This window comes from Neofelis nebulosa, chromosome 9 (genome assembly GCF_028018385.1).
Source record: "Neofelis nebulosa isolate mNeoNeb1 chromosome 9, mNeoNeb1.pri, whole genome shotgun sequence".
Classification (NCBI taxonomy): domain Eukaryota; kingdom Metazoa; phylum Chordata; class Mammalia; order Carnivora; family Felidae; genus Neofelis; species Neofelis nebulosa.
In genome coordinates, this window is record NC_080790.1 from 109,836,978 (window position 1) to 109,909,066 (window position 72,089).

Genomic DNA, 72,089 nt, shown 5'->3' on the forward strand with positions numbered 1-72,089 from the left:
GCAATCTTTTATTTCCTCAGGCAACATAATTCATCAACGCTATCTTATAGGCATTGTTCTAGGTACTGGGACTTCAAAATAGAAATAAGATAAGGTTCCTGACTCCAAGGAGTTTCTACTCTAGCTGGGGAGTGCAGAGGAGATTGAAAACCAGAAACCAGTACCTTCCCTGGAGTTCAATCCAGGCGTGAGGAACATTTGCTTATGTAAACTTCTCCCATATAAATTTTTGTTACACCCAAAGAGGAAGAACTAAGGAGGGAGGAGGATGTTTGGAAGGATAATGCTTCCAAGATGAGTAGCAGATCACTCGATTGCTTCTTGGAGCTAATTTTACATTGGTTCAAGTAGGTGGGTGGGTGGCCAGTGAAGAAGGGTCTTGTAAGAGATTTTCTCAAATTTTGTACACGTGAATCCCTGGAGTTCTTGTTAAAATGTAGGTTCTGAATCAGCAGGTCTGGGGTGAGGCCCGAGAACATTTCTAACAAGCTCCCACTGAAAGTCAATGCTCCTGGCTCAAGAATCACACTTTGAATGGCAAAGTTCTAGACTGAGGAGGCCCTGAATCCTTTAGTATGACTGGGAAGGAAAGAAGTGGCTTGGGTCAGAAATAAAGTTTGAGAGGTAGGTGGGAGATAGCTGAAGAATAGCTATCTAATTGTGGGGAGCCATTGGGACACTAAAAAGAGGAGTGATGAGTTGGGGAAGGTCGTGGAATCTAATTCAGAGAAGCAGACTATGGAGAATAAATCTCCTGCTTCCTCCCTTTCTCCTTCTCCGTCTAAGAATTGTTCTTCCTCTCCTCCTCTTTATCTTCCTCCCTTCTCATTATCATCATCATCATCTTGCACTGAGGCCATAAAAGTGGAGAATTACTTGAAGCAGGCAAAGGAGATTTCTAAAACAATAGATTCAACTTGGCCGATAGAACACAGACGACATATGCCAGCCGTATTTACAAAGAGGTGAATAGATACCCTGGAGGGAATCTTGGTTTGGTTGAGTTTGGCACACAGTGAAATCAGCACTATTGTGAAGACAAAAAAGAGATCTTTGGCTATTACAGGATTCTTAGGTCTCTGAATTCCTTAAAATTTCCAAGGTGAGTTTTTACCTATAAAACAATTTTGGGCTATTTGCCTTACACACTGGGTGTCTGCTTTGAGTGTAATTCTATGATTTGAATAGTGAATTAGTGAGTCGACAGTGGCTTCTCTGGACTGTGATCTGATACCTGAAATAATCACTGATTTTACTGACAAGTTTTCTCAGACTCTGAGTCCATTTTCCTATAGAACTTTTCTGTAATAAACTCTCTACCTGGAACTTCTCTCCCCAAACTCAGTAAAATCAACATCTATACAACCAAATAGTTGAATTTATCAATGCTCAATTTCTGTAGTTGGCTGGGCAATACAATAATTCGGGAGACAATTTCCATTTCTGATGGTCTTTGGTTGACACACTAAAAATTAGTCCTCTAACCATGAATCATAGATATGATATTTGTATTAAATAAAGGAAGGCCACTTATTCAGATTAAACAACAAAAAATGCCTAGTAGTTTGTTAAATCTGGAGGAAAGAGATGGCCTCAAAATTCTAGCTTCCATCACTTTCATAGGTCTTTAGAGTTTTCTTTCTTTCCTTTAGGAAACGATTTTGATTATTTGAATCTTTGATGGCTTAGCATTTTTATGTACAGTCACATTAATTGATTGCATGGTGAAGCTGATGAATCCCAAGTGGTTTGAATGATTCTCACCCTCTATACTCCTTGGGTTGGGACTTATAATTGCTTTTTTTTTTTTTTTTTTTTAAAGGAAAATGCAATAAGGAACACAGCCATAGCATGCACTTATTTCCATGAAAGGAAGACAAGGTTCTCTTGAGCCCCACTGGACTAGGATAATCCAGCTGGGTTGCCTTAGAATCCAAACTCAGAGGGCTATCTGGGCCAGGAAAGACAGAAGTTGTAGGATGAGGACGATGGATAAGTAATAGGGAATGGTGGGGCCTGTGTCGGGCTGGGGTGTGCATTCAAAATTTAAAAAACCAAAAACCAAAAAACCAATACTGTATGAGCCATATATCCATGGCTGTAGGTCAGAATGTTATCTAACTAAATGTCAGTGTTGATAATCAGAGCAGTAATCCTGTAAGACAAGTGAGTGAGTGATGTGAGTGCAAGGAGAGGCCATACAATGGAACCCATAGCAACTGAATCCCTGCTTCTCCGGTGGGTATACACAACATTGCTCATCATTAAATACTGACTTCTAGAACTGATAAACTTACTTAATACTTTTTCCTAAAATTTTCAGTGATTTCCATAAGCGTGTTTATACCTGCTATGTGCCAAGCACTGTGCTGGGATATGAAGGTCGATAATTCGTAATCCGGGCCCTCGAGAGCCTGATTACAGGAGGGCAGAATAGCACTATCACAGATAAAAGCAATCAAGTGGAAGTTCTCACTCTCATTTTCGTTTTATAGGAAAAATAACAATGGTATGGTGTAAGCCAACAAGTCAAGAGTAAGACAAAGGGCAGAATCATTGCCTCTAATCTCCCCCATCTAAATCATTCACATAATAGATGCACCACTATTGCCAAGAACCTCTGCCTTCCTGACTTCAATCCCGGCTCTCTGGCGTGTTGCCAGCCTCCAGTGAGCAGCTGGGATTTTGAGGCTGCTGTGTGGTAGCAGTGCTGTTAGAGTCCTTTTGTTCAAAGCAAGGATATGCCCTGAAAACAACAGCTCATTCTGTGGACAGTCATCAGTATTTTCACTAAAATGATAAAATGATAGGTAGTCGACTGCTGAACAATTTGAGCAGTAAAGGGAATTCCCTTGGGGAATCCATTCTGATGCAGAATGCACAAGACCGAGAGGCATTTAGAAAGACAAAAAATGAGAAGAGGCTAAAAACAAAATGGCTCAGTTCAGCGTTTTCTGAAATAACTTGTGCTTTTTAGTTTTACGAGGTCTTGTCTCCTAGAGTCCATAAGATAGATGCCTTCTAGAGTTGTAATCATGTTAAATTACGTTACATGTAGTAATTTTTCTTTAGACACTGATGATATCCAGTTTTACCAATGTACATTTACAAATGGTATTCTACTCTCCTAAATATGAAAATTAGAGCTAACATTTATATGGGGTTGGTAAATGACCCCAAATGGGGCCCACACATGACTTATTTATAGATGAAAAGTTACTTTAGTCAAAATTGAATTGAAGATGTCCTCAATTACTTATGAAAAATGGTTATTTATATTCAATGATTTATACTCAAAATGTCAGATGGTGAGGGGTAGGTTTCAAGTTGAAGTCTGGCCCCTAAATCTAGAGCTTTTCCATCAATATCATTACCTTAACCCAGCAAACGTGAGTTGGCTCCTTGGTGAGTCACAGAAACTGCACCGGTTGAGTTGATACACAAAGAAAAAAAACCCTTTATTTGCAGCAAATAAGGAGATCACTTGGAATAGCTTGCAAAGCCATGACTCCCCGAGAGAGGGTGAATGGGTACCTTCTGTGTAGGATTATGATGAATATTTCCATAGGGAAGCTTTGTCATCAGATGTAGAGGTGGACATAAGGTCAAGCATGCGCCTTAAGGAAACATCATATACATACATTGTATGTTACGTAAATGAGGCTGGGGCTCATTCCTTGGGAGGAGATTTACCTTTAATGAGTTAAAGGTCATGGTAGATCGTTCCAGAGGTCACTCCATGGCCCATCTGTGCAGGCTGGAGTTGGGGTTTAGCTCAAAGGGTGCAGGTGGTCTGGGCCAGTGGGAGGTCTTGTCAAGGCAGTTGCTATCACCTGAGGGGTGGTTTTGAGTTTCACTGGCCTGAGATAAGAGGTAAGTTGAAAGAAGAGCTTAAGGAAAAATGCAAGACTATGGTTTGTGAGTACAAGCAAGTGGGCAGTAAAGGTCAGGTGTTGGGATCTAGTTGATGACATCACCACCTTTAAAAAAAATTACAGTATAAAGTGAGATTATGCAGTGTTGATTTTAGACGAATGAAGTACCATATTTCATTATATAATCAAATAAGATGTTAATATTTTGTAATATTCAATATATATGGAGCTCTTCTGGAAATAATGAGTAAATCAATCTCATTAATGATGTTTTTAAAAAATAATAACATTCCACAGAAGTGGCAGGAGGAAAGAATGTTTTATATTCTACCTGAATATCTCAATCAGAATGGGGCATATATGATGTAATCTAAAATATCTTGCACTATTAAAGAGTTTTTAAGCAAGGTTTTTTAATGTGGCATCTCCAGGAGTACCTTCTTCCCCTGTGTGGGTCCAGGTTTTTCTGTCCTTATTCTTCTTCCAATCATCTAATGCTATTGGCTTGTTTTTAGATCTTGTAGAAATTCCTCAACTTCAGCCCACTGATGGCATCTTTCGAATCTATGTAATGCTTCTATAACTTCAATAGGATTTAGGGAAGGAACACAGACTGGGTCCATCAACTTGAACCATGAACATCAGCCAATAATAACTTGACGAAGTGGTGATTACAGGAAAACAAAGATCTATTACACACATTTAAAGGAAGCAAACTTGGGGTGAAGAAATCCATCGCTCAAGTATGACTCACAACAGAAAGAAATGATATAAACTCCAAGCTATTAAGAAATGTACAATAGCAGACTTTAGCAGATAATGGTACATAATTAGGAGGAAATTTTAAGTCTTTAAGAAATTTGGGATTCAAATGAGCACTATCAAAAAACCACTGCATCCTGTGCCTAACACAAAGCAGGCACTTGATAATTATTTATTAACTGAATGGGTGACATTATCATTAGAGCCCTGGGATCTCATCCAAGCTCAAACATCAAATGTGGTCGTGAGCAATTTGATTTATAAAACTAGCAACTTTCTAAAGCTAGCGTTTATCCGGTACAAACGCTTTTTTTCAACCAACTTGCGACTCGGAGCTATGTCTTAACTGCAAGAGTCCTTCAACATTCACTAAAAAGGTAGTTCTTTAATTGTCAGCACCTCACTTGATTTAAATGAAATCTGCTAACGTAATTTTGTATTAGAGGTTAACCAGAGGTTAACTTTGATGCCGGGCAGGTAACAGTTTAAGTTAGGTAAGTGGCAAATGCTGATTAATATTTCTGGGACCATCAAAGGAGAGAAAAAAACTTCACTTTTTTTTTTTTCTTGTAAGGTCGATTTTTCAGAAAACAAAAAAGTACTACGTTTGCTGAGAGGGTCTTTCTTGCTCTAGGAAAAGTTCCTTTAAACTTTAATTTGCCTACAAATAACCTGGGGATCTCGTTAAACGCAAATTAGATGAGGGCTGAAAAGGTCCTGAGAATGCGAATTTGACAGCTCCCAGGTGACGCTGCTAGCTCTGCAATATACACGCTCAAACATCTTAGGTCACCTAATTCTCGTTTTCAACTTTAAAGATTTGGTCCAAATGTGCTTGCTGTTTTGTAACGAAAGAAAGTTTCCAGAAAACCTTAGGCCTGCTAATTTCCATCACTTTTGAATGGCAAAAAATGCAACTCAGAACTGCGGTTCCGGCCTCCACATTCGGTCGTCCTAAGGCGGCTTCGGGAACCGACTAAGGAACGCGTCTAAGTCTCGAGCCCGGGTGTCTGCGCGGCATCCCGCCTCGGCTCGAGGTCTGCGGAAAATGCTCACGGCGGGAACTCCGGGGATGCCCGGCCGCCCCCGGCCGCCGATTGATTCCCTTTCCAGGAACGCGCGAGCCCGCCCCCCGCGCGCGGCCACCGATTGGCCAGGACGGCGCCGGCGTGACGTCACGCCCCGCCCCGCCCCGCCGCCCCTCCGGCCCCGCCCCGCGGGGTGGCCTGGCGGTTTGGTCTGGAGCAGCTGAAACCGGTTTGAGCGGAGCCGCTTCCTGCCGCTCGGCGCCGCCGCGGGCTGCCTGGGGGAGCGCTGGCGAGGCGCTGACGGCGGGTGCCGGGCATCTCGGCCCGCGGCCCTCGCTCTTGGGCGCAGCGGTAGCGACGGCGCGGACCCGCGGACCTGGCAGGTGAGGCGGGCCGCCAGAGGCCTGGCCCGGCGCTCGGTACGGGGGCCGCGGCGGCAGCTCACGTGGCGGTGGAGCTGTCAGGGCGGCCCGGCCCGGGACGTGGCGGGGCGAGGGGTGGGCAGGGTGCCCCGGCCCCGGCGGGCACTGCCCACCCCCCTCCCGGGGTGTGTGTGTGTGTGTGCAAACAGCGGCCTGGACCTTGGCGCCCGCACGTCGGTGGGCAGTCTCTGTTTATTCGACTTGTATTGTTTGCTGCCACGATTCCGCTGGCCTGCCTGGTGCTTAGTTCCCCTCTGAAAAATGTGTGAAGTCTCTTCCCTGCAGCAGAAGGCATGGAGCGTAAGACCACCACGAGGAGACGAACTTAAGGAACGAAGAAACACAAATTGGCGCTGAAGTCGTTTGCGTACCCCTAACCCGCAGCGTGTCCCTCGCCGACCACCTCTCGATCCGTCCATAAGTAATTCCCGGTGTTTTGGCAGCTGCTTGTTTTCTGAAATTGCCCAACCGCATAGTGGAAGGCATGCTTGTGTAATTCAGCTGTATTCCAAAAAAAACCCCAAAGTGCCTTCCTGTCCTGGGAAGAGGTTCCAGGAATAGACATCTGTGCTGTCCATGCAGTTTTGGGAGAGCTGCACCTTGTCGCCAAATTTGTACTTTTCCCAGAGCTGTTCGGATTGCCTTGATGACTTCTGCGCCAATGCCCCCCTCCTACCCCACTGCCCGCTTAGAAAGGGAATCATGCATGCGTTCAGTCATGAATCGTAGAGAATTGTTTCATTTTGAGGCCGCCGTGCCGTCTGATGCAGTGATAACGTAGAACAAGATCCAACCAAGCAGGATGTTTCGACCTGATGATTTTTTCTTCATACTGTGCTGTGGGGCTCTCTGTGTGTCCCCAGCAGCTCCCCTCTCCGCTGCCCCTGCATGTGTCTCCATCTTGCTACATTTCTGACAGTTCTGACTTAGCTAAGAAGTGAATACAAGCTATCGGTCCTCTGTCAACTCCTGATGTTCTGGAGTTGAGGAGTGAGTCAGGATGAAGCAAACAGGTCAACCTGCGCATGGCCTCATCTGTTCTGGACCTAAGGACTAGGGAGAACCAGTATTCTGGGCAAAGTAAGATTTAGGAAAAAGTTGTGTTCAGAAAAATAGTGACCACGAAAGAAGTCTTACAGCGGCAGAGTGGGTAAAATTTGATAATTACAGAATGTAGGTTGATGAATCAAATCTTTTTATATGTAACTTCGCCAGGAAAAGTATGTGGGTTATACGTGAAATAATACCAAGACCAAGTGAGATGGAAAACATTTGGAAAAGTTTTACTGCGTTGTTTACAAAGTTGAACAAGGAATTAACCTGAGTGAAATCTCCAGAAACGCTTTCTTTTATAAAAGTCCATTCATGTCTGCATACGTTTGATTAAAATATTGGCTCAACTGTACTGGGGTCAGAATAGTGGGGGGATCCTACGACAGGGTGAACAGAAATGAACTCTGAAAAACCTAGGCATTTCATATATTCCTTATGGCCAGTTATGAGGACCAGAGCTGCTGGCGTCTAAGAAAGAGCAAGACTTGGAAATGGCTTTTTTTTCTTTTTGAAGGAAAACAGAGATGTTCTTTTTGGCCAGAAAAACACACTTTAGCTAAAAATATCTATGACCTCAATTTAGCTCTAAACTAAATGTCCCTGTACCTTTGGTTTGCTTAACTATCCCTTTTGTTCCCCAAGCTGGTAAACCAGTAAGATCATGTGTTGGGATAGTTTATTTGACAAAAAGAATAGAGTAGAATTTATTTTGGCAGATAGTGTAAACTCTGAAGTATTTCTTGAATGTAAATTGCAATGTTATATTTTACTAATTGCTTGTGTCTTTAAAAAACTATTAAAATAGTGTTAAATGCTACTCAAAATCTCAGATAAGAATACTGTTTTATATTTGTCTTCAAAAAGCGCAAAATGGAAGTTATATATAAAACAAATTGAGTTGGTTAAATAACATTTACAGTCAGCTCATACACATAAAAAGGACTAGGATTTTTCATCTTGTTTTGTGTATGTCTGGAAGACCTCCCCCCTCCAAGTTGGGGTGGTTTTTTTGTTTTGTTTTGGTTTGGTTTAGGGTTTTTTGGCTTGTATGGAAGAAGAAGTGTTGGTGAGTGTGTAAATTTTGCGTTCCATGACAGGACAGTATTTTACTTTGTCACTGTTTTGGTGGTAACTGGGTGTCAAAATTGTACATGCCAGTCCTGCACCAGAATTTTGGCCTCTGTCCACGATCAAGTAAACTGGTGTAGGAGCAGCTCCCCAGGCTTTTATTTGGTATAATATTAAATTGTGGGAGGAAGGGGAGTGGAAATTAAATCAGACTATAGGACTTTTGGCAATCCAAGCGGAAAATGATGCTTTGGTGATGTCCAGGGAGGTTTTGTTGGGTGGTATTTTTGTGGTTGTGTATATAGGTTTGTATAGTACCTTTACTGCAGCTGTTTACAGACAAGTTACTATGGCCACTCTTACAAGCAGCCTTAAGATTGAAAGTCAGTTTTAATAATCAGTTGAATTCTTTTATTAAATTTATTGTGTAAGTTCCCCATTTAATGCAGTAGAAATTTAGAGGTAATTTTGTACTAGTTGATTTTAATATATAGGAATAATTATATTTGATTTCCCTAAAATTGGCTGAAGTAGATATTTAAAAGTGATCAAAAATAGTTAAGTACCACCTATGTAATTATGTAGACGAGATGATGTAGTCTTAGTTGAAAATTGTGACAGTAAACACTGGGTGAAAGTAACAATTCTAGGTAGAGATTGAGGTTGGTTATTCAGCAGTTTTGCTGGATGATGGGGCTTTTTGCTGTGTCTTTAAATTAATTCAGTTACGTAAAAGCCAAGCTCTTTTGCTAGCCTTGAGGTTTCTTTATATTACATGAATAATTAAATGTAAGATGGCAGTGTTTCAGTCAACTATTTAATTATTAGAAAAGGATTATTCCTACTCTTAGAGTTATACTCAGATTGATATGTCATGTTAAAGGAGAGCTAATAAGATGTTTGGATTGGTTGACGAAGGGGTAACAATGTAGAGCTATTTTTAGATTTAGAACATTCTTTGCTAGAACTGGATGTATATGCTTTAAATAGATCTTGTTTATTCTTAGACACAGAAAGTGGATTGAGGCATCTTAGAAATTATTTTGATCAAGGACAGGTTTTTCTCCAGCGCACGGTCTTGGGTTTTCTAGCTGAAATAGTAGAGTTATCAAATAGGGAATTCTGTATATAGGTGATATGACACTGACGGGTGGTCTTGCTTAATATGCTTAACATTTGCGTCTTATAATTGATGAAAGTGGGATGATAAATAATACGTAGCTAACATTGAGCCTGGATTCTTGACCTTCATAGCAGCCCCCAATAGATCAGCTTTCTCAAACTCAGCTATATTAATATTTGCAGCTGGGTAATGATTTGTGGAGAGCTCTTCCGTGCACTGCATGTGTTTAGCAGCACTATTGGCCTCTACTGACTAGATGCCAGCAGTATTGCCCCTAGTGAGAACTGCTGCTATAGATCCACCTTGACTTTGAAGTGTAGTTACTGGAGTAGCAGTGTTCATTAAATGCCCATCACATAGTTGTGCATGTATTCATGGTGGGGGGGGGGGGTGGGTACAGAAAAATGAATAGCTGTGAAAATTACCTTATGATTCTTTAAATAATGTATAAATGCAAATAACATTTATGCTGGTAAATTAATGAAATGATGCAGAGTAGGGCCATTGAAATTCTTTTAGGAACACATTGGTTCACATTGGTGAAATTCAGAGGGAGTTGGAGAAATTATGTGGAATATGTTCTACCTTTGTGTAGAGTATGGGTTTTTTCTCTATATAAATTGTGTAACCCATTTTAGAATTGATACTGTATATATTTTTAAAAATCTATTTGTCATCTTCCCTCAGGTACTTAAATTAGGGGATAGTAAACAGATTGGTTTGGGTGGGGAAAACAACCAAGTAATGAAAAATCAACTAAAGAGAAAATGAGGATAGGACATCAAAGGCTTAGGGGTTTAGATTTCTATAAGTAATCAAGCTAATTTCAAGCCAGGGACATGGGGAAGAATATTCTAACTGACATAAATATATTATTGGGAAGACATTTAGAAGCCAAAACACAGGTTATAACGGATACTTAGGAGTTTGAATGAAGTTCAGACTGTAGACAGATAGGCATGGATGTAAGAATCAACAGGATTTGGTAATAGATTGCAGAGTCGAGACTCTAAATTCCAGTCTATAGAACTAGAGTAATGACAGTCCTATGGTTAATACAAAGAAAATCTGAAAAGAATGATTTATGGGGGAGGGGTGTGTTTCATTTTAAGTTATTAGTTACTTAGAAGCAGAATCTCCCTCTTGTTGCAGAACATAACTAGTTTGTTTCAGTGAATGGTACTTAAGTTCTTCAGTTGTTTCCTTGTTATTAAAGTTGAAGGTTACTGAAGTAGAAATCTTTTATTGAGCCAAGTTTTTTTCTATCTGTAGTTTTTTTGTTTTTGTTTTGCTTTTTTTTTCTTCTTCATAACATGAGCCTGGTCTGGAAAGATAGGCTGAGTTCAGACCAGCTGCTTATCAGAAGAGAAAGTTTGTAACAAGAGAATCTTGAATCCTTAAAAAAAATGTTTGGACACACCTGTTTTGCAGTCTTTCTGGCCCATACACACAGACTAGGTTTTAACATTAGGCCCTAAAAATTGCTAGGTACTTCTTAAAAAGTCTTTATATGTAAGTTTTCTGAAACCTTTTGCTCACAATTGAGATGTATTTTGGGTTTTTTGTTTGTTTTTAATTTGTTTCTTGGAGGTAGCTATCTAGAGATAAGATTTTTATATACTGTAAATGACGTTTTCTCTTCTTTCTAGCACAACATTCTAAAATAAATCCATCAGAATGACACCTTCTCAGGTCACCTTTGAAATAAGAGGAACTCTTTTACCAGGTATTGTAAAGTTTTATTTTAAAACAAAATTTTAAGTTAAATGAGCATTTTTCTTATCTGGAATGTCTTAAATATAGAGTTTGTTAATACAGTGGGCCTAATTTTTAGATGAAGATACCTTTAGGGCTTGTCTGATGTCAGAAATGTGCTTGGAGTATAGTAAAGTCATGGAAAAAAAACCATACTTCCCCAAATAGTAAATATCTTAGTCTCATGTTTTCCAAGAAAACTGTGAATGTATTTAATTTTGCATAGACAGTTGGACTATGATTTTTAAGTACTATGAAAATGAGGGAAGTTTTGCTAGTGCAAGAAGTTGGTGAAGTAAAATTAGTTGGCTAAGATAACTTTGTTCCTTTTTTTTTTTTTTTTTTTTTTTTTTTTTTGGCTACTTGTATTTCTTGCTGTCTATTAAAGCAGTGTGAAATAATTTTAGTGTAAGCTAGCAAATCAAAACAGTATCATGCCTGGGATATGGATCTCCTTATTTGATATACTCTGGCTAAACTGACCATTTCTCAAATCTGTTACATTCCTTCCTTCTTTTGGGGGCTTTTTCAGATTATTACCTCTGTCTGTATCTTTGACCTCCCTTCTCCCCTTTAACTATCCTTACTCTAACCCCACATTTAGCTAGGTTAGGATCTCTGTGAAATTCAGAATTTTAGTACCTTTAAGATTTTATTTGAGGAGCACCTGGGTGGCTCAGTTGGTTAAGCATCCGATTTCGGTTCAGGTCATGATCTCACGATTCATGAGTTCAAGCCCCGCATCGGGCTCTGTGCTGGCAGCTCAGAGCCTGGAGCCTGCTTCAGATTCTGTGTCTCCTCTCTCTGCCCCTCCCCCACTTGTGCTCTGTCTCTGTCTCTCAAAAATAAATAAATGTAAAAAAAAGATTTTATTTGAGATTGATAGATTGTAACCACTGTGAAAATTTGACCTTGTGTTCATGCTGAGTGCCTGCACTTAACACAGTACCTGGCCCAGAGCTGGTGTAAAATATGTGTTCAAAGAATGAATGAATGGTTCACTTGTGTATATCCAGCATCTTTGGTATAGCAGCCATCAGAGCAGTTGACAGAGTGTGTGTTTGTCCAAGTTCAAAGTCTTAGCCAAGAAGATCTGGTAAAGCTCCGTCTCTGGGCAGGATTCTGCAGATTAAAGATTGCTAGTCAGCTGATAGGTTGGCTCCTTTGGGTCAAGAGCTCACCTCTAGTCCAGTGTGGAGCCTTCTCTATGGGTAGAAGACTGCAGAAGTGTATTGTACTCTCTCAGGGAATTGTTCACAGGCAGCTTAAACTAGGAGGAGGAGCTTGGGTATACCAGGCAAATGGACCAAGCACAGAATTAGCCACAGAAGGGTCAGCTTGATGAGGGTCTCAATCTTAATGACTAGAGGAAAGATAGTGGCGGATGTGAATGTAGATGAATCTGTAGGTGCAAAAGGGAATATTTGTATTTAGCAACAGTGTTTATCTTTTCTTTTTGTATCAGGGAGGGTAGTGATAACCTAAGTTTACTGCAAAACAAAATCTGGTTACCCTAAAGGATTGGTAAGTATTTTGATGTGAAATCTCTATATGTAACCCCTCTGTGCTTGACAAACATGTATTTAGAACCCCGAAAACTCCTGAAGGACTATCGCACTTGAAACTTTAGTTAAGTTTTAGACAATCCAAGCTTACAGGGTACTCATGCAGGTGGCTGAACCCAACTATAGTTCTCGTTTTACTAGAGTAGTGCCTAGAAGTTACTCAGAATGTGGAGGAGTTTGTCTTGAACTTTGTTCACTTGGGCTCAGTTCATCTTTTTCTTTTATGAATTTTAATTGTAGTAATTCAGAATGTATTGATACATAAGTCAAAGACTTCTTCATACTTCTATCCAAGAAGTTGTAGACTTTTACCGAATATACAAAATTCAGCAAATGTAGGCAATAGCTGTATTTTGGTTTGTCTCTTGATGATAAGTGTTCAGGTAAAGCAGTAGTCATTATTTTAGTAAGGAAAATTAGATTTGTCACACTCTGAGTCTGTTTTGAGTAGTTTTTGTTATATCGCTGCTTTCCCATTGATCATTTTCTTGACATTTAGTGTGTTAATAGCCACTGTTTGTTCCTGGAAAATACTGGTTACTATTTCTCTAGAATACTTAACATGCATTTAGTATTTGCCTTTTTAAATTGGAAGCTGCCTTGAAGGTAGGAACTGATCACTCGGACTGATCACTCTGTCTTCTTGGTGCTTGTTATTGGCTCAGTTAAGGAGTTGAACAAACGAAGGATAGTTCATCCCTACACATCCCTCCTTTTCTTTGGCTTTGGTTCTGTAGAGGTAGGTCAAGTTAAGAACGCAGGGTCCAACACGTCTCTGGTGAGGTTCCTCCATCTGCTAAAGGGGACTCTGTATCCAGGTGATCTAGTGCAACAGACTGTTCTTTTCTTCTTTAAACTGAAATTTGAAACTTTCTTACTTATCCCACTGTAACAGGTTGTTCTGTTTCTTTAGGAGAAGTTTTTGCCATATGTGGAAGCTGTGATGCTTTGGGAAACTGGAATCCTCAAAATGCTGTGGCTCTTCTTCCAGAAAATGAGACAGGTGAAAGGTAAGCAGGAAGACAACAGTTGACAGAGTACTTGTGACATTCACATTATAACTTAGGGGGGTTATAAGATACCTTCGTATAGTTTCCTCTTCTAGTTTTAATTTTTATCAGTTCTCACATGTGCCAAAGAGTGAGGTAGTTGTACAATATTGGTTGTAAACAAACAAGTTTCTCTGTTTCTTAATTTCTACCTCTCAACCATTTTCAGCTTTTGGCTGGTTCTTTTGGTAGTGACTACCATTTTTCTAAATAACTGGCTTATATTGCTATTTCTTTCTTTTTTTTTTTCTTTTTAACTTTTTTTAGGTATTACCTTTTGGCTCTCAGTACATATCTTTTTTTTATATTTTTATTTTATTTTTTAATGTTTATTTTTGAGAGAGAGAGCAAGAGTGAGCACGAGCAGGGGAGGGGCAGAGAGAGTGAGTGAGAGAATCCCAAGCAGGTGCTGAGCTGTAAGCACAGAGCCCGACATGAGGCTGAAACCCATGAACCATGAGGTCATGATCTGAACCGAAGTCAGATGCTTAATTGTCTGAGCCACCTAGGTGCCCCTCTCAGTACATGTTCTTGATAAAAGATCTTATTTTTGCTTTAGCCTATAAAATAATTTTCTGTAGCAGAGAGTGGAACAAGTATGTTAGCTAATGTACCGAAATGAATTCACAACCAATATTAAATACAACACTAAACTTAGCATGGGTGTATTGGTGCATTGCCCTAGGGAAAGGAGGGTCTGGGTACTGGTTTCAGTTCTGTAGTTAACTGTGCTCTTGGGCAGATCTGATTTCTCTAGGCCTAGGTCACATCATCTACACAGTAAAGAATCATGAATGTCGATAAAGGTGGGACTTGTTCAGTTGGGGATATTTGGAAGTGTTATGGGTTGTCGAGATGTTATGTGTGGGAGGTAAGGAGATATGAAATCTTAAATAGTATACAAACACATACAATGGCCTTAGGGAGAAGCACCAGATTGTGTGATTATTAGGCTCAAATTCTGTTTTCCTGTCGAGCAGTGCTACTGAAAATGTGGCCTGTGGGCCAGTGCTAGAGAAAAAGCTTTATTGTCAGTGCATTATGGGAGAAATACAGAAATTAAGAGCAAGCAATGTTTATAGCAATTTGACATTGCTGGGACATTCATGCATGTCACTGTGGATTCATCTCTGTTGTACTGGATACATAGACCAGAAGTGTTGGTTGCAGGACAGGCAAGCAAACAAAAACTGGTCCTTCGCAGCAAATAGTTTGAGGAGCACCAATGGCGAAGCAAAGGAAAATAACAATACAGTATCATAATGTAAGCTAACAAAAAGAAAAAACATCTATAAAACACTCTTCCCTATTTGTCATTAGTGTAATACATTTTTCAGCCAATTCTCAGCTTTTTTTTTTTTTAATGTTTATTTTTGAGAGAGAGAGAAATAGTGCAAGTTGGGGAGGGGCAGAGAGAGAGGGAGACAGAGAATCCAAAGCAAGTGAAGTTTTATTGGTAAATACTGGGATCACAGAGGAATGAGATGTTCATTCCTGTTTAGTGGCTGGTTTTTCCTCCAGTTTCAGATCAGCCATTCTGATCTGAAGTAAAACCTCATGTCTTTCTGAACTTGTTCCTAAAACACAACTCTGCTCTGGATGCTTGAGCTGCCCTGTCACCTGTCTTAAGTCCCTTTCCGCCAACCTGGCCAAAATTATGTGAACAGACAACACTTAACTACATAACTTCAAGGGACCAGCCACTTTTGCCTTACTGAAGTACACTGAAATGTAATTGATTTATATATGTAGATAAACAGTGTTTCACATGAAGGAAAGAAGATGATGATGATACAAGATGATAGAAAAGACATTTGCCTTGGACACCATTCTTGTATTTTAGAAGAGCGTTTGTTTGGATTTCAGTGTGCTCTGCATTTTTGTTTTTTAAGTAAACTTCAGCCTAGCATGGAGCCTAATGCAGGGCTTGAACTCATGACCCTGAGATTAAGAGTTGGCCGCTGAACCCACTGAGCCACCCAGGTACCCCCTCAGTGTGGTCTGCATCTAAGCTCTCTGTACCTCTTTTTTTAGAATCTCTTAAGCCTCTCCATACCTACAGGCTATTAGGATTTTTTTTTTCAACTTAAAGATAATTTGAAGGTTGTAGTATTGTTTTCTAATAATGCAGAAAATGTGGGTCACTTGTGGTTTATTTGCTCTTGTAGATTTTATAGTATTTTGGGGCAGGATATGAGGGGGCTATTCAAAATCAGGCAGGTATACTAGACATCATTGTCCCTGTGTCCTCCCTTTTCTTGAATTTCATCAGATTATGTTCATTTTTTATGTCACTGAACAGTTCTGGTTCATTTTTAACTTTGCAACCTTTATTTAAGGGAAATGGAGTAAAAAATTCATTCTTTGTTCTCCCCATCTCTTTTCATTCAGTGGTTCTTAACCAGGGGTGCACATTAGATCCACTTGTGAGGGCTTTAAAAAATACACGTCTAGATCCTACCCCTGGGCAATGAGGAATAAATAATACTTGAGAGAGGGGCCCAGCACATTTTTCAAAGCTTCCCACTAATTTTATTGTACACATGGGGCTAGTTTCACATAGTCCGGCTGACTATGAATGAAATAGTATTAGAGATTTGCTATTTTTTTTGGAGCAGAGGTGAGAGAGAATTTCACCTCAGAGTTGGTAGAGTCTGCCTGGGGTGCTGTGTTGAAAAGATTCTGAGGCTTACCAGGGAAAAGTAGTGGGGCACGTATGCCAAGCATTTGCTATTCTCGTTTTATAGCAGTGCTTCTCAACCAACCTTACGTGTTCAGATACTCTGTGAAGTTTGATCAGACGCCACATGACCAGGCTCCACCCAGACCTATGAAATCAGAGTCTCCTAGGGTGGAGCCAAGGCATATGTATTTTATTGCTACCAGATGAATCTAATTGTTGACCATGGGTGACAGCTGGTTGTGGATATTTTGTTAGGAACCAGGATTGAGTCAGAGTGAGGATAATGCCCTAAAGCCTGTCTTGGAAGAGCCAGGTGGGGAGCTGTGCTAGCCATCTGGTGTCATGGAAGAACGTTTGGAGCTGCTGTTTATTCACCGAACTATTCATGCTGAATTAAGGTTTGGGTAACGGCCTATGATGGTGGCTCTCAAACTTAAGTGTTCATCATCAGAGTCACCTGGAGGGTTGTTAAATTACAGATTGTTGGACCCTCCTCCAGAGTTTCTAATTCAGTAGCTCTAGGTGTGGCCTGAAAATTTGGATTTCTAACAAGCTCCAAGGTGATATTGATGGTCCTTGGGTCACACTTTGGATACCACTGGTCTATAACTGGAAGGTAAAAGTCAGTTATCATCATGAATTGTAGTGATTTCTTTCACTGTTGAGTCAAAACTTTTGAACAGCAATAGACTATGTTAGCGTAGCATTGTTTGGAGGAAGACGTTGAGTTGAGACAAGTAAGATACAGATACTGATTGCTTGGCTAGGGGAATGAATAGCCAGAGGCTGGGCGGGACAGTCAGAACAAGGGACAGTTGGGAACATGAGTATAGCTTGCCTGCCTCAGCCCTAAAGCCTCTTAGGCCTGTAACATCTCTGAATAGGTGGCAAGTCAGAGAAGATTCTGACTCTGGCTTCCACCTTTGGGCTACTTTTTCTGTTTGGAACACTCTGGCTCTTTTATGGCTGATTCCTTCTCATCACATAGGACTCCTGTCAGACAATTCTTCCTCATTGAGGCTTCTCCTCCAAAACCTCCTGTCATGTCAGAAAGGTCAAGCAGCCTTACTGCGTATGTTTGGTTATTTGTCTACCTTCGCAAGAAAGCAGTCTGCTTGAAGATAGGGCTCTTTCTGCCTTATTCATCACCGTGTTCCCAGTGCCTGGTGCAGGGTAGGCCTGGAGTAAAATTTTGTGTGGGAATAAATAAATGCTGTTGGTCACAGACCTTGCTTGAGGGATTTTATGAATTGTGAAGTTTCTGTGCACTTTAGCTTCGTCTTAATGCTGCTGCTCTAATTCTTTTTTGTCACAGCATGTTATGGAAAGCAACCATTATACTCACTAGAGGAGTATCAGTTCAGTACCGCTACTTCAGAGGGTGCTTTTTAGAACCAAAGGTATGTTTTCTTTATCTAGTTTCCAGTTTCGTTAACAAACTTACTTCTTTCAAAAGCAACTAATTTAAGTTTGGAAACATTCAAAGTAATATGAGTTTGGATCAAATAATGAAAACAGAACTCTAGCTTAATAATATTTTAGTACTAAAAATCAAGGAAGTAGCCACTTCAGAGGCAGACGATGTCTGCAGTGGAGTTTTAAAAGACTAATAGTAAGTATCTTCTGCAGTATTCTTGTTATGAAATTGGTTTTAATGATAAGTGAATGTTGTCAGTAGCTGTACATTTTCTGTTACTTTTGTAAACCTGTTAGTAACCAGTTACAAGGGTTTTCTTTTTGTTTCATTTTTTTAATCCTTATGTGGTATGAATACATTTGGAGGAATATATAGCCAGCTTTGAGTAATTCTTTAAAAAAATTATTTCATAACAGCCATCTCTCAGTGGCTGCGTTGTTTTAACTCCTATCAAAACTGAAGTCGTTCCTCTTTAGATTTTTTCAACGATGGTGTTGATAGATTAGGATCTTTTCTGAAGGCTTTTGGAATATCTGTTAAACCTAATCTGCTTGCTCACAATGATTTATTATTTGGGGATTGTTTTCATATTTGGAAAAGAAAAAAAAATTGATTCTTCCCTCTTATTTTAAAGATGCTTATTTCCTGAAAGGATTCTTTTCCTTCAGATTTTTATCTTTGAGCACACTTGGGCTGCATGTGAACAGGGGTTTAGGCAGGAGTCTAGGAAGCAAAACATGGAATAACCTTTTTAAAAGTTTTATTTCCCTTTGGGATCATTTAATACTTGTTACATGTGAAAAAATGCAAGCAGCCACTGTTAGCTCATTCTTTTAGCCACCATTACAGAAAAGAAAACTGACAAAGCCACTTCAGCTGTCTTTTGCACCTATTACGTTTCTTACTCCAAGAATATATTGTAAATACTCAGTGATTAAAACTACATTATGGTTGATCATTGTGTTGGCTTATCTTGACAATAGTCTCATTTTAATGACTTAAAAGATCGTTTATTTGGCATAGGGGTTATGCATTGTGGCAAAGTTTTTTAGTATAAATTGAACAGTTGTGCAGGGACAGTAGGTCATAACACTCGTATCATCGAAGGTTTATTTGAGGATCCTGGTATGTGAAATTTGTAATATGTGAAATCAACTAAATTTTACTTACAGGGGTATTTGGACAAGAAAAATCATGAGTCTTTTGGGTGTAGTTTTCTAAAGTAAGACTATTGTCAACATGGATCAAATTAAGCCAACAGTATTTTTCCTCTTCATTAAAAATGTAACCAAAAGCAGCAAATCAGTCCAAATTGCCTTTCTGAAAAAATTGGCAAGAAGTCTGCTTACAGTAAAAAACAAGTTTTTCCCCTTGTAATACTTGCAAAAGTTCACAGTATGTGTTGGTGAGTGTGTTTCTTTAAGTAGGTGCTCTGTATCGTGTACACATGTACCGTGTGATGCAGGGGCTGCCATGGTAAGTATGTTTTTCATGGACTAGAGTAAATAGCTACATAAAATCCCATGCATTATAGCTACAGGGTTTTTTTTCCCACATGCCAGCTTAAAGTGACACTTCCTTTCTTTTAAAAGTTGGTGGCGCTTTTTAAAGTGAAACATTTTAAATAGAAATAATTATGAAACTTTGTCTCCATTGTGCATTGTCAAATGATAAAACTAATGTGCAAAGAGCCTTAAACTGTAAAATGATACAAGCTATTAGGATATATATTTTATGAATATAAAGGATGATAGGAAAGCAAAGTAATTATGAAACATTGAAAATCTGAAACATTGAAAATCTGAAATGAGTAATGAGATTAATTTTGCTGAGTCACAAGTTTTAGGAGGTAGTCTACCCAAGCATTTGTAGAGCCTAAGCTAGAAATCTTGTGATCTTGTCACTTGACCTTCATATTTCAGTTTCCTAATTTATAAAATGAAAGGCTTGAACTATAGATTTCCTAGGTCCCTTCCATTGCTAAAATTTTATTGCAAATAAATAAAATTTTACCATTCATGCTTTTTCGTCCATTTTTGCTCTTTCTAGCATATTCCTTTTAGATTAGAGGTTAAGAGTCTTGAAATCCCTTTTCTCTCAATTTTTCATGGCTAGCTATTCTCTTTCACTTTGTAGAATTCTAATAACATGTTAATAATGTTGAATTTTAAAATAATGTCATGTGACAAATCAAAATATTATCTTAAACGTAGCACACAAAGGTGGTAGATATTCCTGGAATGAAAACACGGGTGTGAGTCTGCAGATGGTCCATTAATTTCACATCTTCACCTAAGATGATTTTTCAGTGAACATGTAACATTTTTTTATCCGTGTCTGTCCCTCTATATTTGTGGCTGGAAATAGGAATGTAACCTTATACTGAAATGTTACCCAATTTTTTATTATATTGTCTTAGAGATTTTTCCTTCATTTCAGTGGAAATAGCTATTTTTCAGGAACTCATCTGCTTCTGATTTTTATAGGTGTTAATGTTTACTCATAATTAGGTCGTTACAATCTCTTACTTTGTTCTTAATCTCCCTAGATTTTTGTTTAAATCCTGTAACAAAAGAATCATCTGTGATAGGCACCCGATTGTTTATTTTTGCAGTAGCCCAGATTCTTGTTTTGTATAGTAGTTTTCTTAATAAAATTTTCTTGGATGTGAAATACCTTCACCTGTTAACCTCAAATTTGAACCATCTCAGAAATGTCTGTCTGCCTCGCTTTCTTCACTTCATGCTTACTTACCCATAGGTGACCATTTTCCTATTGGTCTTATTAAAAATAATTACTAAATAGCTATAGGTCTAGCCTCTGCCATCATAGATAAAAATTGCTCAGAACCCCTTTTTATATGCATCTTTTTTTTTTTGATTTTTCAAAATGTGGAAAAACAATAGTCAATAAAGTTTTAGAAGTTTACATTTGCATTTTTCATATTTGAAAGCAGCGATATTGCATGACTAGTTGATAATTTTGCTACATGGTTTGTTCAGAACAAAACAGACCAAAAACCTCAGTCTGCATGTTGTTTCTCTCCATGCTTTTGATATTGCTGAGTGGTGTCAGTCACTGTTTAAGAAAGCAGTCATTATACTTTTTTCTTTCTTTTCAGAAATAGATTATTGGTATTTTTGTTAATATGTATGTTTGGAAACATTTCAGCAACTATCTGATTTAATATATGCTAAATTATGAAACAACTATCAGTAATGGAATACTGTCTTGGACTGATGATGTTATTTTTTTCTTCAAAGATCCACGTACACTTGACTCCAAAGTACTTAAAATTGTGGCAGCCTTTTACAGAATGGAACTGTTCTTTTTTTTTTAAGATCTTGAAGAATGAGTTTATTACAGTTAGCATATTAAAAAAGATTGCATGTTTTGGGGTCATTACTGAGATTTTTAATTTCCCAGTGCTTAAGTCTTAAATTTCTTAAGAATTTCAGTAAGCTAAAATTTAAGATTACCTTCTAAAGTTTAATAAAGTAGTCACAACAATTTTGAAAGTTCAGTGTATTTTGAAACTTGGTGGATTTTTTTCTATATTGTAACATTTTGTTGTACCAACCAACATGGATTTGTAGTGTGAACGCTTGTATACACAATAAGTCACCTGTTGAATCAGCTCTTTGGACTGCTCCTCAAATGGTCCATTCTGTCAAGCCTAGGTTATTTTATGCTGGGAGTAGTGGTTTGCTACTAAAGCAGATGAGGGTGGAGTTATTAACATATTATTAAAATATGTTCTTTATCATATATATTTTATCCATAGGGCTATTCTTACGTGATTAAATGTAGATATTGTAGCCAACACTTTGTAAAGTTCCCCCCACACACACCTGAATTAATACAAAAACAAACTCTTCTATCCACTTCTTATCCCTGCTGATATTTAATATTATGTTCCTGGCACCCTTTGAAGTCACCTGTGGTTTAGTAACTTCTATAAGACTGTAGATGGCACCATCTTTGTAGCAAAGAGGGTATTTTCTGGGAAGGAGGGCATGCAGGGGAACTGAGAAGAATGGAGGAAGGGAATACGTTAGATCTTTCTGGCTGCTGTTTATTGCTAAGAAACATTGTTCCCTTTTTGATATATACATTTGCATCATCTTTTGAGGATTAGAAAGTTTGATGTTTAAAACAAATACAGAAAAACGTGATAGGGAAAAGTTGTAGTAAAAAATGTCTAGCGGATGTAGGGTTAAATGTATCTCCTTTTTTATTTTTTATTTAGTGGAAATGAAATTCACCATAGATGAATAGTTTCACATTAAAAAAAAAATTCACGAACATCTGCCCAGTCTACCAGTTCATAAGTGAACCCTTAAAACAGGGAGGTATTCAGCTAGAGAAAATAAGTATTTGCTATATTATCCCAGCATTAATGATTTGAATGAATACCTAATGCTATTTTAGTTTTCAAGTTCAAAAGTTTGCAAGTTTTAAAAAAGATTTCAACCTCTGGTTATTTTTAAGTGGCAGAATTATCTCTTGTGTTTAATTATTTTCTGTGCCTAATTTGTCTCATGCTCATTTGTTCTCATTTGGCACATTTATTACTCATCAATATTGAAATTCTATAAAATGATATAGAAGAGTATTTAATGTTATCTAAAAGTGTACAGTATATAGAGTGAAACTTATATGTTCTGTGCTTTTTAAGAGTATGCTTAGGAAAGGGCTTGAAGATTATGTATGACAACATTGACAGTGATTATCCCTAAGTGGTATGATAATGAATGATTTGTTTTTTCTTTTTGCTTCTTTATATTTTATTAAATGTCTTCTGAAGATGCGAAAAGAAGAGAAATTGAAAATACCTTATGAAGTTACAGTTTGAAATTTTGCTTCTAAAATGTGTACTTAAGGGTTTTGGCACATAAGTTTAGTCAATTTTTTTTTAATTAAAGGGAAATTAGGAAACAGTACTTCAGGCCTTTAGGTGTTGATAGTTCGTTTTTTTTTTAATTGCTGTAGATATTAACACATAAAGCTTTATTTTCTTTTTTTTGTAAGAGAGCTTGATAACAGAAGACAATATTAGTTGTCACACTGTATGAGTTTATAAACTCTAAGGCATAGAGTAAAACTAGATGTTAGTTCCCCTTTTATCAAACTTACTCTTCAAAGTTACACATGTACATGTCTTCTATTTTAGGGTTTTCTGTGCTTTTTAGAAACACTGGTTTCTATGAGAAATCTTACGTTCTTCTTGCTATTTACTTACTATAATAAAGCACTTTATTCCCTCTAGTTCCTTGAGTAACTTGTGATCATTGATCCTGAAGTACTTGTACCTACTGTTCCTACTATCACAGTTTAGGCTTTTTCCAAACACTTGGAGAGTTACTTACGATGAGCTACTTTATTCCTTGACTGCTGCCTAAATTATATTTGGTGTTAGTTTAACTTAAGACAGAACATCAGCTAAAGATGAAAATTTTTTAAAAATATTTTGAATATTGTAGGCAGATTTAAGAATAAGGTTAAGATGGTTTTATGTGCCAGTTTCATCTCATTTTTCTCTGTTTACTGCCTCACCCTCATTTTCTTCTAGCACTCATCATGTTTTGTGACCTGGTACATTCCTGATTTCTGGCATATAACATTGATAAATAACAAGATGAATCTCTTGGTTTCATATTTAGTATAAGACTTAGGCCACAAACATCTAATGGAGTCATGGGTAGAAAATAAGATCTAAGAAATTATTGCAGACGTTTAACTTTTAAATTGCAGACTATCGGTGGTCCATGCCAAGTCATAGTTCACAAGTGGGAGACTCATCTACAACCACGATCAATAACCCCTTTAGGTATGGGCATTAACTGCATCTGTTTGAGGCATATGCATTAAAGTTACTAATATGCTGCACAATGGCTTAGTGGGATTTAATAAATTTTTATTCTAAAGTTTAAGGTCAATGCATTGTCAGTACTGCAAATTTCACTTAGCATATCATGGATCTTTTAAAACTAAACAGTTCTTAATTGCCTTTCTTTATAAACTTTGTTAGAAATGCTTGCCAAGTTATTTGGGGGGTGGTTAGATTGATTTATTGTGGAATATTTATTTTCATTTGGAGTAGTTACAGAGTTTGTAAAATACCATTCTTCTTGACTGAGCATCCATGGCTTTGATTACTTGCTCAGAGAGCTTCAGAGAACATTTGAGGAAAGAATTAATCCAAAACAAAGATTCTTAAATTTTTAACTTTGAATAGTAAGAGCAGTAGAATAAGTTATCCTATTTATTGTGTTTTGTTTTGTTTTGTTTTTAACTAGTAAGTACTTGAATAAGCTTGTATGATTCTGAAATCGCATTCAGATTTCTTGGTGGTAGCAGACGTATTTTCCTCCTAATTTACTTAAATACCTGCTGGCTATGTTTAAATGGATAATCAGTTTTGTTTTGTTTTTTAAACATCATTCAGTTTTCTTGTGCCTAAAAATGGCATTTCTCTTCATACAAGTATTTTTGAATTTTCTTTTCCATACTGAGATTATAAAATTTGAAGTTCATTTCACATACGTAAATTCCCCACTTGGATTCATCTGTAAATTGAGTCAGTGCTGAAAACTGTTTCTTTTAGTTTCTAGAGAGAATTAGCACTTAAAGATAATAAATGGCTTGCTAGTAGCTATCTTAGATTAGAAAGTAGTGAGAGATCCTGCTTTACCCTGTGGCAAGGGCACATCTTTGTTTAAACAGATATTTCATTCCATCCTCTTTATTGGATTTTCTTTTTTTGTTGTAATACATTTTTGATAGTATATTTAGAATTTTCATGATAGTGTACTTTAGAATTATAATAGTCCCATACTGAGGTTGGAAAATAATTAGGTATTAAAGATTAAAAAATAATTTGCGTTTGGAAGCATCTTGCCGTTAAATATATATTTACTTATTGTGAGAAGTGAGATGTTTGTTTCTGGTCTTCTAAAAATTAATGTTATACTTTTAGAAAACATAACTTCTAAACTTAAGAGCTGCGTGAAATCTACCAAGAATCTTTATTGGAAACTATCACACTTATTTTAAGGAATATATCAGACTTACGTTTATCGTAAAACTGGGAAAGGAAGTAGAAGGGGAGATAGCCTTTTACTCAAGAGGGTGGGGCTTACCAGCTTTTCTTACTTAGCTGAAATTTCTGTTAGAAGGGAATGTGCTAGCACTTATTCTTTTGGTAGTTCCTCACAGCTCTGTATACGCAGGTAAGTTTGTGCTGTTTGTAAAGCTTGTAGCCGGCTATAGAGAATAGTTGGGGTTTGAGGAGAATTACCTTTTAGATAAGTTCAGAATATGCACTACATAAGAATAAGCATTTTAATTGTGCCAAGACCTTTGGTTTAAACAATCAGCCGGGAGATACTATTGTCCAGCAGCCTGTCTCATAAATTGGTGGGTGCAAAGGTTTGCCCCAGAGCCTCCAGAGCACCTCTCTGAGGAGTTTTCTTTCTCTTCTTGTAACACCACGAATCATCACCAAGTTTGTAAGCATTTTTACCGTTTGAGAGTCTCCTTAAAAGGGAATTCTTTATTGAGGGCTACAATAAATATGCTTATTCACTTTGGGCTGCTTGTAAATTTTAGATTTAATATTTTTAAAAATCCTTAAGGTGGGTGATTTCTCAGTTGTTCACTCTGTATACATCATGAATTTTAACTAAGTTTTTTTATTTTCCTTCAATTCTAGAAAGTGAAATTATTATTGACGACGGACAATTTGGAATCCACAGTAAGTGAGACTGAGTTTTGAAGATCTTTACTACTGATAATTGAGATGTTACTTTACATTTCATTGGAAACAGCACAGGGAACTATGACAGAGCATGATATTGAAAACAGAGACTAGATCCAAGAAACAAGTACATTCTGTTAAGTAATAGTTTCCAATATAATTCTTAAACTTTAAAATTTTATCCTTTCGGTTTGTATTTGACTGGTGACTTTGGGTATATGAGTTAATGTACTTAACTTGAAAGTATTATACCTAACTGTTAATATATCATCACTTTTTGACATTTATGTTTGATATTAATGTTTCTAAATGTTCTAAACTCTTCAGCTAAGTTTGTGCATTTTGTGTATGTGTATATGCATTTACAGTAAGATCCAGATTAAACAAAATGTTCCAGTAATTCTCCTGAGATTTTTAACAATTAACTTACAGTATAGTAGACAACGCTTTTTCTTCTGAATATGTTGAAAATGTTACACATTCATATATTTTTTTGCTTCAATAAATACTTCATCCTGAGGGTTTAAGTTGTCTTCAATGACTGGAATTCTCACAGTATAATAGCATTATCATGCTAAACTGCATTTTTATTTTAGAACCTATACTGTAGAAGTCAAAGATAGAAGCGGGGGGGGGGGGGGGTGGTGAGCAGAATGTGTGCTTGCAGTGACTGTGAACCAGAGATAAATTGCTGATCCTAGATACTTGTGTTTATGCATTTCAAAAATATACATGCTTTGACAGTATTTGGATAGGAATTTAACTTCTTTTCCTTAATTTTATTTGGGATTACTGTATTTATATTACATTGTAAGGTAGCCTAAAATACTTGAATAGCTTTAGCATGTAGTGTTTTAGAGTATTGTCTTCTTTATTTACAAAAGATTATATTTTTATGTCACATGTTTTAGAGAGCTTGGTTTATGGAGTAGTTTTCTCATGTCCTTAACTATAGTGCATGACATTACATCCCTCTATTGTATGTTAGTTACTATGTGTAGTTATAAATGTATGGCATTTCTTTCCTCCTTTGTAGTTGTTATTCTCTTAAAACTCAGCTTAAGTTAGCTTTCAGGATGAAAAGCCATTTCTCCAACTTTGTCCATTTCTGAGAAGAGTTTAAAATTAAAAAGGATAATGGTTTCTCTTTATTTTTAAGATTTGAAAATTATTAAACCTTTTAAAGTTATACCTAAAGGAAAAGGTTTCTTCTTTTTTTTTTTCAAGTCCTGTTGATAAAAAAAACAAAACAAAACAACTCACGTTCAGAACAGTTGGTAACTCTCTGGTATTTATGAAACTTTCATTACATATGTTACCAAGAAATTTCAAGTTAAATAATGCTAACACAGTGTTACCATGATCATGCAATTTATTTATGGCAGAAAATATAAATGTGAGAATACACAATTCACTCACAGTTTTGTCCTTACCTTCTCATGTTTGGAGCTTCAGCTGTAGTGATATGACTAGTTTCACCTGCATAGCTCATGTGAAGCTTTGCAAGTGTGATCCCCAGTGAAACAGCTGCTAGGTTAGAGATATTTGGAACATATATTCTTCCAGAAATAGATTTGTATAACTTCGATAATGGATTCAGTGAGAATTTACTTAAGTTTAAATTTAATTTACGTAAGTTGTTACATATGGTTAGTTGTTAATATTCATTTAACTTTTTTCCCCTTAATATAAAAGTGTTTTTCAGTGATAAATTTAAGACTATCTCTGTGTTTGCTTTGGAGAGAACTTCCAGTGATATATAACTTGAGTGTATTAAAATGTGAACATGAACTAGAATTATCAACGTGTGTTGTACTTAACAGATTGCTTCAAAACATATGTATAATAATTACTGTTTTCATATTTACTCTGCCAGATGGTGTTGAAACTCTGGATTCTGGATGGCTGACATGTCAGACTGAAATAAGATTACGTTTGCATTATTCTGAAAAACCTCCTGTCTCAATAACAAAGAAAAAATTAAAGAAATCTAGATTTAGGTATTGCAATGTGTGTATGTTACTTAGACCATTTGTTTTTACTAATGCTGTAGATTTCTTTTTTTTTTTTTTTTTTTTTTAATGTTTATTTTTGAGAGAGAGAGTGCACGCACGTGAGAGGGGGACGGGTAGAGAGAGACACACAGAATCCAAAGCAGACTCCAGGCTCTGAGCTGTCAGCACAGACCCCGACATGGGGCTCAAACTCATGAACTAGAGATCATGACCTGAGACAAAGTTGGACACTTAACTGACTGAGCCACCCAGGTGCCCCGACCCATTTGACTTTTAGCCTTTAAGTGTATAAACTAAGAACATAACACACTTATAGATAATGTTACATTTTCTAATTGAAGGGTCTTGTAAGAGTGAACTGCCTCCCTGACTCAGATTGTTACAGTTAAACATACTAGTCTTTTTTTTTTTTTTTTTTTTTTATGTTTATTTATTTTTTGAGAGAGAGAGAGACCAAGCATGAGCAGGGAAGAGGCAGAGAGAGAGAGGGAGACACAGAACCCAAAGCAGGCTCCAGGCTCCAAGCTCCAGGCTCCAGGCTCCAGGCTCCAGGCTCCAAGCTGTCAGCACAGAGCCCGACATGGGGCTTGAACCCACAAACCATGAGATCATGACCTGAGCCAAAGTTGGACACTTAATCAACTGAGCCACTCAGGTGCCCCACTTCTCTTAGTCTTAACTGCTAAATTTGAAACCAGAAAATTTTGGTTTTATATAGATAAGTGATTTCCAAGTGTATGTATCTTTGTAGTTTCTACTATTTAAAATTTCTTAGTGTTGCAGTATTTAAATTTGCCATTTGAACCCTGCGTTGGGCTCTGTGCTGACAGCTTGGAGCCTGGAGTCTGTTTCAGAGTCTGTGTTTCCCCCTCTCTCTGCCCCTCCCCTGCTCGAGCTCGCTTGCTCTTTCAAAAACATTAAAAAAAAAAATTTATTTATTTATTTATTTTTTTTTTTTTTAAGAAATTAGATAATTAATGGTTGGGGTTCTGCTTGGATTGCAAATGCATACGGAGTCCTATACCATTCTTGTTTATGTAGAAGTTACTTTGAGTATTTGTATATATTATTGTGTTACTCAGGCTTATATTGGGATCTTTTTGTATAACCATACTTTGGTGGGCTCTACTAATTAAGTAACTGATTCCTATTGAAATAATTGTGTATGGGACACCTGGGTGACTCAGTTGGAAAAGTACGTGGCTCTTGATCTCAGGGTCCTGAGTTAGAGCCCCATGCTGGGTGTAGAGATTACTAAAAAAAAGAAACTTAAAAAAATTCTGCATAACTAGAAATTTGTGTTTGTTCTGACCACCTTTCCCCCACCCCCCAATTCATATTAGTGATAGACTAAACCCTCATGGCATAGGAAATAAATTTACCTGCAAGAATATCAGGACTTTAAAAATCTAGCAAAGGTTAAACATTTTAACACTTTTTTTTTTTTAATGTTTATTTGTTTTTTAGAGAGAGAGAGAGAGAGCGCGCGCGCGCGCGCGCGCGCGCGGAGTGGGGGAGGGGCAGAGAGAGAGGGAGACACAGAATCTGAAGCAGGCTCCAGGCTCTGAGCTGTCAGCACAGAGCCCGACGCAGGGCTCGAACTCACGAACCATGAGACCATGACCTGAGCCAAAGTTGGACACTCAACTGACTGAGCCACCCAGACACCCCAAAAGCTTGTACATTTTAAGTTAAACGCTAGACGTGTTGTTCTGTCTCATTATCACTAAGTTTTAAATACAAGTTTCTCTTTTATTTGACTTCATCAATAAGGGGAAAGCAGTGTCTCTTTATGATAGATTATAACCTTCATATAGCTACTTGAAGAAAACCTTTAACATAAATGACTAAAATTCTTTCATGGATCCCTTTAAACTTGAAATTTTTTATTTTATTAAAACTTTTTTTTATTTTTTTTTGCTAAAACACATTGCTGTTAACAAAATTGTCATTTTTTATTTTTATTTTATTTTTTTTAATGTTTATTTATGAAATGGGAGAGACAGAAAGTGAGCAGGAGAGGGGCAGAGAGAGGGAGACACAGAATCTGAAGCAGGCTCCAGGCTCTGAGCGGTTAGCACAGAGGCTGACGTGAGGCTCGAACTGACAGTCTGTGAGATCATGACCTGAGTGAAGTCGGTCACCCAACTGACTGAGCCACCCAGGTGCCCTAATAGTCATTTTTAAAAAAATCTTTATGCCTTTCTTGCCCACTTATTACTATGCAGTTGTGATCTCTTTTCATATATCCTGGTAGAAAATGTTTGTTCTTTCAGGCTAACTAATAGAGTCAATTGTCCAGAACTCTTAAGAGTTAGACTTCTGAGGAAAGATGATTTTTGTTTCTATTATTAAAATACTACTCTTGATTTTACTGTGTGATTATAGAACAGTATTGCTAATTGAGTTGTGTAGATATACCCTCTGAGAGACCTTGGGCCTCAGCAGTGGTTGGAGGCAGTAGGTTATGTAGAGAGAGCAGGCCCCACTAAAACAGTTCCATTATTTGTGTTATCAGATCTCATTTAAATCTAGAGTGAAAAGTTTTCATACCTTAACTGTTACTCTATACAGCAGGTAACATCACTTCTATGTTAATAGTTTATAATTGTTTAATCTATGTACACTTTTTTCTTTTGTAATGTTTATTTTTGAGAGAGAGAATGAGAACGAGTGGGGGAGGGGTGCAGAGAGAGAGAGACACAGTATCTGAAGCAGGCTCCAGGCTCCAAGCTGTCTGCATAGAGCCCGATGTGGGGCTTGAACTTGTGAGATCATGACCTGAGCTGAAGTTGGACACTTAACCAACTGAGACACCCAGGCGCTCCTAATCTATGTACATTTCAATTGGTGCAAGAAATATTCTAGAATTGAGTTGACTCTTTGGCATTACAAGTATGCTATGCAAGTAATTGTTTCTCATTGGGAGGAGACTGGTTTTTGTGGCTCTGTGGCTTAGACAGTTTGGTCTTTGTTTTCATTGCTTGAAGCCTATAAAAAGTTTTAGACTCTTAGTCTGTTTTTTGTTCATTTGTTTCATTTAGAAAGCACATAAATATAAATACATAACACATGTAAAAAGTATGCATACACACAAATAGATTTAATACAATATTTTTCCTTAATAATGTGCTTTTCCCAGAGTACCTGGACTCACTGTGGATAAGGTAGAAGAAAAGGGAAAAGTTTTAATTTACAGCCTCCAACTCTAGTCTTTTAATGTACACTAACAATATGGTTCAATTTTATGCTTGTTTTACACGTATGTTCTTTAGTAAGACATTTCAGAAGAATTTGGCATGGCCAGTTATAAATGAGATAATAGTAAATGCCTCTCTAGATTCAGTTTTTTAAAAAACAATGAAAACAACTTCAGGCATAATGAGCATGTATCTTGTTTTTTTTAATACTTTGCAGAAATATATGTAGATAAAAACATAAGTATTTTATGAAACAACTAATGCCATAACCTGTAGTATGATGCAGTCTTATATAATATGGTATTTGTGTTATTTAAAGAATTAGCATATTCAAGGAAAACTTGTTTTTTAATTAAAAAAATTTTTTTAACATTCATTTTTGACAAACAGAGTGTGAGTGGGGGAGGGGCAGAGAGAGAGGGGGACACAGAATCTGAAGCAGGCTCCAGGCTCTGAGCTGTCAGTGCAGAGCCCAACGCAGGGCTGGAACTCACAAACTGTGAGATCATGACCTGAGCTGAAGTCAGGGGCTTAATCAGTTGAGCCACCCAGGTGCCCCCAGGGAACACTTTTGAATTTAGCATTTAGGTAACATTTGTATGAATTTTCCTCTTCCATTTTTGTTTTTTGCATTTCATTATTTTTTCCTTTCATGTAGGGTAAAGTTGACACTAGAGGGCTTGGAAGAAGATGACGATGATAGGGTGTCTCCTACTGTTCTTCACAAAATGTCCAACAGCCTGGAGATATCCTTAATAAGCGACAATGAATTCAAGTGCAGGCATTCGCAGCCAGAGTGTGGGTATGGCTTACAGCCCGATCGTTGGACAGAGTACAGCATACAGACAATGGAACCAGATAACCTGGAACTAATATTTGATTTTTTTGAGGTAAGTGATTATTTCACTGAGGGGATTGAGAAAGAATGCAAGCATGGGCTTATTTTTATATGTTTTAATTTTTGTAGTCTGATTTGTGTAAACCCATGATAATACATCTTTTTAGATGTTTATTCTCTATACATTTTAGCAGGCTTAAAAAACTTGGGAGTTGATAGACTCAAGTACTATAAAGAGTATTTCAGCTGAATTGATTAATGTTTTACATCAATGTAAGTGCCTGTTTTTTTTTGTTTTTTTTTTTTTAAGATTTTTAACGTTTTATTTTTTATTCTTTTTTTGTTTTGTTTTATTTATTTTGAGAGAGAGAGCAAGGGAGAGGGGCAGAGAGGGAGTGAGAGAGTCCCAAGCAGGCTCTGCACTGTCAGCACAGAGCCTGATGCAGGGCTCGATCTCACAGACTATGAGGTCATGACCTGAGCTGAAATCAAGAGTCACTCAACCCACTGAGCTACCCAGGCATCCCAAAGAATTTTTTATTTTTAAGTAATCTCTGCACCCAACATGGTGCTTGAACTCACAACCCTGAGATCAAGAGTCACATGCTCTTCCAACAGAGCCAACCAGGTGCCCTTGTGCCTGTTCTAAATGTAAATGAATAATATCCAAAGGAGCCGCTAAGGGTAAATAGAGGGACAAGCAGACTGTATAACTATTGGTGGGCAACCCAGTGTAACCAGCATGATTGTGTCCTCTTTATGACTGAAGTCTGTGGTTTATTGAGGCATTTTATTATAAGAATGCATCATAACAGTGAACTCATTTTTGCAACTTTACTTGATATTATAAATACGTAGTAAAAAATAGTTACTGTGAAAATTGTGCCAGGTTGTTTAGAATCTGCTACCAGCTTTCTAGAGCTGCTTGTGACTCTCAGCATTAGAGCTTTCTGGCTTGCTGGCTGTACAGGTGCTCTCCTCTCCACAAGTCATGCGGGGTCCTCCACTGAGGTCCTTGCTTTATTGTGCCTGGCTAGTAGTTACGTGTACTGCTTTCCTGACACTCTTGCTCTTTGTCATTGCACTCCCATTTCCATTAGATTAGAGCACCTAACCACAGTTTTGTGAAAATAGCAGAATACAGAATGGATTTAAGCTCACAGGTAGCTCCTGTTACCCATAATTAAAATCATTATAGTCTTCAAGTTTTAATAGTCTTTATGCATAGCTGTTGCAACTGGCATTTTGGCTACCTTGCATTGTATGGGATTTAAAGTGTTCCTTTCAAAAAACTACAATAAAGAATTCTATTTTTAAAAAAAATCTCTGATTCAGTGTTCCCTAAGTAATAAGATCTGTGGGACTTTATTATAAAAATGTGAGGTTTTGGTTGACTCTTTCCTTATTTCTTCAGGACCTACCTTTTAATACTCTCTTGAACATCCTAACTTCCTTTTCATTTGGTGAGCAGTTTTGGAAATACTATTTCTTTCATAGATTAGGCTGATAAAATATCCAGTGTAATCTCAAAGTGAGTATTCAGTTTCCTAGAGAGTTAACTATCCCTTTATGTCACCTGTGTGGATTCATTTTTAGAGAATATAATACACATTAACAGCCCACTACAGATACTTATTAGTCTTTGAATGTAAAAGTACTTAGAAACTTCATTAGTGTTTTAAATTCATCTAATACATGTTAGAGGATCAGAAGTGCAAATCAACAGTTACAACTAATCAAGTACCATATAAAATCTTAAAATATTATATATTAAAAGAAAATGTATCTTTTATATTACAAAGAAGCTATCTGAATTACTTGAATATAAGTTTGATTCATATTTTATGGATCTTCCTCCATAGGTTCTGAATTAATAGAAAATATTGAAGTGTAAGAAATTGAATTACTTCATACCTCTTTTTTTTTTTTTTTCCCCAGGAAGATCTCAGTGAACACGTAGTTCAGGGTGATGCTCTTCCTGGACACGTGGGGACAGCATGTCTCTTATCATCCACCATTGCTGAGAGTGGGAAGAGTGCTGGAATTCTCACTCTTCCCATCATGAGCAGAAATTCCAGAAAAACAATAGGCAAAGTGAGAGGTAAGCCTGGAGAAGCAGAGGGTCCCTTTACAAATGAGCAAAGATTAAGTTCAAATTTTAGCTAGGGTCAAATTGAGCTTTTGCGAATGGTGGTGATTAAATTAATAATTTGTTTTAGAATATTTACTACTATAGTAACAAGGGGCATCAATTACATTTTCTGGAAGCTTTATTTGAATCAGTTTTGACTTGTTATTTTCTATTTGATAGAGATAAAGTTGGTTTGATTGGTATTGAAATGTAGTGCCATTTAAATGTTCATCGTGGCCTTTTTAATCATCTTTGTTTCTCCCCTTTTTTTCTATGAAAGTTGACTATATAATTATTAAGCCATTACCAGGATACAGTTGTGATATGAAATCTTCATTTTCCAAGTATTGGAAGCCAAGAACACCATTGGATGTTGGACATCGTGGTGCAGGGAATTCTACAACAACTGCTCAGTAGGTTGACTATTTGAGTGGTATTAGCATTTGGTAGCTTATGCATGGTAAGGTTCCATTGGTTTGGCCCACTAAAGGTCAAATGAGCCTTTTATTATTACCCGGGATTTAATGTAATTTGGTGATTAGGGTTCCCAATTCAAATTAATTGGAGACTCTCTCCTAAGACTATCTGGTTAATCTAATGTCTGCTGAACTGATGTCGGGAGGGACATTAACAAGAGAAATCCAGGAAAGCTTGATGTGGGGAGGCAGTCCAAACCTCAGTCTGTTGTGATCCCAGCTTTTGGCATGCTTCCCTTTCTGGGGCTCAGTTTCCTCACCTATTCTCAGTATCATTTCCATACTACTGCCCTGCTGGGTGTCAGCCTTTCCCCACTCCCCCGGTCTGCCAATACTTAAGTCCTCTGAGGCACCATTGCAAGGAGCAAGTATCTGTGTCTCTCATACTTCATGCCGCTGCAAGATTGTTTTCCTTGATAGGTCAACTCGGGGAGGTATGCATGGGTGTGGGATATGTTTATATTAAGCTTGTAAATACCTGTAATCATTAGAGCTCGCATTTATGGAATAAATGCATACACCAACTAAGTGATGGTCACAATCTTAATTTGGTGGTGGCAGAAGTAGCCTCAAAACAGGATAAGAACTGTTTCCATTGTTGAAGATAGAGTTGGCTTATCACGTTTGTTTTGTCTTTTCTATAGTGGATGATAACTATATATATTTCTTCTCTTTCAGGCTTGCTAAAGTTCAAGAAAATACTATTGCTTCTTTGAGAAATGCTGCTAGTCATGTAAGTGACCCTCTCTTCTTTTAAACAACTTGGGAATATTGGTCCAAAGGTAGGAAAGTAGAGAAATGTGGGCCTGGGGAGTCTCTTCCATTAGTAGCTTAAAAAAGTTAAGTAGGTTGAAACTGTATGCTTCTTCTGAATGTATATCTAAGTGAAGATAAAGTATCTCTAAGCATTTGTTTTTAGATTCTTGGTGAAGATTGGCATGAAAACAATGGAATCATTAGCATCTTTGTTTGAGGTTACAAGTTTTGAGTGATGGGGGCAAGGAAAACATTCCCCAGTAAGCATTCGTTTTCATTAACTCAGTAATGTGCTCAGATACTTTGGAAATAATGCTTATAGAAGGATTTGATAGTGGTTTTATGTTAACATTTAAGTCTGTCAGTTTATATCCTGCATACCATTTGATTATGTTAAATTAAGAAATTTATCCAGTTATAAAGTGTCCATTTTTTAGCTTGTAGTTTTTTCCAGCAACTGCAACTTGACATATTTAATCAAGAACCTGAGATTCCCCTGTGGCTCCCTGCTGCCCTGTACCTGACCAAAAGGCCTCATGCTCCCAAGTTAGGCTAAGGTGAAAACGGAGGACCATCTCATGCTCTTATTATCATTTTTTTCCCCACAGTGTCCTCCGCATGCCTTAAACTTTGCCTTTTAAAAAAGAGTTCAGCAAGTAAACTTGATTAGAGAGATGTTTAACTTTATCACTTATATGAGCACACTTATTCTAAGACATACTTTTTCATATTTTAGCATCTCTAAAATGGGTATGGGTTTTACAGCTTTCTTAACCTTGCATCATGGTTTGGCACCATTTTTTTCCCTTTTAGTTGTATATAAATATTGCATTTTATAATTCATTACATCTTAACATTAATTATTTTAATGCTTAAAAATATTAATAGTGGACACTTCTATCTTTGTGTTGAAAGGATTATATTAAATCTATGAGTATGTTGGGCTCTAGTTCATCATTTGGAACCAGTTTTAGTTCATTGTAGCTAACTGTTCTAAACATTGGTTTATTAGCTGTAAGTACGTGAAGATCCCTGTTAAGGAACTTTAGCTGTCTCCATGCTTTTTGAGAGAGGATGTCATTAAGCCTTTTTTTCTTCCATGTTCTGATGAGATCCTTTGTAATTCATGCTGATCACATTTCAGAATGCCATATGCAAGTTATTAATGGCTTATTTGTTTTAATGTTACAAATATCCCTGTAGAGGTTCTGGTACGTTATTGGCTTATTTCTTAGAGCTCACTCACACATGGATTTTGGGATCAAGTTTTATCACTTGGTAAAATTATCTTCCTGAAGGATGGTGATCCTGTAAAGTTAAACATTTAAACTAAAGAGCTACATAATTCGTTTAATTTTTGTAATTATTTAAGGGTGCTTGGGTTGTTCTCTTCGGTAGAAGAGCTTTGTGTTATTGTCTTGTTTATAGTACTAGAAGAAGGTAAACTTATTTCCTGCTTCAGAAGTCATTAAGGAAATGGGCTCCTTCAATTCTAGTCTGGGATCCACGTGTGCTCACAAGTTGAATACCCTCTGTGACCTAAAGCTCGGGGAGGGGTGCAAGTGTATCATCTGTCCCCACACAGCACTTCTCTGGGCTGCAATATCGAACAGAATTCTCAGACCTTGTTTCCTTTGATCCCAACTGGCTTTCTTTCAGTGAACTCACACCTTTGTGGGTCAGTTTATGTTCTCAGCTTTATTTGAATTCTTATGTCAGAGTGGGTCCGACTTGGAAAAATGCATCCTTAACTCATTCTTGTCGTCCTCCATCCTATTGCGGCTCTGTCCGGAGATTGGGCTTGTGCGGTGCGGTTCTTGACCCCATTGCTGCTCTCTGTGTTTTCAGCAGCACCGTCCTTTCCTCTTGACGCTGCTTCTGGGGTTTTGCCTGGAAAGGCTGGAAGGTGTGCTGCTCATGTTCAGCAGGGAGCAGAGCTGAGGCCCGGCAGTTTACTCCTTTCCCTCCTCATCTCCGAGGGCCAGCTGTCCAGCTCTGGGACCTAGGGGCAAGAAGGCACCAGTTGGCCCTGTACTCCTGGCTCTTGGTGGACTCCATTTCTGCTAATAGCAGTAGTGGAGGTGACAGGCCGGCCGTTGCCACAGAGTGGCCCTGGGATGTGTTCAAGAAGATCAGTGCCCATATTTTTGCCAGGAAAAAATTGCTGTGCTATCACAATGAAGTAAATACTTAAAATTGTTTTCAGAGAAGAAATTAGTTTTTAGAAAAAGCTTGAAGTGTAACATTAATTCATGAGGAGGTTTTTTGTTTTTATGTACAAGTCTGTAAGTTTATAGTGAACAGTAAATTTTTTACGTCCTTGTAGTTTTGGATGTATTGTGGGCCGGGTAGTGTTTTTCAAATCCCTGTTTCCTTTATTTGTTAGGGTGCAGCCTTTGTAGAATTTGATGTACATCTTTCAAAAGATTTTGTGCCTGTGGTGTATCATGATCTCACCTGTTGTTTGACAATGAAAAAGGTATGTTGAAATTCCTTCATTTTTAACTCTTAGAGTTACTTAGGTTTGAACACTAGAAAGTTGGTTTTATGTATATGTATATATTTAGTTATTTATTAAGTAGAGTTGATCAGTTCATTTTCTTAGTTGATTACTACCAATTCTTTCCTCTGTCAAGCTTTTGCAACATCAAGAGAGTGAGGAGACAGGAATAATAATTCCCTAGAGCAGGATCTCTACTGCTCAATTTGCTTTTTTCTGTTATCTAACAAAAGGACGTTCCAGGTGCCTTTTATGTCAGTCTGCCACTGTTCCTGTATTGAAGCAAGAGAGGAAGCTTTTATAGTGTCTATTTTCTAGGCTCCCTTCTGTTTCTGCCTCAAGCTTTTTCTCAAATTAATATGCTAATATGATTTGGCAAAATGAGAAGAGCCACAGTGGAAAAATGCTTTGGAGCCAGATAGTGGAGGACCTCAGTAATGGGGTGTAGACCTAAGAGCTGGGGAGATGTGACAGACTTTTGAGCCAGCAAGGGAAATGTTCAGAACTAAACTTCCTGGTGTAAGTACTTGATATAAGGGGAATTTAAGAGGACAGAAACGAGAGACAGGGAGAGTGGTAATGTGGCCAGAGGTACAGTATGCCTGGACTGGAGTGGAGATAGAATGGAGAATGGCATGGTGGAGGATAGAGTCCAGAAGATTTGAAAATCCATATAGTTTCTTAAAAATTGTAATTGTTGTGTAAATGTAATTGATAATTACATAGTGCTTAAACTTTAGTATACCAATTAAGTGATTTCTTAAGGACTTAAACTAGGAGGGATCATTTGCCATTTTCTTTAAAATTGTTGAGTATCATTTTCTGTTGAGATGATTTAAAGTTCAGGCTAATTTGCTATCATGTATGATGTTCTACCAGACACTATTGTTGTGGTATATGTGGATATGGCAAGGCACCTGGCTCTGCCTACTCATGAATTCGAATCAGTCATGGGGATTCGGATTAGTATGATGTATAGAAAAGCATGGTTTTGTTTCTGTGAAATGGTATTAGGAGAAGGAGGGGAGGATATATATGCACCTGTTTAGATGATAGAGGTAAAAGATAACTTAGTAGAAAAGGAGCAGATGGTTTTGCCATGGGGGAAAAAAATCAGTGCAAAATAGAAAAGAAGGAATGGAGCACCAAAGATCTTAGTAACCAAGATGGAGGTTAATGAATCCAGCTGTAATTTCTAAAAATCTGTGAGAGTTAACTGAAGAGTATTACTGATCCTATTGTTAATCAGATTTTGTCTTGCTCTTCAGTTGAACCTGGATGATGAGTTAGGGAATGAAAGTATCAAATTGTATATATTTTTAGTTTTAATTTTTAAGCAAGTACTTTAAGCAAGTTTTATTTCATAAAACAAATTCATGTTCATTATAAAACAGCAGAAGGGGTGCCTGGGTGGTTTAGTCGGTTAAGTGTCCGACTCTTTATTTCGGCTAAGGTCGTGATCTCACGGTTTGTGAGTTTGAGCCCTGCTTTGGTCTCTGTGCTGACAGTGCAGAGCCTGCTTTGTGTTCCCTCTCCCTCTCCCTCTCCCTCTCCCTCTCCCTCTCCCTCTCCCTCTCCCTCTCCCTCTCCCTCTCCCTCTCCCTCTCCCTCTCCCTCTCCCCCTCCCCCCCCCTTTCAAAATAAATTAAAAAAAAAAAAACTGCAAAAGATTATGAAGAGTAAGCCTTCCTTTTTCCCCTTTTTCCTTGGTCACACTCTCTTACTCTTAATAGTTTATTTTGTATCCTTCTAGAAAAGCTTTATGCATACATGGCTTCATACCATATGTACATGAATGAATATACATGTAAAGGATTTAGCATATTTGTTGAAGATTTATTGGTGGTCCATTAACTCATGCCTGAACAATGTGACATATGATATGGTATTAAAATATAAAGCATTTGCTCATGGGGAAAACATAATAGATTATGTGACATATGATATGGTATTAAAATATAAAGCATTTGCTCATGGGGAAAACATAATAGAGTTCCTATTACATATTACTGCTTAGCGCTAATCAGACATTTGTTTCCCGTGACCATTGATTTCTGTGGCTGTTTTTAACCAACTTAAGTATAAAAGATTGAGAAAAGTTTAGAAATTTACCGACAGAAATTAATCCTTACATAGTACTTGTACCTGTTAATTGTGTAGTCATGTAACATGGATATATAGGTCAAAAAAATGTGAACAGAATGACAGGAAGTAGGGGAAAATAACTGATTTCTGGCTTTGTTCTCTGTGTCTTCAGGGCCCTATCCTCCCCCCAGCTGTTATTTTCTTCCAGGCACTCCCACCTACATCAAAAACAAAAGCCAGAATTTAAGAGCTGGAAGGTGGTGCTAAAAGAGAGGAGCTCCCTTACGTGGGCTCACTGTGGCCACTGAACAATTATTCTCATCATTCACTAAGTTGGGATGTTAGGCCTGACTAGGGTCAACATTAAGTAATAATTTGAGGCTTATTTTTCTCTTTATTTTCTTTTTAGAAATTTGATGCTGATCCAGTTGAATTATTTGAAATTCCAGTAAAGGAATTAACATTTGACCAACTCCAGTTGTTAAAGGTAGTCACAATAGCATACAGTGTAAATGATCTTTCAGTTTTAGAACGATTTATACTTATTTGTTTATGGTAGTGTTCTCTTTGTGCATGGAGATGACTATATATTCAGCATGTATAGAGCGTATGCTTTGATTTTCTGTTCTGTTAGGAAAAATGGGTTTGTGCTAATCCATTTGTCTTCTCTAACAGTTTCCATGGACCCCACTGTTTCTGCATATGTGAAGGGGCTTGGCTCTAATCCTTTGTAGGTAGACCATAAGGGCTAGCCCTTCTTTCTCATTCGTAGTCTCAGGTCGCCTCTGGTCGGCATTAGCCCTTCTTTATCTAACTGTCTTTATTTTACAGTTGGCCTTTTATGCTGTCCTTGGTTTTTATATTTCTGTTACTATCTAAGCTTTGTGTATCTTTTATACCGTGTAATTTTATATGATGACTCTTCCTGTTCTCGTTAGATACCTAAATAAATGGTTGATTGAATATAAACACTTTCTTAAGAATTTTTATTTATATTCTTCTCCCCTACTTGGGTATTTGATCATGATCTGATGTGTATGTATGCACATATAAAATATATACAGTTGTTAGTGATTATTCTTACTGACTAATAATTCTACATTTTACAGTTTTCTTTAACTTGCTAGCTTTTCAAGTTACAGTTCTGTTAACCATACACCTTCATAAACTAAGACTTTTTTTCCAATTGCATTTTGTGTGTGTGTGTGTTTTCTAGCTCGCTCATGTGACTGCACTGAAATCTAAAGATCTGAAAGGTATGTACCGATATGGAAGCACTGTTTTCATTTCATAGTTAACATATATATGGTATTTCCTTATTCTTTTTAACTACTGTTGGTCATTTTAATGTGTATAATACTGGGCTATCTAAATAGTTTTATAGATATGAGGTCTTTACGTATATTAATTTTCAAATGCATTTATGTCGTGTGTATAGTAATGACATGTTTTTACTGTTACGAGTTTTCTTAGCTTGATCATCAAAGTTCTTTATGATTTTGTACCTATCATTCTTTCTAAACATTCTTTTTCTTTTCTCATTCCAAACATTTGTAACCATGACAAAATAGAGGAAAAATCGAGTATAGAAGCTGGCTCCAGAACCAGGAGTCTGAATCCAGTTCTAATATTTACCTACTGTAACCTTGGGCAGGTTACTTTAACCACTCTGTGCCTCAGTTTCCCCAAAGCTTGTCCTGCCTGTGGAATCCCTTTGTAACTCCACTTTATACTCTCATAGAACTTTATAGTTTGTGTCATTCATTTGAGATTTAGTGGATCCTTTTTTAACCCTTTATTCTGTACATGTCCTGTCTCTTCAACTAGAATGTAAACCTCTCTAGGGTGGGAAAAATGTTTTTGTATTCCCTGAGACACTTACAGTGCTCTGTATATAGTAGGTGCTCGTTAGATGTTTACTTGCAGTTGTGATAACAGGATAGTTGGAATGCCTTTATGAAGAAATTGTGAAGTGCTAAAGACCAAAGTGTATCCCTAGAGCATAGATAGGACTTTCTAAGCTTTGTAGCTATTTCATGACTGTTAAAAATAAAATATATTTTATTCATTTAATTTATTAGTATTAGTATTTACGTGGAAAATATTATATGACTTTAGTCTTTGTAATACACTTCTGTTTTTTTTTTAAGAAAGGAAAAGTTGAAAAGTTTGATATTAAATTTTTTTGCCCTCTTGGAAAAAAATTCTTACATGTTTTGAGATAAAATTTGAATTAAATGGTAGTGGTAACAAAAGCACAATAGTAGCTTTAGATTCTCTTAATTTCTAGCTTCTAAACTGATTTTGATATTTCAAATAGAAGCCTTAGCAAGAGGACCCTGCTCTTTAATTCCATTGAGAAATAACTAATCACTGCTGGTGACTACTTTGTAAAAGTAGTAAGAAATAATCACTGTTGGACTCTCAAACTTGGTGTTTCTATGAAATGTTGCAAACTAGTCTTCATAAAGGATGCTTATTTCAAAATGGAGGTTTTATAAACATAAGAAACATACGAGTTTTCAAAAAATACTGCATAAAAAGGATCTCCTAATTACCTCTACATCTCTTTCTTTGTCCTAAGAGTTTAGGAAAAGATCTTAGTGATAAAATGGTGTTTTATCTACTGAGTTTTTATAATTTAAAATTCCAGAATCTGTGGTTGAGGAAGAAAATTCTTTTTCTGAAAATCAGCCATTTCCTTCTCTTAAGATGGTAAGTTTCTTAGGAAAACTAGCACAAGACTTACTTCATTCATTCTGTTATAACTTGAATAATTTATTTTGGGCACTAACAAGGCTGTGTCAAGGACAACATTTATAAAAACTTGTTATTGATTCCTTTTAGAGAAGATACATTTTTGGTTTGTGTACCTATCCTACTTTTTTTTTTTTAAGAATAATTCACCTGCTCAAATGAATAAAAATGCTCACCTCAATGGGTTAATTTGGTAAGAATAGGAAATTCACACATTTCTGTATATAAACAAGAAATAGAAGGCACAGAAAAAAGGGGTGAGAGGGACATGTGATGGTGGGAGAGGTATTTTTACAATGTTTAAAACTGTTCCTGGGACATCTGGCTGGCTCACTTGGAGGAGCCTGCAATTCTTGATCTTGGGGTCGTGAGTTCTAGCCCCACGTTGGGTGTAGAGATTATTTAAATAAATAAAAACTTGAAAAAAAAAACCAAACTGTTCCTTAGCGTTTGGAGAGAAATGAGATTGTCCAACCAAAGAAAATGAGTACCCTGGTTACATAAAATGAGACACAAATTTCGAGAACTCCCCTGAAAAAAACATAAATACTAGCATGAGGATTTAAAAACTAGACACAATTCATACAGGAATCCCTTTAATATTATCAGGCAAGCCTATATGGATGCCAGGCACTCCTTGGTCATGCTAGGTCTGCTTTTTTTCCCACTGGCTCCATTTCCTAACTTCTGCTTTTCTCCATTGTCTTTTTCTGGTGATGTCAGGTACAGTAGATATATCTTAGGCAACAATATATCATTTCAGTTTATCATGATTATTCACCCTGCAGAGGAAGCTACCAGAGAGCTCCTAAAGTGGACATTGTTGTAGTGTGTTTAAAACCTGATTGGAGTAATTTTTCAGTTATTTATGAAGCCCAGTTAAGTTACATCATTTCTTCTAGTTCAGAATTCTGAAATCATTTGGTTCTGAGAAATCACATGATTCCTAGACTTGGGATTAAATACAATTATTAAAAAATTGTGTATTAACAGTTTAACATTTATTTAACCAGATAAATTAAACACACATTTATTCACTCTGTCACCATCGCTGTAATTTAATCACAGATGTTTTAAAACCGAAAAAGGCTAATAAATACAATCCTAATTTAAAGGAGAAACTTTGATGTTTAGGAGTCTTAACACGAATATACAGTATTTTCCTTATTTTTCTAATTTTGTATTAGCTCGGTAACAGTGTGATAGGTACATTAAATAAAATAAGGCTAAAGATACCAGAGAAGAAGGTCAAACAGCCACACATGAAATTGTTTACAAACTGTTTAAGGTACTTGTCATGCAGCTGGTTAGGGCAGACCCAAGATCCCTGATGGCGAAAGGACTTTAGGTTAAGGATGTGTCTTTTGTAGTGGTAGTGTATCTGCCCTCCCAGATCTTGCCATAGACCACTGCTTTTGCTGCTTGATCTCTTGTTTAACTTAATCACCAACCGTGTTGTAATTCGGGGTATGGGAAAAGATAGTGGTTTATGCCGAAGGCACAAAACATTTTATCCTTACTTAGTGATATGTTTTACTATCGGTTGCTTTTTGTAGTAATTCTGTTTTCCTTTTTTTCTTCTCTTGTTCTACCATTCATCTCACCAAAAACAAAACAAAATTCACCTCCAACAAACAAAACTCTAGGTTTTAGAGTCTTTGCCAGAAGATGTAGGGTTTAACATAGAAATAAAATGGATCTGCCAACAAAGGGTAAGTAATCCTTGACGTAACACATTCTTCTTCCTTTCTCCCCATTTCTTCAAATGCATTTGTTCCTCTCTCCTTGTTTTAGTGGAAAGGTAAGACTGAAATCTTACTCTGGCTTCTTTCGGCAAGCACAGTGCTTGTTGGACCTTTTTAATAAAAGCATACTTGATCCTTATATGTGAGTACTTGAAAGGAGTGATGAATGTATTGTAGTATAAATTTCAGTTTCAACATGTCTCATGTGGATATTAATATGGTGGTTTCTGGACATACTTATAAAATGAACAGTGGAAACTAAGAACTTTATATAACTGATGAGTTTTTGTTTTCTTATCCTCTATTTAAACATATATTTTCAGTAATTTCCTAAGCAGTTTTCTGTTAAGTGGCAATAGTAGCTAGTAATAGTTAACCAAGAAAAGAAATTTTCTGCAGGTGTGTTTTAAATCAGTCACAGATTTAGACTTTTTGCTGTTGTTCAACAGTTATATATTGAAAAGCTGCTATGGGTGAGCATTTTGTTGGTGCTGGGTTCAAGTACTGAGCAAAACAGAATAAAACTTGCCTTCTTGGAATAGTGTAGTTGAGGAAAATAATTCACTATTGAATATATCAGATGGAGATGTGTGTAAATGGTTGGGATGTATGGTAAGAGGGTTGTTGGGGTGGGGAGGGCACTGAAAGCGGTTAATTCAGGTATGATTGGGCAATCAGAGCAATATCCTAGAATTTGTTTTGATCAGAATAATCTACAACTGCCCTCAAATCATGCCTTCTAAGTAGCTGTTAATGATAAGCTGGTCCTGGTTAACATAGTGATTTTTCTTAATAAGTGATTTTTAGTTTTCTGAGCTCTTAGGGTTATTTTATTTTATTATCATTTTTTTTCAATATATGAAATTTATTGTCAAATTGGTTTCCATACAACACCCAGTGCTCATCCCAAAAGGTGCCCTCCTCAATACCCATCACCCATCTTAGGGTTATTTTAGTGACTAATATATAAAATGCCTAATATTTGAATATCAACAGGACTCTTGGTATCTTAGCTATATTTAGAGACTATTTTTATTACGTGTTGAGGGTACTTGATATGCCTTAGAGCCAAAGAATGAGATTTTTAACTAGTAATTCATAATTACCTGGACTTTTTGTAATGAGTTAGCAAGTGAAGTAGAGTCCTTTTGTCTTACAGTTCATGAAGATTATATAAAAATATTTTAAAGTTAGTAAGGTGCAGATTTCCAGAGTTCTGGTTTTTATTCTGTTAAACTTATTAAAGCAAAAGTTTATTGATGATATAATCACTTTGCATATAACTGTCTCTACCTGAAATATGACAGCTGCACCATCACTAAGCAGCTGTGTGGTCTTGGGCAAATCACTCAATCTTTTCAAGCCTTAGCTTTCCTCATGTAAAATAAGAGTTGGGTTAGATGTTCCCAAGATTTTCTTTTTTTTTTTTTTTTTTTTTTTTGGCACTGTGATCCTAGGATATTTAATGGCCTTTGTTTTTCTGTTTATTTTTTCCATATAGGATGGAATGTGGGATGGTAACTTATCAACGTATTTTGACATGAATCTGTTTTTGGACATAATTTTAAAAACTGTCTTAGAAAATTCTGGGAAGAGGAGAATAGTGTTTTCTTCATTCGATGCAGATATTTGCACTATGTGAGTAATATTAAATTTTTTTCACTTAGACTCTTAAACCGTAGCTGGGATTTAGGGACAGAGGCTGTGATTGGAGGTGGGGAAGTTGCCCAGACTTCACCCTTCACTTGTCCTCTCAGTTAGGTTCTATATATTCTCACACCTCTTCAGAACTACCCTCTACTCCAGCAAACCTCACACCCACAGGGTCCTAGTACCTCACACTCTGTGTTCATTTTATAGGCAGGTAACATCCTCCTTACCAAATATAAACCCTCAAGGGCTTTCTTGTTGGCCATTTCTGAAAATATTTTAGCTTTTTTATAGAATAATTAAAAAGTTTTCTTTTATTGATTGAAAGATGCAATACATGTTAATGGTGATTATAGCTCAGTAATGGGATTATGCTCTTTTGGTTGGGGGGGCGGGGGCGGTTTCTTTATATAGTCACAGTTTCCTAAAATTCTAAAATGATATATAAGAATTATCTCCCTGATGAAAAGTACTTTCTTACTGTCTTCTTTAGGGTTCGGCAAAAGCAGAACAAATACCCCATATTATTTTTGACTCAAGGAAAATCAGATATTTACCCTGAACTCATGGACCTCAGATCTAGGACAACCCCCATTGCAATGAGCTTTGCACAGTTTGAAAACCTACTGGTAAGTTACATTTGAATTTTTTAGATTTTAATTTTTTAAGAAATGTCTTAGAGCAGTAGTGAATAAGTTTTTGTGTTATTTTACACATCTGATTGGTTAGTTTTGACCCATGTGTAGCAAGCTGATAGCTCTACTTAAAAATGAGGATATTAGATCTCAAAATAAAAAGCAGTTAAATGAACATTAAAGTATTTTCTTCCAGGCCTAGGTTAAGTAAGTTTCTTGTAGTTTAGTTTTCTGAGTGGATTTTATGAATCATCTAAAATGGCTAGACTGTAGACTTCTTTGATACATAAATTGCAAGAAAAAGTCCTAACAGTTTTTTCCCTGTGCATTCTACTTTGGAGAACACTGATGTAGAGTACGACCAATTAGTATTTGCAGTTAATAAGTTACTTTCTCATGAGTAAATTATTTTTCTTCTTTTAGGGAATAAATGCACATACTGAAGACCTGCTCAGAAACCCATCCTATATTCAAGAGGCAAAAGCTAAGGGACTAGTCATATTCTGCTGGGGTGATGATACCAATGATCCCGAAAACAGAAAGAAATTGAAGGAGTTTGGAGTTAATGGTCTAATTTATGATAGGTATTTGTCTTTCATGAAAAGTTTTCATGTATTGTTAGGAAAAAAATAGTTATAAAATTAAAAATAATATTAAACTTAGTTAAAATTCTGTAGTTCAGCCTGAGGTTTAACATTTATTTGTAGAGTTTTTCAAACTTTGGAGTATAGCACAACCACTTGGGAAGCTTGTTAAACATTCAGATCACTGGGCTCCATACCAGATGTACTCTTGTCTTGGTTGGGGGGCTCTCTCCCCCAGATGCTTCTCTCTCTCCACCAACTTTCTTGGGGGTCTCATCCAGTTCTGTGGCTGTTCATACCTTTATTCTTAAGTTTTATATCTCCAACCTTTACATCTCAGACGTTTCCCCTAACTGCTTAAACTTTTGTATCCAGCTAGCAACACCTGTTCTTTCTGTAGACTTCCTGATTTCAGTATGACAACTCTGTCTTTCCAGTTTCTCAGGCCAAATCGTTGGAGTCTTTCGTGACTGTACTTAAACTCATACCCCAGAATCTTGTTGATTCTGTCTTCAGAATCTACCCTGAATGTATCCACTCGCCACACTTGCTATAGTCAGTCTCCACTGAGAAGGACACCTCATTTCTCACGTGGATTATTGAAGTTGTCTGCTCACTGGCCACTGCCTTTACTCATGCCTCCCTGCTCTCTGTTCTTAGCACAGCAGCCAGAGGGAGCCTGTTCTAATTAAAGTCAGATCCTATTACTGCTTATAACTTGCACGGTTTTCTGTGTCACCTAGAGTAAAATCACAGGCCCTTCCAAGGCCCCGTGTGAGCGGATTCCATCTCTTTTCCCCCCTCCCCCACCCCAACACGCCCACATAAACAAGCTCCGTGAGGACAGGCTCTTTGCCTGTTTTGTTCACTATTCTATCTCTAAAAATTAGAATAATGTGTGATACACAGTAGGGGTTCAAATATTTGTTGAACTTTTTTTTTCTTTTTTTTTTTTTTAAGCTCCCTAGGTGTTTCTGATGTAAGTTTGAGAGCCACCAATCTGATAGATGAAAAGATTGCTTAATATAAAGAAATTTGGGGTTAGAAAGGATGTCATTTAGTCCACTGAGGGGTGGGCAATCTTACTAATACTTGAGCAACATCGTACAAAGAGTAAGTGATGAAATTCTTACCAGGCTTGTTTTAAAAAATACTTTCCTTGGGGGCGCCTGGATGGCTCGGTCGATTAAGTGTCCGACTTCAGCTCAGGTCATGATCACCAGCCCCACGTTGGGCTCTGTGCTGACAGCTCAGAGCCTGGATCTGGCTTCAGATTCTGTATCTCCCTCTCTCTCTGCCACTCCCCTGCTCATGCTGTCTCTCAAAAATAAATAAATGTTAAAAAAAAAGTACTTTCCTTGATTTTAGTTCACTTTACTGTTTGTCCTGTATAGTTGTATCACTTATAATAGACCTTTCCAACTAGTTCAATGAAGATAAAAATTTTACATCACTTATATGAGACATTTCCAACTAATTAAATGAAGATAAAATGTTTACATTAATCATTTGAAAGAAGTGCTGGCTTTAGCAAAATTTTGGAGAATATTTCTTTCTTTGAGGAGAAGGAAGGGATGATTGCAAATATTTTCAGGCAAGGAAATGTATTGTGAGATATACCATGTATAATAACTTCCCTTCATCTGAAGGGCCTTACTTAGAGCCAAATTGTGACATGTAATGGAGAACAGGAATATACTTTGTGATAAAAAGCCCCCAAGAAAGAGAGTTCTTCCTGGCTAAGGATCAATAAGAGTACCTTTTTTAAAGTTTATTCATTTATTTTGAGAGAGTGAGAGAATCCAAAACAGACTCTGTGTTGGGGCTCGAACTCATGAACTGTGAGATCACCACCTGAGCTGAAATCAAGACGCTTAACCGACTGAGCCACCCAGGTGCCCCAATAAGAATGCTTTCAAAGAGGAAGTGTTGAGTTGGTTTTTGGGAGTGGCTAAGTTTGCTTTGACAGGATTTGAGTTTCATGCAGAAGCAATAGCATGACTCAGGGCAGGACTATGTTAAAGACATTGAGGAGATAGCTCAGGGTGGGGCTCCTGCTAGGATCTGTTAGAGTTGGTGTTTACCCTTGAACTTTTTTTTTTTTTTTTTAACATTTTAATCTGAGAACTACATATATAAGTATGTATGTGTGTTTTGTATGTGTATACAAGATTTACAGTGAAAACCAGCAGTCCCCTGTGCCTGTTATCCCTTTCATTGTTTTTAGCTGAGTTCCTGTGCCCTGATGTTTTTTAAGCTATTTTTTTCTGGTATGTAATGTGCTTATGTTACTATTTTTTTTTTAATCATCAAATTTAGACATTGTAGAGAAGTTTTTGAATGATTAGTGATTTGGGAGCCTTTGATTTATTTTACATTGGGGAGAATTATTGGTAAGACGAGGTGTTTTAGTGGGTCAAAAACCGATTTAGTCTCCTTTTACAAAGGTATTAACACACTGTAGATTTTACATTTAATCATGTTTTTGCAATACGTTATGGCATATAAAGAGCTGTGTTCGATTTGGTGATATTTGGAGTTTTTGCATTTGTGATAAGATGACCTTTAATTTACCTTTCCCAACTGGTTGTTTCTCATTTTGGTATGGGACAAATACTTGTCAAATAGAGTAATTAGGCAATGTTCCTATTTTTATAAAATAATTACTGTACCTGCTCAAATGGTTAAAAAATTAAAATATAAATTCAGTAACAGACACGCATGTTAAAGAATATTAGCATTAGATTTGAAGTCTGCCGTTTGCCTCTCCTTAATTCAATTCCCTTATCTCCTCTCTCAGATACAACTTTATCAAATTATTATTATTCTCTTTTTAAAAATTTTAAATTCTTATTTCGATCACTAAATAGTATCATTTAGTTTCTCATGGCTTTAGACTTTATTTGTACTTTTTTCCCACTTGTTACAATGTTCTTAAAGTCCGTCTGTTTATCGTGTATAATTACAATTTATTCGTCTTTGTGACTGTGTAATATTCGTGGCTATGTCTCTACCACCGCTTATTCTACTTGAGAACATTTAGGTAATTGCCAAGTTTTTGCTTTTGCAAAACTTTTGCTTTTGCTTTTGCTTTTGCTTCCTATCATCCTGAGTGAAGACTGCTCCCTGACCCTTCCTGTGTCTGAGCTTCCATTTCCTGTGGTCCAGATATTTTTTGCTTTATGGTTATTTTTATGGAACACACCCTTCAGTAACTTCTTAAGAAAGGAAGACATGGAAAGTAAATGTGTGGTCTTGCATGCTTGGAAGTATTGTGGCTGGGCATAAATTTTCACGTTAGAAACCATTTTCTTTCAGAATTTTAAAAGCATTTCTCCGTCAGCTTCACAGTTTTCAGTGTTACTGTTGAGGAGTGTGAAACCATGTTGAATCTTGTTTCTGCACGAGTGGTTTCTTTGTTTCCTGTCTGGAAGCTTGGAGAGTCGTCTTTTTGTCACCAGTGTGGTAAAATTTCATAGAGATGGGTCTTGTTGTGGGTCTGGTTTCATCCCTTGTGGTGGGCACATGGCAGCCCATTTAATCTGTTGATGCGTGTCCTTGAAGATGCCGAAAATTTTGTAAATTATTCTTTGATTTTTGTCTCTCCCATTTTTCTGGTTTTTTTTTCCCCCCCTTTATAAAAGAAATCCTTTAGTTTACATAAGACACACTCTTGGACCAGGCTTCTAATTCTTATTTTTTCTTCTATTTTCTATCTTTGTCTTTTTGCTCCACTTATCATCCACCCATTCTCTTGACTTTTTTGTGTCTTTAATTTCTAAGAACTGTCTTTATTCTCTGAATGTACTTTTTTTTCTCTATATATAACATTCTGTTTTGGCTTAATGAACTATTTCTAGGAAGGCATCAAGGACTTTGTGTGTGTGTGTGTGTGTGTGTGTGTGTGTGTGTGTGTGTGTGTGTGTGTTTGGAATTTTCTTCTCTTTGGCTCACTATCTTACATGTTAGAAGCTTTCCTCAAGTTGCTTAGAAACCCTTGACTGCTTCTCGTGATAAGAAATAGGGATCTAAAAAGCTTGTTGGAGGCTCTGAGTGTGTGCATGGGGCGTGTTCACTTGGATTTCACTGTGGGATGATGTGAGTGGCCTGTTTGGTCATACTTCTGATGTCAGTAGATTCAGAACTTTACTTTTTGACTGACCAGATTCCTCACAGAAGAATCTATATAAACTACCTAGAGGATCCAGATCTGGCTCCCAGGGTTCTTGGGAATCAGGTAAGGGACGAGATTGGGGAAGGGAAGGCATGTCTCTGAATTTTGCATGTGTGATATGTGTGGACTGTCTCCTGGTGCTGGTGGCTTTTGTAAAATGCCCAAACCCTTACCTGGTTGTCTTGTCCTCCATTCCAAGACATTTCCTGTTAAATTCTTGAAATACCAACCTCAGGGGTGTGGGGCAGCCTCCATGGCAGGAAGTTAGGAAGGGAGATGCTCACTGCTGCTCAGGCCCTCACCTCATCTGCCCTGTTTTAGTCTCCCCTCCCCCTAGTTCTAGGGGGAAACGGGTGCTGCTTTTAACTCTGCCTTCTCATGGTTTCCACTACTGGCTTGTGATTTGGTGATTTGGCCTTTTCCGCTCGGCTAACTGAAATACTTTGTTATTACTTACACATCTATTTCCCAGCTCCCAAAACTGTGTTACTGTGTCTCTTTGTTTCTGTTTTTCCCTGTATGCATGGATTCTTTTTTAATCCCTTTATTTTCTTTTTAATGGGATATACAGGGAAAGTAAACATAGATGCTTCAGTTCAGTCTTCTGTCTTGACCCAGAGGTCACTTCTCATTTTCTTGGAAATTGTTTCCTGCTCTGATACCACAACGACCTCTGTCATCGCACCTCACGTGAGCTGCCCGGCCCTCACGTTTAGGCCTGAGAGGCCGTCCTCTCTCTGCTGATGGGCAGTGCAGTGCTGGCATTGTCACATGGGCTTTTTCTGGGCTCTCAACTGTGAGTGCGTGTGCCTGTGCCACACAACTTCAGGACAGTTCTCAGTGCACATCTTCAGTGCTTTGAAGTCACAACTGGGTATGGATTCCAGCTCTGCCTCTTCCTAGCTTCCCGTCATAAAATAAGGCCTTGTCGATTGATTCGCTTGGAGAGAAGATACCTGAAGAATCAGTCACTCAGTAAACTACAGATTTATTTCATTTTCTGTTTCAGTTGCTTTATAATCAGGCTTTTTCATCACGGGCCCAAAAAGAAATGCTGTTATTCCGCATTATTAGAAAGATGGAGAAGTATTTTTAAACAGAGCTGATAACTTCCATCTTGTAAAAAGTTGGGGGAGGGTGTGCTCCTGTACTATGAATGTTCCAGGCGTTCTGTAATCAAATTCTCCTGAAAAGGTTAAGTCAGGTCTTAAGGGAACCATGAAATTACACTATTTTATGTGTTTGTTGTTTGTTTCATCATAGGATATATGATTGGATGCCTGAACAGCCAAATATATTCCAAGTGGAGCAGTTGGAACGCCTGAAGCAAGAATTGCCAGAGCTTAAGAGCTGTTTGTGTCCCACTGTTAGCCGCTTTGTTCCCTCATCTTTGTGTGGGGAGCCTGATATCCATGTGGATGCCAACGGCATTGATAACGTGGGGAGTGCTTAGTTTTTACTGGGCAGAGGCCCTTTTGGGGCACGCACCACTGTTGTGGGGGTTCACTTTTCATCACTGAGCATTGTTTATGCCTTCTAGGTTTCTCAGTCCAATGAAGCAATAATGAAGTATTTTACTATTTCACTACAATTCTTGCTAGAATTTCAAGTATGCTATTTAAATCATTTGGCCAGGTATAATTACCAGTCAGTCTCTTTACAATGAGAAAATTTATTGGTTGGCAAACATTTTAAACTAAATATGTAAACATATAATGTTAAACGTCCATTAAAACCATAGTGCTTGGAAATTAACTATATAAATATCTTATATTTACAGTTCTTACAACTTTCATTTGATCAGGTCTGAAATATTTAGCACTTGAGGAACATGACTATGCATAATTATACCTGACCATGGAAAAAATAAGTACCTCAAATGCATGCATTTGCACTGGTGATTCCAACTGCACAAATCTTTGTGCCATCTATGTATATATGTATTTTTTACATGGATTGACATGCACACACACCATTTTCATTCAGTATGAACCTTGAGGCTGCTGCCATTCTCCCACTTAACCAAACCAATGCCTGTGTAAACAGCCTGGAGGTGATCCTTGAAAACTTGTCTCATAAGTCTTTCAAAAGTTGTTTTGCATAAATGTTAAAGTTTCAAAATGCTGCAGGGTAATTTAATGTATAAAATATTAGAAGTATGTAGTGCATACTTAATAGAGTAGGCCGTAATGTGTAAATTCTATTCCATGCATGCTTTAGGTTTTAAGCATGAGATTGTACATGTTTACTGTAAGTCCTTGCATCTGTGGTGCTAGGTGAGTGTGAGAAGGTGTCAAGGACTGAAAATATTTTGTTGCCTAAAAAAAAAAAAAAAAAAAAAAAAAAAAGCCTGTTTGTAGGCATTTTAAATATGCTTATTTTAAGTGTCTCTCACTACCTATTACACACCGTTGCTCTGTGGGTTTGTTGTGTGTGTGTGTGTGTGTGTGTGTTGTACAGCGGTTAAATCTCCATGCAGAAAAATAAATGTCCTGAATTCTCACATTGGTATTTTTTATTGGTTAATGTATATCAGGCATGTAACTTATTTAGGAAATGTAGACGATCCTTCTAAATGTATATGCATGTATTTAGGATTATACTAAGGTTTCTTTCCTTAGAGGCTGATTGTTTTGGCGTTAACTGTAACTTAAGAATGAATGTTGAATAAAATACACAGATTTATTTTCCTCCTTTTAAAACAAAATTTCAGGAAGGTATTACTTTTATAGACTTGGTTCTCTTACTACGAGACATTGGACTCCTGCCCTGAAGTAATGCCCTACTTGCATCTACCTTTTACTGCATGTTCTTCACTTAGGCAGTTTAGTCATGCATTGACACATTTTAGTACTAGCTGAGAATCCTGGCTGAGAACCTAAGACTTGGAATTACACGGTGTATCTTTTTATTTTTTAAGCCAAACAATGCAGTTTTGGTTCAGTCTTAATCGTGTGAAGATAGGCTTTGAAATCCTATGTATGGTGTTGTGCTGTAACACTGATATTTAATGGAAAAGAGTTTAGGAAATGCAGTCTTCTGCAAGTGTTCTATATACTTTTCCCACACTGAAAGATTTTCCAACACTTTGGTGTGACTTTGGTGTGAATTAGGCAGTTTTAGAAAACTCCTGAAAAAATTCATTTTGTCTGCAGACCTGTGTACAGTACAGTGACCGTTACCTTATGGTAACTTGGTTAGCTGTAGGTGTGCGTTTTCGGTCCTGTTCACTTGCCCTCCTCCCCTGTGCCTTCCAGTCCCAGGGCAGTGCGGCTCCATGTTGAGGGAGAAAGGGAAAGGAGAGGTGGGAGGGGCGGGGGGGGGGGGGTGTTCCTGAACAATGTAATTTGCAAAGAGCTCGCAAGGACTGCTTATGACACAGAAAGAGCCTCACTGCTCACTTCCTTTGCATCCCTTCCTGACCTTATAAACCAGGGTTAGTAGAAAATTAAAGCATAGCAAGCAGTAGCTCCCCCACTTTACTAGGACTAAGTCCAGGCTTCCATACCACTAGCTGTTGCCCTGTGCAGTGCTCTGGCCACACTGTACCCACTGTGCCCACCATTCCCCTGGCCACGCCATGCTCCTACACTATTCCCTGTCTGTAGCCGTGCGCCCTGTGCCTGGAAGCCCTCTCCTCCCCACAGACACTTTCGCCCTGCCAGACTCTTTGCTCCTTGAGCCATCGGCCTCTCCTCTGAGTCCTTGCTGAAACTTGTTCAGAAGGGATGAGTCCATCTTTTACTCCATAGCCATGTCCATACCTGGATCATGCCGTGCATTCTAGGTAGGCATGGTGGTTTGTCTCACCAGGCTACAGTCTCTTCAAGGGCAGGGACCTTGGCCTTTTATTTCCACAGTGCATGGAACATAGTAGAAAAATGTTGGAATTATTGGGATAATAATTTGTATCAAATGTCCTTTTGAATTAAGAGATTTAATTATGTTTACTAAGAATGTAAACTTTGGCTTACATTTTGACAGTGGGAACAGTTTGTTGATGTCAATTTTCAATGTAGAGGTATAATGTTAAAATCGTTTTATATTTTCTGGAAATTGCAATGTTTGATAAAATGCCGCCATTGTTCTCTGGTGTTTTCTACTCTCTGGAACTCTGTACTGTAACTGGATGTGAATGTGAGGAATACAGTTCATTCCTGTGTCGGTAGTGCCTCAGGGCTACCACAGCCGCTCATTACCTCACTGCCATTGTTCCTTGTGTCTCCTCTCCTCCCAACCCCTCCCCACCCCCCTTAGGCCTACCTCAGTACCCCTTTCCTTGTCTGAAATGCCTTCTCCGTCTTCCTTCAGTGTCCAGCTCAGGTACCGCCTCTTCCATAAAACTTTGCTCAGCTTCTGATTGGAATTATGATGCAAACAAATGCGTGCAGCCTCTAAATCTCACTGCTTCGTTTTGTAGCTGGGCCAGTAAACCCAGAGAAGTGAACTGACTTTTTTACCAGGTTGGGACTAGAACTGGGTTTTGTGATTCCTAATCCCGTGTTCTTGAACTATGCTGCCTTCTGAATTCTCGTGGCGTTTGTTAGCATGTGCTTTCTTACCGTCTCTCTATGTGCCTGTTCTATTTCCCTAAGACTGTAAGCCCCTTAAGGGCAGGGACCTCTTTGCATTTCTAGCACTACTATAGTGTTCCATACTTAGTCATGAACTAGACAAATAAATGGCGGTGGCAACGATCCTAGTTTCCTAACTCAGATTGTTTCACAGTATACATACGGTTTTGTACAGCATGCTTGGCTATGTTGTCTGGAGTGTGTGTGCTCATGTGCATGCGTGTGCATGTGTGTTTGCATGTGTACTCTGCCCCAGTTGCTTGGGGTCACAGGTGGGTTATTGTAAACCAATTTTCTACTTCATGCTAAGTGAGGACAATTATGAGACTGAGTGGAAGATGAGGTACAGGTCTCCCCCCCCAGGCCCGGCTGCCCCTTCCTGGGGAGTACACCTAAATCCTGCAGCTGGTGGCCTGATAGGGCAGGGTACGTGGCCTTGGATAGGACTTGGGTGACCTGCAGAGTGGCTGTCTCAGTCCCGGTGGAGTGTCATTGTGTTTTGTGCCTTGGCTCTTTCTCTTCACAGCTGGACCGCATTTCTGTCTTTCACGTTATCACTGGCTTGGTATTCTAGGTTGGCAGTGGAGTGCTGTTCATTCAGATTTGGCTACAGCCGACTCCTTTGCATTTTCGGTTTGGATTGTGTGGTGTTGGGGTAGGAAGCAAAGTAAACACAGGAGGAACACTGCATTATTTTGGTGTTCATGAGTAGAAACTTACTCAAATATCTCAGTGGGTTTGCATAGTTTGAGAAATAGATTTGAAATGTTGAAAATGCAAGAGAGCATATGATTAAGACCGTACAAGTATGTGTTAGAGATGAGAGAAAGAGGTTAAGTTGAAACAAAGCTCTCGAGCCCTTGCAGAATGGGGTAGAGATCAGGGTGGTTGTGAAGCCACTCTGGGGCATAATCATTGTAAACTCAGGCCAAGGTAGTATTTGTAGTATATTTAGGGAGAATGAAGAAGCTATCCTGACAGTGTGGAGGATTTTTTTTTTTTTTTTTTTTTTTTTACTGATTTTAAAGGGAAATGAGAGAAATGCATTTTAAAATAATGAGGAAAGTAGTATTAGTACAGGAGTAATAAAAGAAGTACAGAGATTAATTTATCTAATCTTGTATGAAATTGGTCCAAGCATACGTCTACCTGTTTGCTCAGAAAACAAATGCAGACAGGATAAGTGAACTTCTGAAACTAAACTTGCAAAGCCAAACTATGTAATGTCACCAGAAGATAACTAAAAGTCTAGCAAATGTTCCACCCCATGGCTTCAAGTGTCTGCAGCCCAGACTTCTGTAAGCTCAGATTCACACATCCAGCTGTCTGTGCACATCTCTAGTTGAAGGTTGAATGGGCACCTCACATGTCATGTGCCTCCAAAAAACTCTTCCTCCTTCCTTCTGCTAAAACTTCCCATCGTACCTCCCGCAATGATCCGAGTCTTAGTAAGTGACATCCAGGAGTATTACACTAATCTCTCGTTACCAGGAAGAGAAAAATCATGGAAGTTTATATTATGGTATGTGATAGGTCAATTGCCCATTTGTTTTTAATTAAAAAAAATCTTGCACATATTCTTTTAATTGCATAGAATTACCTTATCAAGTGCCAGAAAAGTCCCCTTGGGATTTTGATCAGTGTTGGGTTTTCTGGATTAACATGTGGGAAGGATTTAATGTTTTACAAGTATGAAGTCTATCCAGAACATAGTGTGTGTCTCCATTTTTTTCAAGATTTTTACATCTTCCAGTAAAATTAGTTTTTCACATAGGTGTTTTAAACTTTTTAAAGCTTATTCTTACATTAGAAAAACTTAATAAATTTGTTTTTAATTCCTATTTTCCGTAAGTATGTTCTTCAGTAATCAGTTAATTTTGGTTTACTGCTCTCATCTGTAGCTACTCTGCTGAATCCGATTAGTCAAAACATTTTGTTATTTAACTGGGATTTTCTAGTTGATCATATTATCAAATACGTTTTCTACTTTTTAATGACAGCTTTCTCTTTATCTTGTCTTACTTCAGTAGCTAATAACAATTGTAGGCGTCCTCATTTCTTTACCGTCATGGGAAATAATACGATGGCTGCTGGAGTTTCTAGTTATAGAGGTGACCCTTACGAAATTAAGGAAATTTCTTTTTCTTCTAGGTTAGCTAAAGGATCCCTTCCCCCCAGCCCCTACCCACCCCCAAGGAATAGGTGCTGAATTTATTCTGTGGGTTTTTGAGGAATTAGAAAACAATCATAGTTCTTATTTTATCTGTTAATATGAATGGAGTGAATGATGCTAATATATTTTCTAATGTTGAATTACCCTTCAATAATTGGTATAACACTTATTAATGTTCTTTTGACAGGTATTGACTGATTTGTTTAGGATTTATTATCTGTATTCATTAATGAGATTGACTTTGTTTTCTTTTGCTATTTTTGTCTAGTTTTGGAGACCATTAGGATAGCCTTATAAAGTCAGTTGAGTAGATTTTCAGGTTTTTCTGTCTTTGGAACAGTTTATGTAATGTTAGTATAGTCTGTTCATTGGCACTTTGATAAGTACTCCTATAAAACTATGTGCATATTTTGAAGTATTCCTACCCTTGCAGTTACTTCTTTAGTTAGAACCTGTTAATGTTCTTTTTTTTTTTTTTTACTTTTTAAAAAAATATTTATCTTGAGAGAGAGCATGAGCAGAGGAGGGGCAGAGAGAGAGGGAGAAAGAGAATCCCAAGCAGGCTCTGTCCTGTCAGTGCAGAGAGCCTGATGGGGGCCTGATTGATTCCAGGAACCATGAGATCATGACCTGAGCTGAAACCAAGAGTTGGATGCTTAACTGAGCCACCCAGGTGCCCCTCTCTACTTTTTTTTTTTTTTTTAATTAAATTTATATTTTTTGGGCACATCAGCTAGTTTTCCTAGATTAAAAAAAATTACTTGTACATCCAGCTGTATAGTGTGTATATATTATACATTATATACATTATAATACTAAATACTGGATATCATAAGTGTATGTAAACATACATACGTGTATATATGTGTGTATATATGTATATATATATATATGTATGTATTTGTATATACTTCCAAGAAGTCTTCCAAGAAACAATCACTTTTTCTTAATATTTTCTTTGGTGTGAAGGGGTGAGTTATCCTTGATTAGATTGCTAAAGGTCTACTTTTTAAACTAGGCTTTACTAGTATTGAGCAGTGTTTGTTTTTGTTTTTGTTTTTTTTTTCATTAATTACTCTTAAATTTAGTGTGCAAAATTTTACCTAATGTAGATTTATTTGGTACCTTTTCTTGGGTTGAACCTCCCTCAATACTATAACAACATAATAGAGTTGGCCTTGGAAAAATACTGTTGTTGTTTTTAATGTTTTAATGTTTATTTCTGAAGAAGAGAGCCATGAACTGGGGGTGGGAGTGGCGAGAGAGGGAGACACAGAATCCGAAGCAGGCTCCAGGCTCTGAGCTGTCAGCACAGAGCCCGACACATGACTCGAACCCGTGAACTGTGCAATCATGACCTGAGCCAAAATCAGATACTTAACTAACTGAGCCACCCAGGCACCCTGGAAAACCATTGTTTTAATCAAAGGGGAACAAGAATTTTACTTTTTGAAAAAAAAAAGTCTATACAAGGAGCTATTGTTTCTATCATGATGGAAGTATGTATAAAGTGTGAACCTTATGTTTTAGTTTCTAGCTAGACTGAGGGCTTAGGAGAATAAAGTAGCTTCTGTCTTCAACATGCTTATTACTTAGTTGAGGTATAATGTATGTTTTAAGATTGTAAAGCAGTTGTCGAAGAGGGCAACAGAAGGAAAGTAACTAAGCCTTAGCCTGATATTAGCTCATTTAATGACAGATAAGTCCTACCACACTTCAGCCACAGTGACTCTGTTCTGACCTGTTTTGGTTCTCCTAATAGAGATGTGATTTGAAGGTAGGGCTCCTTGGCTAAAAACACTTATGATGCCTGTCAGACGTGTAAGTGGAAAGGTTGTGTGTGTGTGTGTGCACGTGTGTGAGTGAGATGGTTGATTTCCTCAGTGTTGTATTCCAATTGTTTGCTTCCACTGTATCTCATTTACACTTCTTACTGAATTTTTAAATATTAAACTATATTTTTCATTTCCAGGATTTCTAATCAATTCTTTATGTCCATCTGATTTTATTTCATTACTTCCCATTTTTATTGAATAATTTGCAGTTCTTTTTTTTTTTTTTTTTTTTTTTTTTTTTAGTAGAAGTGTAACTTCCACTTATCTCTTTAAACATTCTCAACCTATTTCGTTTTACCCTATACTTTTTAGGCCTTTCTGAAACGAATTCTTTTTCTGATTTTGTTGGATATCTTTATTTGCATTGAGTTTTCTGGTATGGTTTGGAGTTTTGGTGCACGAGCTCATGCTCTTGTTTCTTTCCTGCTTCCAGCTTCTCTCCTGGTCTTGTGGTTGGCTCCCTTAGGAGTTCTGGGACCTCAGTGTAAATCCAGGTATGTGATTGCACCTGGTAATTACTACCCAAAAGGAGAGTGGGGACATTTGTACTCCATCCCAGAGTCTCTTGGTAGCATCATTTTGATTTCTTGTCCAAGGAGTTTTTTCTATTTTATTTTATACTTTTTTCCCCCCTCTTTTTGTGATTTGCCTATTTTTCCTGTGTATTTGTTTGGTGTTTTGTTTTGGCACAAACTCACCAAATCATCATCCGGTGCTAAAAATTCCCACCATCCCAGAGGATTGTGATACAGGTTCCTCCTCTCCAGAGGGGACCAAAGTTCGTGTGTGTGGTGTATGTGGTGGAGGTTTATGGGTGTCTAGCTGCCCAGCACCCACCTCCTATCTCCTGAGAGCAGTATTTTGGGGGGATGTTCTCTCTCCTCTGTTGGGTACAGTCTTTGGGGACCTGTAAAATAAAGCATTCTCCTTTAGCCAAGGGGCTAGGTGCATGAACAAAGGCAGACCAACTGGACCCTGTCCTGCATCATTGTCTATTAATCAGAACAACCATAGAATAGAACAAGTGCTTAGACTGTTTCCTTTCTAGAGCAACTCTAGTACCTACAGCGAAGCCCATAGAATCTTCCCGCTTGCCCCTTCTGACCTCTGCTAAGGCCTTCCCTTCAGTTATGTGAGATCACCTACATCCCTCTAGTGAATTCCTTTCTTCTAATATTAGAGGCAGGTTTTGTTGCTTTAACACCCAGGAAAACTTGACTGGTAGACCATGTACCCTTACACATGTATATGCACCTACAAGCATGTAAGTGCCCAAATATAATTTTTACATACTATGCTTTGCAGTACAGCAGCCTGCATTTTCCTCACACACGTCAGACACTCCATGTACTTGGCATTAAACAAGCAGTAAATAATTCGAGTAGGTTCTACTCTGACTTGGTGTAGGGATAAATGAACAACGGGTAGGTCATATCTCAGTTAACCAGGCAAGTGTCGTCTTGCTGCCGTGAAAACAATGTGGCTAGAGTGGCTTTATCCAACCTCATGGATGCTCTCCTTCCCCTGCTGCCTCCCAGCCTTTTCTCTGGCCATCCTCAGCCCAGGCCCTCCTCTCCTGTCACATTTCTTTCCTCGCTGTCAGAAAGCTCTTATGTTCTCTCTTCTGGGTGTTTGTTTTTGCCGTATTTTATTATTTCACTTCTTCCTTCCTGCATGACCACCTCAAAGGCCTGAAGTGTTTTCTGAATTCTGAATAGCCTACAGGGTAGTGCCCTTTCCCCTGCCCTGAATTCCCTGAGTAGCTAACTGCTGTTCACTTCACAGTTGCTTGCCTTGTTACTTGTGTGTCTGAGTCCAGGATATAAAGAACACTCTGACGTTGCTTTGATGGCACGTCAGAGAGGCTTATCTCAATGCTTGGTACACATATACTTGCTTTCTGTCTTTTAAATGCCCATCATGGTGTTATATGTGCACTGTTTCATCCACTAAGCAGGACCCCACACACACACAGGAAATTTATTTCATTAGCCAGCACCAAGGGTGAAGAAGCCCGCTGCCCCCAAAATGATTTGATTCTGCTTCTGCCTCAGAAACCTTGTGAAGCCAGTTTTTTCTATGGCTGGTTCTAGTTCTTAAGGAGCTGTCAGAAACTCTTGTGCGTTATGAATTGGAGAGACCAAGGTGCTGTATGTCCTCAATGACTGGAGCCTGGACCTCTGGTTACAGATGTGGTGGTGTCCCATAGGAATGTCTTGTTTGTAGGGTACATGGACATCTTTGTTCACCTAATAAATTTCTTGTTTTGGTAGCATGACAGACTCAGAGACTTTAATTTCTGAGAACCAACAAAAGCCAAAATACACCTACATCAATCAGAGGTGATAATAGTCTCTTGAAAATTTCTCAGATTGCCAGGGGCCCAGCAATATAGTAATATTTAAATACTTAATACATTTTATAACATGTGAAATCATTTCATAGTAATGTCCCTTAGTTAACATCCATAGGAAATGAACTGAGCTGAATATATGAAGTCTCCTCTGAGAAAAGTTAACTAATAGTCTGAAGATGAGAATGGTAAGTGGCTGCTTTCTGCCAAAGACAAGCAGGAAGAAAATATTTTAAAAATTGGAACAGAGTTCATATTGTCAGTAAGGAAGGGTTTCCTGTTTTAAGTTGCTAAACACGAACAGGTAGCAGTTAATTAGTGAACTAGTCAGGACTAGAACATTAAAATGTCAAATGACCCATAAAACGAGCATGAACAATGACTAGATATTCTTCTGGCATGCCTAAGCCATTTTCATGATTTCTTTAAAAGTTAACATAACACTTACAGTCAGCCATTCTACTCCTAATTGTTCACCACAAGAAATGAAAGCCTATGTCCACATGAAGACCATAGCACCATATCTGTACCAGCCCCAAACTGGAAACAACCTATGGATCTATTAAGCGGATGGATGCAAAAATTGTGGTATATCCATAGAATAGAATGCTTTCATCAAGACAAAAGAGTTCATGCCACAAAGCCCATTTATTTAAATCCTAGAATACAAGAACTAATGTAAGTAAGCAAATCAGTGATTCAGAGGAATGGGGGTGAAGTGGGGAGCGAGGAAAGGTTACAAATAAGGCTTGGGGAAATTTGGGGGAGTGATACGTTCAGTATATCGATTGGAAGTGCTTGTTCTTAAGAAAAAAATTATTCTTTGTACCCCAGCTCCTCCTGGTGCACTAGTCATGCTTGGAAGATAAGCCAGATCTCACAAGAAAGTCTGTTAAAACTGACCCCAGACCACAGCCTATTGCTATAAGGTAGCAAAGTATATACTTTGACTCTCGAGAGTATCCACTGTGTTCATACAGGGAGGCAAGGAGGTAAGGGTTGTTCATATCTGAACTGTCCAGCCCGCTTACCAGTGTCATTTGCTGGTGGTGGCAGTCAAGGAGGGTCTTTGCCCAAGATACCAGCCTTTCTGCCCTCTGGCTCCATTGATTCTCCATTTGGGAATTTCAAAAAGCATTCTAAAATAAGGGTCCAAATAGATCCAAATACTGTTTGGCTTCGGTAGTTTGGAACCCACACTCACATAGCAAAAGTGAATATAACCTGGGGTTTTCATATGAAGGGAAGACACTAGTCGAAATCAACTGGTAGGAAAACAATTTTTTTTAAATTATTTCCAAAGTGATACATGTTCATTATTTTAAAATGGAAAATAGAAGTAAACAACACAGATATTATCCACAAGTCTATGACCCAAATACTACTATTATTGTAATTCCATATACTGTATACTTCTAGTCCTTTTTCTGTGCATGTAGTACATTTTATTTTTGGTAAAATTGTAGGTCTTTTTTTTTCATTTTTTGATTTAATATATAATGAAAAATTGGACTCCTTCCAGAAAAATGGAAGAGACGGACTTTCCATATTCCTGCTGCTAGTGCAACTGAAAACCTCATCAACATTATATGTAACACAAACATAAGACTGAAAGGCAGAGGGAAGAAAGATGGCTAGGGACCTTGGGACTCAAGGAACAACACGGTGGTGAGTTCCCTGGGTTTTCTTTTTGCTTCAGCTATCCCAGAGAATACTGGAGAAGCTGGCAACGAGGAAACACTGAGTGTAGAAAACAACAGCAAAGCTTGCTCTCTACAGCCACAAAACCAGGAAAAGGAGAGCCTAGCAAGACAAATCTTTTAGGCAATAACGGCTCTATTCCAATCAAATGCCATGGGAAAGACTGCAGCCCCATCCTCCCCCTGCAACCAGTAAAGGCCAGGTGGAGAGCCTAGACTCCACCCATGCCAGGCTAAAACTGCCCCGCCCCCCAATCCCTGACAGGACGGTGCCAGAGAAGGCCTAGAGGGGAACCTGTACTCCACCCTCACCTGCAGTCGTGAGGCACCCTCCCCTTCCCTCCCGGGATGGAGGCAAAAGAGACCCAGGAGAATCGGGGTTTTTACCACCACACGGGTAATGAGGCAGCTCTGGCTACAGTGTTCGTGGAAACTACACAGGGAGCCCAGACTTCATCTCCTTCCTGTGGTAACAAGGTGCCTCCCTCCCCGCCCCACCCCTGTCCCCAGTGGGCGGTGTCAGATGAGGTCTAGTGTGGAGCCTGAACTCCCAGCCCTTCCAGTCTCCAGGGGCCGACAGGAACCTTCTCCCTGGCAGTAATGAAGCAGTGCAGGGGCAGAAGAGGCCTGTTAAAATACAGGATGTAAATAAGGTCCAGAGTCTTGTAACATACTGCTAAAAATGTCCACCTACCATAGCAAGCACTAGGAAGATCTCAAACCACGTGAGAAAAGACGATTGTCAGCACTGAGGTGACACAGACACTAGAGTTATCTGTGAATGATTTTAGAGTACCCCATCACAGGAATGCTTTGACAAGCAATTAGAAACACGCCCGAAACCAATGAAAAATACTCTTAGCAAAGAACTGCATACACATTTTAGAACTATGAATATAAACAAATTTAAAAACTCAACAGAAGAATAGAGAGGACAGAGGGAAGAATCTGAGAACTGGAATATAGAATAAAGATTACCCAATCTGAACAGAGAGAAAACGGACTGAAGAAAAAAAAAAAAAAAGAACATAGCCTCAGGAGCATGTGGGACTAAAGCAAAAAATAAAAAAATCTAACATTCATGTCATCAGAGTCCCAGAAGGAGAGGAAAAAAGAGGGTGGGGCTGAAAAAAACGTTCAAAGAATAAATGACTAAATTTCCCAAATTTGGGGAGAAAACCCCATAAACCTAAAGATTTAAGAACCTAAGCAAACCACATACAAACCCAAAGAAATCCACACCAAGACATCATAGTCCAACTCCTGTAAATTAAAGACAAAGTCTTAAAAGCAGCAAGGGAGAAATGGCCCATCACCTACAGGGGAAAAGCAGTTCAAATGCCAGCACATTTCTCTTCTGAAACCATGGATGTTAGAAGGAAGTGACATTTTCCAAGTGCTGAAAGAAAAGTACTTCCAGCCCAGAATCCTGTATGCAGCAGAAATAATATCCTCCAGAAATGAAGGGAAAATCAAGATATCAGATAAAGGAAAAGTAGGAAAATTTGTTGCCCAAAAAACTACCCTGAAAGAATGACCAAAGGGAGGTTTCTAAACAAAAAGTAAATAATAAAAGTAGAAATGTTGAAACACCAGGAAGAAAAAAAGAACTTGGGGGGCACCTGGGTGGTTCAGCTGGTTAAGCATCCAACTGCGGCTCAGGTCATGATCTCACTGTTCCTGAGTTCGAGCCCAGTGTCGGGCTTTGTGCTGACAGCTCAGCGCCTGCAGCCTGTTTTAGATTCTGTATCTCCCTCTCTTTCTCTGCCTCTCCTCCGCTCCTGCTCTGTCTCTCTCAAAAATAGACATTAAACAATTTTTTTAATTAAAAAAACTTGGTAATAGCAAAAATATAGGCAGATACAATAGAATTTCCTTTTCCTATTGAGTTTCCTAAATATCATTTGATACTTGAAGCAAAAATAGCACTAATGTTCTCAATGTATGTTGAAATATTTAAGACAGTTATAAATGGGAAAGAGAAAAGGATGTAAAGGAAATGTTTCTACACTCAAACTGGTAAAATCATGGCCCCGGTAGACTTTGATAAGTTATGTACATACAAGGGAATAAGTTAAGTAACCACTTAAAAAAAAAGCTATACAAAGAGATAAACTCAAACGCTATAGACAAATAACAATGTGATTGTGAAAAATGTTCAAGTATTCCATAAGAAGGCCAGAAAAAGAAAACAAAGGATAAATAGAAAACAAAAAATAGCCAATTTAAGCCTTAACATATCAATAATCACATTAAACGTGAACACTTCTAAACATACCAATTAAAAGACAGATTGGCAGAGTGAATTAAAAAAGACCCAACTATATACTATGCACTTCAAATACAATGATGTACATAGGGTGAAAAGAGATAAACCCTGCAAAAGTTAATCAAATGCAAGACAGGAATGACTCGATAAAGTAGACATCAGGGCAAAATAGCCCAGAGTAAGAGGAACATTTACAAAATGAGAAAACAGTCAACCCACCCGGAAAACTCAGCTGTACTAAAGATTGTGTATATATCAAGCAGAGCTACAAAATGTGAAGTAAAAACTGATAGAACAGAAAAAAGAAATGGACACGCAGTTATACTTGGAGACAACAATATCCTTCTCTCAACAACTGATAGACCAACTAAACAGAAAACGGCAGGATATGAAGAATTCAACATCACCATCAGCCAACAGGATCCAGCCGACATTCGCAAAAACATTCCACTGAACAGCAGAACACGCATTCATCTAAGTGCCAAGAGAAACGACATCCTGGGCCATAAAACAAACTTCAACAAAGTTAAGTGAATCGAAATCCTACAGAGCAAGTTCCCTGACCACAGTGCAATCAAACTAGAAATCTGTAACGACAAGATAACAGGCAAACCTTCCAATACTTGCAAACAAAACATTGCTAAATAATCCATGCATTGAGGGGCACCTAGGTGGCTTGGTCGGTTGAGCGTCCGACTTTGGCTCAGGTCATGATCTCGTGGTCTGTGAGTTCGAGCCCCGCATCGGGCTCTGTGCTGGCAGCTCAGAGCCTGGAGCCTGCTTTCGATTCTGTGTCTCCCTCTCTCTCTGCCCCTCCCCTGCTCATGCTCTGTCTCTCTCTGTCAAAAATAAATAAACATTAAAAAAATTTAAAAAAAAAAAAAAATAATAATCCATGCATTGAAGAGGAATTTTCAAGCCAAAATTTTTAAAAATGCATTGAACTGAATGAAAACCAAGCAGCATCACGTCAAAATGCGTGGAACACAACAAAAGCAGGCAGGAGAAGGGAGCCCACAGCACTGGCATGCATCTCTTGGAAACAAGGAAATGCCTCAGGTCAACAGCCAAAGTTTCCATCTCAAGAAACTAGAAAGAAGATCCAGACAAACCCAAAGCAAGCAGGAAGAAGGAGGTAATAAAAGGTAAATCAGTAAACCTGAAAACAGAAGGAAGAATAGAGAAAAACCAATAAAACAAAAAGCTGGGTATTTTAAAAGATTGATAAAATTGATAGCCCTCTAGTAAGACTAACAAAAAGGAGAGAAGGTATAAATTATTAATATCAGAAATGAAACAGGTCCTACAGACATCAAAAGGATAACAAGGCTCCTATGAAAAACTCTACACATAAACTGGACAACTTAAGAAACAGGCTGGGGCGCCTGGGTGGCTGAGTCTGTTGAGCATCCGACTTCAGCTCAGGTCATGATCTCACAGTCCGTGAGTTCGAGCCCCGCGTCGGGCTCTGGGCTGACGGCTCGGAGCCTGGAGCCGGCTTCGATTCTGTGTCTCCCTCTCTCTCTGCCCCTCCCCCGTTCATGCTCTGTCTCTGTCTGCCTCAAAAATAAATAAACGTTAAAAAAAAAAAATTAAAAAAAAAAAAAGAAGAAACAGGCCAATTCCTCGAAAGACTACCAGAAGTCACCCAAACTACCAGAAGTCACCCAAAATGAAACAGATAGTTTGAATAGCCCCATATCCATTAAGGAAATCAAGTTTTAAAACCTCCTGAAAAACTCCAGGCTCAGACATTTCCCATGGAGAATTCTACTGAATGTTGAAAATAGAATTAGGACTGACTCTACAAAATCTCTTCTAGAAAATGTGGGACACCAGGTGAAAGATATGAAAGACTTCCCTTTGTAACATCTTGTGAAACTATAATTATTTCAAAATGTAAAGTTAAAAAACATACATATATGCAAATGACAAATTCCCATGTCACTTTCCTGTATTTTACGACTTCATCTGTAATGGCTGCTTGGGGACCCTGACACTTCTGATCACTATTTTAAGTGTTTTACCACCTTTTATTTTTTTAATTAAAAAAAATTTTTTTAATGTTTATTTATTTTTGAGAGAGAGAGACAGAGCAGGAGAGGGGGAGGGGGAGAGAGAGAGGGAGACACAGAATCCTAAGCAGTCTCCAGGTAAAAATGCAAAAACTTCAGGACAAGGTATCCATAGTGTGTGCGATGGCATTCTGGAGCCAAAGGTAAGGTGGAAGAGGTATTATACAAGGCTCTATAGGTGAAAGTTTAGGGAGGGGCACCCAGGTGGCTCAGTCAGTTGAGCATCCGACTTCGGCTCAGGTCATGATCTCACAGCTCGTGAGTTCAAGCCCCGCGTCGGGCTCTGTGCTGACAGCTCAGAGCCTGGAGCCTGTTTCGGATTCTGTGTTTCCCTCTCTCTCTGCCCCTAACCCACTCACATTCTGTCTCTATGTCCCTCAAAAATAAAACATTAAAAAAAAAAAAAAAAAAAGAAAAGAAAGGTTAGGGAGACATTCCTGCCCTCCACCTTCACAAATTCTGACCAACAAACAGCCCATCAGAAATTCTGGGGAATCAGTAATCAAGAAATCAGGAATAAATGAGTCAGTCATACAGAAATATATTTAACCTCAAAAATCATTTGTATCTTTTCTTGGAAATGCAGCTATAGGAAGATTTTCATCTGATCAGTCCTTTACCAGAGTGTGGGTTGATTTCCAGATATAGGTGCTGGTGAATGTTCTGACCAGCAAGGAGAGCAGGCAGAGAATTTTGGAGCACAGGATATCTGGGCCTTGCCCTTCCTTCCAGAATACAGGTGTGCCAGACAGTATGAGGGACAAGAGCCCAGGGAAACAGGATATAGAGGAGGGTGTGAGAGCCTGTTAAAGAGAAAAAAAACTAATAAACAGCATTTTGCCTGGTGTGGCCCTGTACCAAGAAAGAGACAAGCCTCTTGTCCTCCTCTCCCTCCTCGTCCTCATGACCAGAAACTCAGACTAACAGTTCAGCAGTTCAGCAGCATTCGTCGGTGGTGGGCTAGCCTCCACTGCCTTGTAGAACGTGCCCAATGGGTAGATGGCATCCAACAGTTTCAAAGAATCAACTCATAAGTAACTTTCAGCAACACAGTTTCTTGAGTCAAGTGTCTCTATTCAAGATGGAACTAGGAATCTGTCTCCATTGACTTTCAGCAAGGCCAAGGGCCAAGGCTTCGGGACTAAGCGTGATGAAGCTATTCCAGGCTTGACATTGGGAGGAGAAGGTGGGGAGGGTGGAGAGAGAGGGGCCCAGGCTCCAGACAAGTTTTAAGGGCTCTCTGGAAGTACAGGATTTGTGTATCATGACTCAGTCCTCTCCCATCTGGGGGAATCAGCAAGGACTCGCCTACCAGTCCAGCTTCCAAGGTGAGCACCATCTTCCCCTCTGAAGGCATTTCATGGTTGTCTCAAGAGTGTATGGAGTCTGGACCCAACTACTCTGTCAACATATTGATTAAGTTTGGGTGGCAATGCCTTTGGCTCAGGAAGAGTCCCCAGAATGTTTGCACTTCTCACAGTTAATTTTAAGCTTGGGAAACATTAAGACATAAGGAAGCCAATGGCTGGTGATGCCAAAAATGCAGAAGCAGCGACCCCTCTGCTGTGGTCCTTGTGATGTGTCCTGTGGTGGAACAGGTCAAGTATGGGCAGGGCTCAATGCTGCAGCTCCTGTTGTCGAGTCCTCAGTTTCCCTGTGAGGTATGCTTTGGGGTGCGGGGAGTGCTTCTGATTTTATATAATCCACAGACACCCACAAGGTATCTTTTACCAAGTCAGTGCTGGTGCTATGCCAGACACTGGAGCCTCAACAGTGAGCACCAGTTACCCCCTCATGAGGCGCCACACCTACAACAGCTAATGCACTGGAATCCTGGTTCCATCTGTATGAATCCAAATCTCTGAGCCTCAGTCTACTTATCTGAAAAATGGGGTAACAGTCCCAAGCTGGCAGAGTAGGGTGTCGGTTAAAGGTATGTGTGTGGCATCTAGTTTAGTGTGAGATAGATGTTTGGTCGTTAGAGATCATTGTATCACCTGTGGATAGCTCCTGTGGGTTCGTGGTGCTGCCCTGCCAGAGACAACCCCAAGGGCGAGCATCGGGCCGATGCCACTCAGACTCCAATCACTGTCTGCTTCCGCAAGCTGTACCTGGGGCCAGCATGCCTGGGAAAAAGTGGTGTGGGGGTGAGATCCCTTCTTCGCCCTCTAAGAACAATTGCCTTGAATTATCCTCAGCCTTATTTTACCCAGATGAGTCCCCTTAAGCCATACCAACCTCTTTGTGCAGGCACATTGCCCGCATGCTGATGAAGGTGTAGTTAGTGCCAAGAATGATAAGAGCCCTACGCACAAAAGCTCCCTCCCCTTCCATCCTGTATCTACAGCCCATTTCTGGGCATCTCCCCTGCACCCTCAGGGCACTGAGCAGGCTGCAGATGAGTAGGGGCTTATCCAGAACTTTCTGGCCTCATCACCCCACCTATGGCACTTGGCACACTGATTTGTGCTTTTGATGTATGTGTTCTTTGTCGTACTGTGCTCGGGCTGCTACAACGAAACACCACAGCCTGGGCGGTGGTGTAAACCACAGGGATCTATTTCTCACTGTTCCGGAGACTGGAAGTCCAAGATCAAGGTGCCATCATGGTCTGTTTCTGGTGAAGGCTGCCTCGCTGTGTCCTCGGCTGGCCTTTTCCTCTGTGCACACTTGGAAAGAGAGCAAGCTTTCTCTCTCCCTTTTCTTGTAAAGACACTAATCCCATCGTAAGGGTCCCTCCCTCATGAGCTAATCCAAGCCTAACTACCTCCCAAAGATCCCATCTCCAAATACCATCACATAGGAGCATAAGGCTTCAATTTTGAGAGGATGCAGTTTAGTTCCAATAGGTACACAGGCAAATAAATAACAATGACCTAAATATAACACTGCAGGTCTGTCCCCTGATGACGGGGTTATACCAGGTTCCCCATGGTCCTGAGTGCCTGGAGAGGTCCCAGCGAACCTGGCAAGGCGGAACCTTGGAAAGGAGCCTGGAAAGGAGCCCTGGTGAGAAAAACACCTCCAAGCATATACCCTGGGATGGATGGTCCATTATGGTTCATTATGAGGTAAGGTCTCACTGTCTTTCTCCTCCAAAAATATCTTACAATCTGTAACTTTACTACCTTAAGGAAATTTAGAATATAGATAAGCAAAAATCAAAAATGAATGAAATAAGGGCCTCAAGAATCCCTGAACAAAAACGCTAATTTGGTTAGGCTATTTCAGACCCTTCTCTGAACTTAAGTGCGCGTGTGGTTGCATGCTGTGTATCGCTTGGACTCTGCTTGTCCCCACTGGATGGTACATCTTGGAGAGAATTCAACCTCTTTGGTAGCCTTTTCAGCATAATGTAAAAAGGCTGCTTAGCACTTGGTCTTCCTTGCTTCAGGGAGGCAGCTCCTCACAAGGGCTGGCTGAGGACATGGACCTGGATTGCGGGGTGAGGGTATTGCCCTCAGGGAGCTGACGATGTGACCAGGGCCCTGGGCCACCATGTTGGGAGAAGTGAAGAGCAGGAAGGGGCGAGGCAGGTTATGCTGCCTTGACTGCCTTCTGCTCCAAGGGAGCAGAGTCAACAGGGACCCTCTAGGCCACTCCGGGCTCTGTAACCTGGAAGGAGTGGCTTCCCCTCCTGGGAACATGGAGGATGGCTCTCTGCAGTCAGGACAGATCTCCCCTGAAGCAGTGACATCACCCCAGGGCATGAAAGCCAGCAGCAAGCTCTGGGGAAGGCAATAAGGGAAGGAGGGGACAGCCCCGTTTCTCTTTATCTCATCCGAAGCCCCTGAGACTAGGTTGCAGGCACTTGGAAGCCATGTGGGCGGGAGAAGCAGTTCTGTCTGAGCTTTCCTAAGACACAGAAGGGGGGATGGGGAGACAGGATGCTTAAGATAAATGCAAGGGTCCAGCGTCACTGTCCTGACTCTTACACCAGGAGGACTGTCTCCAGTTTCTGCTTCTACAAAGAAAAGACATTGTTCATCCATTCAGTCATTTATT

At 38.5% G+C, this 72,089-nt stretch overlaps 1 protein-coding gene and 1 long non-coding RNA gene across 3 annotated transcripts; both read left to right on the plus strand.

The window, feature by feature from the left end:
* The first annotated feature begins 5,870 nt into the window (after positions 1-5,870).
* Positions 5,871-53,608, plus strand: GPCPD1 (glycerophosphocholine phosphodiesterase 1). 2 transcript variants are annotated; one of them, XM_058684957.1, is made up of 20 exons: positions 5,871-6,048; positions 10,981-11,057; positions 13,565-13,661; positions 17,699-17,783; positions 23,555-23,630; positions 25,515-25,556; positions 27,436-27,559; positions 31,433-31,664; positions 33,551-33,713; positions 34,024-34,156; positions 34,898-34,952; positions 37,362-37,454; positions 39,970-40,047; positions 40,777-40,816; positions 42,214-42,275; positions 43,964-44,029; positions 45,564-45,700; positions 46,206-46,341; positions 46,771-46,931; positions 51,097-52,157. In XM_058684957.1, exons 2-20 carry the CDS (start codon positions 11,009-11,011, stop codon positions 51,119-51,121), a joined length of 1,854 nt encoding a protein of 617 aa, XP_058540940.1. In that variant the 5' UTR covers positions 5,871-6,048; positions 10,981-11,008; the 3' UTR covers positions 51,122-52,157. The 2 variants fall into 2 exon arrangements, with proteins under 2 accessions (XP_058540940.1, XP_058540939.1); XM_058684956.1 differs by lacking the exon at positions 51,097-52,157 and adding an exon at positions 52,369-53,608 and having other exon boundaries at positions 5,873-6,048.
* LOC131485452 (uncharacterized) lies at positions 39,107-39,884 on the plus strand. Its single transcript, XR_009248856.1, has 2 exons — positions 39,107-39,408; positions 39,467-39,884. It is a non-coding gene; the product is annotated as an uncharacterized LOC131485452 (long non-coding RNA).
* Positions 53,609-72,089: the final 18,481 nt, after the last annotated feature.

Coding starts and splice junctions, on each gene's coding strand:
- GPCPD1 (XM_058684956.1), top strand. CDS start 11,009: ATGACACCTTCTCAGGTCACCTTTGAAATAAGAGGAACTCTTTTACCA. Junction 33,714..34,023: donor AACAATAGGCAAAGTGAGAG/GTAAGCCTGGAG, acceptor TTTCTATGAAAG/TTGACTATATAATTATTAAG. Junction 46,932..52,368: donor AATGGTCTAATTTATGATAG/GTATTTGTCTTT, acceptor GTTTCATCATAG/GATATATGATTGGATGCCTG.